Source organism: Xenopus laevis, chromosome 9_10L (genome assembly GCF_017654675.1).
Source record: "Xenopus laevis strain J_2021 chromosome 9_10L, Xenopus_laevis_v10.1, whole genome shotgun sequence".
Classification (NCBI taxonomy): domain Eukaryota; kingdom Metazoa; phylum Chordata; class Amphibia; order Anura; family Pipidae; genus Xenopus; species Xenopus laevis.
In genome coordinates this window covers 126463098-126535186 of record NC_054387.1, presented here as the reverse complement: position 1 = coordinate 126535186, position 72089 = coordinate 126463098, and the positions used below count along the sequence as shown (strand labels likewise).

Sequence of the window (72089 nt, the reverse complement as noted above, 5' to 3'; positions counted from 1 at the left end):
AGACATTTCCAATTGGACATTTATACGTACATAGAGCACAAGCTAAGTCATTATTTTCTTACATAGCTCAGAATATACAAAAACATCGATATAGGATTCCAAATAACCACAAAAAGAAATAAAAAAGAAAAAAAACGTAGTGCAGCGATCATGTACAAACAGTATGGAATTTGCAGACCGTCATTTGGAATTTGTAGTTCTTTAAAGTTACCCCAGGTGTCCCAGATTTTTGGTATTGATTTAAAGTAACTGCCATCCAGTCGATAGTGTCTTTGTTGTTAATTGGCATTTTGCATCCCTGCATCATTGGTTATGTGGAGATTTTCCAGTATTAAAGACATGAAATAATAGTTCCCTGTTGGCTTTGGTGTAATTTGTTGGATGCATTTGTAGGATGGCTATTTCCGGGTTTTTAGGCACTTGGAGTTGTAGTACTTGCAAGATGAATTGGAAGATGTTTTGCCAAAATGGTCAAATGATTTGACATTGTGACCAGCAGGTTGTTGGATCAGTTGGTATGATTTTGGATAATCCCCATAAGTTAAGTGCCATCTATGTATCAACTTGATGTGTGCTTCTACATGGTTAGTGCATTTTGTTGTTCCTTGCAGTGCTGTCAGGGCCTTTTGCCATTGTTGTATGGTGAACGTTTGCTGAAGTTCTTGCTCCCATTTTTGCATGTAGGGCAGCTTATGGTCTGGGCCATGTGCTATTTGTAGTTTGTAATAGTCTGAAATTAGTCCCTTCCTGCTCCATGCTTGTTTATAAAGTTATTCAATGTAGGTTTGTTGCCTAAGGGTTTTGTAGTCTTGGTTCTGAGAGCAAAGCAAATATATATAATTTGGCAGTAGATTTATTTGTCTGTAGAATATATATACTAAGTCTTGTGGCAGGAAGCACTTTTATGAGACTTTATCTGTTGTTATTCCTAAGCCAGATTTGAGATCAATCCATCTTTTACTTTCTAGTGGGGCTTCCATACAGATAGCTGTTTCCAGGATGGAAGCTATGTGGTATGCCTTTATATTTGGTATGCCCAGGCCGCCTGAGGTCCTGGTGTACTGTGCTGTTGACTTGACTCTTGAAGGATTGTCTTGCCATATAAATTTGTTGAGTATTCGTTGGAGCGACTTGATATTTACAAATGGCAGGGTTCTAAATAAGTATAAAAACTGGGGTAATGAGTTCATCTATACAGCTACTATGTGGCTGAACCATGAAATATATTCTTTACACCACTACAATCTTGAGTTATCTTGTGTAGACGAGGTTGATAATTCAATCGGTATATGTGCTCTGGATAAACTATGTATGAATCTCTCCACTCAAATGGGGATGTACTTGTGATAGCAGCTAAGGTGTTTTGAGAAATATTTATTAGTAAGCCCTGTGTTATAGCTGTGTTCATTTTGTACCATGATACCTTTTGGAAGGATGATAATTGTTTTCATCAAATTTGATCAGGTTGGTTGGCACAATCTGTCCTGACTCAACAATTTTCATCAAAAATAGGGCTGGCTCTCTTTTTGTGAATTCAATCTACTTTTTGTGAATTTTTCATCTACTGTATGTGCTGTTGGCCCAGAAAAAGTGCATTCTTATGTGCCAATTGCATTATAAAATTTCTGCATAAGCAAATTGTATTTTTTGGTGAATTTTCACTAAACATCCACAATTAGCGCTTTAGTAAATGTGCCCCCAAGTGTTATGTGAATCAGCATGATCTTCTGAATAAAATCTCCTCTTGAGTAGGTCAAATAAAACAACCTTTTTTTAAAGTGCCATAAGGTTTCTACAGTTTAGATGTGTCTCCGGTAGGAGCACAATATGCAGACTATACAGTTTGATGAACTGAAATACCAGCTTTATGGTATAACCAAGATGTCTTGTATTGTGACCCCCTGTGCATCAACAAGTGTGCAACCATCCTTTCATCAGGAGAGAGGGTTGAAGAAGGAAGGGCTGCTCCCCAAAATTCTGATGCAGAGGTGGTCACAATAAATGGATTAAGCTCCCCAACTGCAGAAATACATATGTGCCTCTTTTAAAGTATTCACATTGCTGTATAGACTGGACAAGTGTCATGATCTCTGTAGAGCAGGCTGGTCTCTTGTGGCCTGGTGTAAGTCCCTGCTCTGATTATTTATTAGTATGCTTGGGAGTCAAAAGAAAAGGCAAAAGGGAAGGAGGCATCCTCACTGTCTTGGGCCACATTTTTATTAGGTTGGTGTAATAAAAGCTGTACCTGGTGGTCTAGTGGGAGGACGGCAGGGACGCCTGCCTCGCCGCTCCTCTTCTCCCGAACTTTCTAGGGTGCGTGCGGCGCGCCTCTGCTTTATTTAAAGGCGCAGTCGCCAGCGCGTATAAATAGCTTGTTAAAGCTATAGTACTTTGCCCGTTATAGGTTTATCCTTGTGGTGTTTTGAGCTTAAGCTATTTGATTCTGATCCTGTCCCTGTTTGATATCTGTTTTTGACCCTGCCTGGCTTTGACTATTCTACCTTCTGAAACCTGACCCTTGCCTGATTACCGACTCCGATTCTGCTTAACCCTCTCATTGACTACCTGGTTTTGACCCTTGCCTGCCTGACCTGCCTGATCTGACTACGATTCTGCCTAACATCTTGTATTGTGACCTTCAGCCCAAAGACTCTGCCTACAGTTGTGCCCCTCAGCCTGTTTAGAACCTCTCGCCTTGCACCTCTTGTTTTAAGACCTGGCGGCATCTGAGTAGCTGAGGGCTCCTCCCGAGGCCAAAGGCGGCTGCTACAGGCAGAAGAACGAGCCGAGACCAGGGTGCTTGGCATCGGTTCTAGATTTAGGGTGCCAACCGTTACATTATAACGGCCATGGACGAAGAAGGTCAAGCCACTGCTGCCGCTGCTCCTTCCACCACTGAAGCGTTAATTACCACTCTATTACAGTGCCTGGAAGAACATGAGCAGAGGCAAGATTACAAGGTTTTCATAATCTGACCCGCCGACTGGATTCTTCTATACAGTCTCCAGTTTCAGTAATCACCCCTCCTGTGGCCACTCCTGTGGGTTCTTCTGCCATGTTGGGTAACGTGCCTAAAACACATGAACCCAAAATTGTCTTCCCCGAGAAATTTAATGGGGATAAAACCCAATTTTTTTGTATTTAAAGAGGCATGCAAACCTCAGTTTTTTCCCTCAATCTTTCGCCACTGGCGATGAAAAAGTGAGGTTTGTAATGACCCTGTTACGGGGTGATCCCCGAATTTGGGCCCTAAGACTACCCTCCACTGATCCTGCCCGCTTTCCCTAGAAACTTTCTTTAAAACCATGGTGATACTCTATCCGTATCATGCTTCATCTGCCGAATACGCGATTCATAAATTACTCCAGGGAAGCGGGATGCGGAAGTGTATTGCACAGAGTTCCGTAGGTGGGCAGTAGAAACTGGGTGGAACGACATGTCTCTTCGTAGCCAGTTCCAGATAGGGCTTTCAGATTCTGTCAAAGACAGCCTAGTAAACTATCCTCTATCTACTAACCTGGATGAACTCATGTCGCTTGCCATCCAAGTAGATAGAAGACAGAGGGAGAGAAGGGGTGAGAAGGGTACTTCCTTTCATTCTGGTGATACCAATGTTAAATCTTTCTTTCTGAATTTGGTTACCAATGTCAAACCCCCTAATCCCTCTGTGCCTTTACCTCTGGAGGAGCCCATGCAATTGGGCATATCCCATCTAACTCCTGAATAGGGATGTCGCGGACTGTTCGCCCGCGAACTAATTCGAGCGAACATCGACCGTTCGTGTCAGCCGAATGTTCGCGAACGTCGCGCGACGTTCGCCAATTTGGGTTCGCCTTAGCTGGCGCTTATTTTTGCCCTCTCACCCCAGACCAGCAGATACATGGCAGCCAATCAGGAAGCTCTCCCTCCTGGACCACCCCCACACCCCCTGGACCACTCCCCTTCCATATATAAACTGAAGCCCTGCAGCGTTTTTTCATTCTGCCCGTGTGTGCTTGGAAGAGCTAGTGTAGGGAGAGAGCTGTTGAGTGATTTGAGGGACAGTTGATAGTAACTTTGCTGGCTAGTAATCTACTTGATACTGCTCTGTATTTTAGGGACAGAACTCTGCAGGGATTTGAGGGACATTTTAGGTTAGGTAGCTTTGCTGGCTAGTAATCTACCTTCTACTGCAGTGCTCTGTATGTAGCTGCTGTGGGCAGCTGTCCTGCTGCTGATCTCTCATCTGCTGACTGCTGCCTGTAACCCAATAGTCCTTGTAAGGACTGCTTTTATTTTCTTTTTTGTTTTTTTACTTTGCTACTATAAGAGCCCAGTGCTATTAGTCTAGCTGTGTTGGGGAGTGGGACTGGTGTGCTGCTCCTCCTAGTAGTTCACCACTACCAACACCAACCAGAGTCAAAATTGTTACAAAGTATCTTATTTGCACCTGTTAGCTGTTCTGAGCTCTCTGCCAAAAGCTAATTAAGTTAGAAACTGTTTTTTTTCTGGCTGTTCAGTGCAGAGAAAAGAGGGACTTTCCAGTACAAAAGAGGGACAGGGGGTTGAGTGGTCAAAAGAGGGACAGTTGGGAGGTATGCAAGTGCCACCTAGCTGTGTGAGCTTTTTCACATTCTGTCTAAATAACAATAATAATTCCGTGTCCATAAACATCACCTGAGTGATGTTTTTACAGCAGCAATAATATATTCCGTATCCACTACTGTATACGTTGCCCTTGCAGGCATTGTTTGCCCAGTCTTTAACCAAGTGCCACCTAGCTGTGTGAGCTTTTTCACATTCCGTGTCCAGAAACATCACCTGAGTGACGTAGTGTGATTTCTGCCCTTTACAGCACAAAACGCAGCGCTGTGTCAACAATGTATTTTTCAGATACATTTTTGCCCTTGATCCCGCGAACCGTTCGCATTTTTGGACGCATGTTCGCGAATATGTTCGTGAACATTTTTTCCGCCGTTCGCTACATCCCTACTCCTGAAGAAAAGGTTAGCAGGCGATCTTTGGGTCTTTGCATTTACTATGGGGAAAAGGGTTATTTTTTGAATCAATGTCCTAAGAGGCCGGGAAACTTCCAAGCCTAAATGGAGAAGAGGAGTTCCATTTGGGTAAAGAAGTTTCCTCTCCCCATTCTTCCTCTAGGATTATGTTACCGGTTATGTTAACATGGTCTACGGGCCTGTCAAGGTTTCTGCTTTTGTGGATTCTGGGGAGGAGGGGAATTTCTTGGATACTGCCTTTGCAGTAAGGTTTAATTTTCCTTTAACCCCTTTAAATCCTCCCATGAGAATTTTAGCGGTGGATAGAAAACCTGCAGCTTATGCTGAATATGCTGATGTTTTTTCTAAAAAAGCCGCAGAGACCTTACCCCCACACAGACAGTATGACTGTCCAATTGACCTTGTCCCAGGTTCTTCTCCCCCTAGTGGTAGGACTTATCCACTCTCCTTGCTGGAAGCCCAGGCAATGAGAGAGTATATCAAGGAAAACCTTGAGAGACGTTTCATCAGACCCTCTAGTTCCCCTGCTGGTGCGGGTTTCTTTTTTGTTGGGAAAAAAGATGGTGGTCTTCGTTCTTGTATAGACTACAGGGGTCTTAATAAGATCACCATAAAAAAACGTTACCCCTTCCTCTGATTTCCAAATTGTTTGATAAGGTTAGAAATGCAAAAATTTATTCTAAGCTTGATCTTAGGGGTGCTTATAACCTCATCCATATCAAGGAAGGGGATGAGTGGAAAACGGCCTTTAACACCAGGGACGGCCACTACGAATACCTGGTAATGCTGTTTGGTCTTTGCAACGCCCCCGCAGTGTTTAAGGAATTTGTTAATGATATCTTCCGGGACCTGCTGGGGTTATTCATAGTGGTCTATCTAGACGATATTCTAATTTTTTTCCCTAACCTGTCCGTTCATTGTAAGCATGTTTAGGAAGTATTGCTTAGGTTAAGGAGAAATAAGTGCACCTTCGAGGTTTCTACTGTACAATTCTTGGGGTTCAACATCGCCAGTAAGGGTCTAGAAATGGATCCTGGGAAGGTTAAAGCTATACTGGAATGGGCCCAACCTCTTTCTTTGCGTGCAACCCAGAGGTTCTTGGGGCTTGCTAATTATTATCGTCAGTTTAGTAAGAATTTTTCCCTGATTGTGGCCCCTATCACTGATTTAACTAAGAAGGGTGCAGATCCGAGCATGTGGCCCCCTGAGGCTATTCAAGCTTTTGAGTTTCTCAAGAAAGAATTTGTATCTGCCCCCATTCTTCGTCACCCTGACACCACACTCCCTTTCATTGTTGAGGTTGACGCCTCAGTGGTTGGGGCAGGGGCAGTCCTTTCCCAAATTCATCCAACAACCAACAAGGTGCACCATTGTGCTTTCTTTTCTAAAAAAATTTCGCCTGCTGAGGCTAATTATGACATCAGGAATAGAGAATTTTTGGCTGTCAAATGGGCCTTTGAGGAATGGCGACACCTGTTGGAGGGGGCTAAGAATTTGATAACGGTCTTTACTGACCATAAAAATCTGCTATATATTGAGTCTGCTAGACGATTGAATCCTAGGCAGGCCAGATGGGCTTTGTTTGTTTAATTTTTCTCTTACATTTAGGCCTGGCTCTAAAAACACCATGCCAGATGCACTCTCTAGAAGTTTTGAATCCAACTCATCTGATTCAATGCATTCCTATCATTCCTGGTGAGTTTATTGTGGCAGCTCTGGGATCAGATCTTGCCACCCTATTATCCTCAGTCCAGTCTTCTGCCCCTGTAGAAACTCCCCCTGGGAGATTATTTGTTCCTGAGAATTTGAGGGAACAGGTGTTGGGTGAAGCCCATAATTCCAAAATGGCGGGACATCCTGGCATCACTAAAACGGTGTCCCTCTTGTCTCGCAATGTATGGTGGCCTTCCTTTAAGCAGGATGTTAAAAGATTCATTGATTCTTGCCCTGTTTGCCAAAGATCAAAATCCTCCAGGAATTTGTCACAGGGTTTGTTAAGGCCACTACCTATCCCTGACAGACCCTGGTCCCATCTCTCGATGGATTTTATTGTTATTGTTAATCTTCCCCCTTCTCAGGGGAAAACTGTAATTTGGGTGGTGGTGGATAGGTTCAGCAAAATGAGCCACTTCATTTCCCTCCCACACCTCCCTTCTGCCAAAACCTTGGCTGAGTTATTCATTTCCAATATCTTTAAGTTACATGGTTTCCCGGTCAATATTGTGTCTGATAGAGGGGTACAATTTGTTTCAAAGTTTTGGGGGCAAATTCACTAACAATCGTAGTTTCGCCAGGCACAACTTCGCCGCGCTTCGCCGCACTTCGCCACACTTCGCCAGGCGTAGTTTCGCCAGCGCTTCGCAAATTCACTAAAATCCGAAGTTGCACACAGGGGTAGCGTAAGGTTGCAAAGTTGCGATAGCGTTGATTCGCTAAGTAAAGTGAAGTTACGCTAGCGAAGGCTAATTTGCATAGGGCGCCAAATTCAAATTTCAATGGAGGAATACGTATCAGCACTACAAATGCCTAGAAAACCTTCAATTCATCAAATAAAATTTTTATTTTGCCCTACACATGTGCCCACTGTCTAGGTAAGTTGCTAGTCAGGAAATGTAGGGGGAAGGAGGGGAGCCCCAAAAAAATTTTCGATCTTTTTCAGCCTATCACCCATAGGGGCAAATTCACTAAGACGCGAAGCGCCGAACGCTAGCGTTAGTTCACTAGCGTTTGGCGTTTTCGTTACTGCGCAAATTCACGAACGCTGGCGTTGCGCTAGCGTTGATTCGCTATGTAAAGCGAAGTTACGCTAGCGAAGGCTAATTTGAATACGGCGCCAAATTCAAATTTCAATGGAGGAATACGTATCAGCACTACAAATGCCTAGAAAACCTTCAAATCAGCAAATAAAATTTTTATTTTGCCCTTCACATGTGCCCACTGCCTAGGTAAGTTGCCATGAGTCAGGAAATGTAGGGGGGAGGAAGGGGAGCCCCAAAAAATTTTTCGAGCTTTTTCAGCCTATCACCCATAATGTAGAAAACACGCCAGCGTGTTTTGGGACTTAGAAAAAATTTTGACTTTTTTTTAAACAATCCCTATCTACTCTATTGCGCTTCGCCAGGTCTGAGGTGGAGAAGGAAGTCTAGCGTAAAAGGTAGCGTTCAGTACACTGTGCAAGTTAGTGAATTTGCGTAGTTACGTCGCTAGCGAAAATTCGCCAGGCGTAAGGGTGCGAAGTAACACTAGCGAAACTACGCCAGCGTTCGTTAGTGAATTTGCGCAGTAACGAAAATGCCAAACGCTAGCGAATTGACGCTAGCGTTCGGCGCTTCGGTGGTTAGTGAATTTGCCCCTTGGAGAGCAATTTTGGAATTGAGTTATCTTTTTCTACCGCATATCACCCTCAAACTAATGGTCAAACTGAAAGGGTTAATCAGTCCCTTGAACAATTTCTAAGGTGTTATGTGTCTGATAACCAGTCCTCATGGGCTGAACTATTACCCTGGGCAGAATTTGCTTACAATAATGCAACTCATTCTTCAACTGGTGAATCTCCATTCTTTATTGTTAATGGTTTATATCCCAAAACATTTTCTTTTTCTGGTTCTTTGTCCCCTGTACCCTCTGTCAATTCTTCTATCAAGTAGTTTGCCAAAATTTGGTCTGGGGTGCACGATTCTCTTTCTGCAGCTACGGCCGCTCAGAAAAAAGCAGCTCCTAGGTCTCGTAGAGAGGCACCCAAATATCAGGTGCAGTAGCGTCACTAGAGGGGGGCGGGACGCGCAGCCGGGCCCTGCCCCCCTCCGTACGGCCGCATTTGTCAGTGCCGCGCGGGCTCCTGGGGGGCCCTGAGGGGGTGCGGGCCCTGGCCCGCTCGCACCCCCTGCTCCCCCGGTAGTTCCGCCACTGATCAGGTGGGAGACTGTATGGTTTCCTTCAAAAAACATTAAGCTTAAGGTCCCTTCTCTCAAGCTGGGGCCCAGGTTTATTGGTCCATATCCCATCATTGAAATAATGAACCCTTCTTCTGTTCATCTCAAACTTCCTGATAACTTCAAAATTTCTAATTAATTTCATGTTTCCCTCCTGAAACCTGCCACACAGGTATGCCAGCAGTCTTTTCCTCCCCCAATGTTGGTAGAAGGTCAGCCTGAATTCATTGTCCAAGAGCTCCTCGATTCTCGCCTAGTGCGAGGTAATTACAATACCTGGTCAAATGGAAGGGCTACGGTCCTGAGGAAAACTCTTGGGTTCCTGTTGGTGATATTAGGGCTGATCGTCTCATGAAGCAATTTCATTCTAATTTTCCTGGGAGACCTGGGGGTCCAGTGGCCCCCCCTAGAGAGGGGGGTAATGTAATAAAAGCTGTATCTGGTGGACTAGTGGGGGGACGATAGGGATGCCTGCCACCCCCTCGGCGGGGATACCCGCCTCACCGCTCCTCTTCTCCCGAACGTGGAGCGCCTCTGCTTTATTTAAAGGCGCAGTAGCACTGGCATAATGATGCCAGCACGCAATGGCGTAATGACGCTAGCGTGCAATGATGCGAAATTTGAAAGTATAAATAGCTTGTTAAAGCTATAGTACTTTGCCCGTTATAGGTTTATCCTTGTGGTATTTTGAGCTTAAGCTATTCGATTCAGATCCTGTTTGAATCTGTTTTTCACCCTGCCTGGCTTTGACTATTCTACCTTCTGAAACCTGACCCTTGCCTGATTACCGACTCCGATTCTGCTTAACCCTCTCATTGACTACCTGGTTTTGACCCTTGCCTGCCTGACTATGATTATTCTCCGCCTGCCTTGACCCGGCCTGATCTGATTACGATTCTGCCTAACGCCTTGTATTGTGACCGTCAGCCCAAAGACTCTGCCTACAATTGTGCTCCTCAGCCTGTTTAGAACCTCTCGCCTTGCACCTCTCGTTTAAGACCTGGTGGCATCTGAGTAGTAGGGATGGACGAATTTGACCGGTTTCGTTTCGCCAAAAATTCACCGCTGGCGAGATGTCGCTGACGCCCATTAAAGTCTATGGGCGTCATAGTTGTTTTTGACACACAACACCATACAAGTCTATTGGCGTCATTTTAGCGGCGAACAAGGCGAAAAAATTCGCCCATCCCTACTGAGTAGCTGAGGGCTCCTCCCGAGGCCAAAGGCGGCAGCTACAAGCAGAAGCACGAGCCGAGACCAGGGTGCTTGGCATCGGTTCTAGATTTAGGGTGCCAACCATTACAGTTGGTCTCTGGCATATCTTACCAGTTTTTTGGCAGCTGCAGAGCCAATGCTTTTGTAGTTGGAATATCTCCTCTGTTGTGGGACTTGTGAGGCAAGTTGCTGGGAAGCGTTAAATAGCCATGGGACCATCTTGGGAACTGGGCTGTGAGAGAGCTGTTCCATGTCTCACTCCAGGGTCATGTTTTTTTCCCCATTATTGCACCAGAAAGTGTAGGCTGGAGGTCCAGATCTATGGTTATTCATTTTGTTAATATGGACATAGAGCCTACATTATGTCCGCCCTGTTGAGCCCATAGGCACGCCCTCATTATTAGTATTCCTACGTATTTAAATATGTTTCTACATGTATATCTACATGTTTTGTTTTGCTGGAGAAAAATACATATTGATTGAAAAAACACATAAAAATGACTACCCATGACTGAAAATGTGATATTTTGCAATTTGGTGAAAATGGGCCAACTTATCACTACTATTCAACTCATTAGAACACTTCCACTTTGAGTCTTTGATTATCTAGTGTAATACATTTTTAAGCATTGTACACTAAATTATTTAACATTATGATTATTTCTTCATGTTCCCTTACTTGCATATAGTAATGAGGGCTTATAGAAATCAATTCTAACAAAAAATTGATTGTAGGAGCACTTTCTAAAGACATTTTTAAATTATTGTTCTTCAACTATTGTAGATATTTTTTGTCCAGTTTGGATTTCCAGCCTTTGCAGATTTCTTTTTAGGGATGCTTTAAGTTCCTGGTTCCTCAAACTGTAGATCAGAGGATTTAAAAATGGAGTTAATACTGCATAAAGTATAGAAGCCACAATGTCCTCACCATACTTATCATTTGAATATGAGTGAAAGTAGTTGAAGAAAATAGTAGTGTAAAATATAAAGACCACCGTTAGATGAGAGGAGCAGGTGGAGAAAGCTTTGGATTTCATCTGTTTTGATGGGATTTTAAGTACTGTGGTGATAATAGTAATGTATGGGAAAAATGTGACTCCTAAAGAGCCTACTCCAAGCAATATTACCATGATAAATATAAGCAATACATTAATGAATGTGTCACTACAGGAGACCTCAAGGAACTGGGGCAGGTCACAAAAGAAATTTTGCAAAGCACCAGTCCTACAAAATAGCAATTTACTTAAAAAAACAGTGTGCAACAAGGATTGTGCTGCACCAAAAACACAAACAATAGATACAAGCTGAACACAAACTTTCCAGCTCATTATCTGCATGTAGTGAAGAGGCCGACATATGGCAATATATCTGTCACAGGACATCACTGCCAGCAGAAACACTTCTGATGTACAGAAAAATAAGAAGAAGTAGATCTGAGTTATACAAGCTGTCACTGAAATTACTCTTTTTTGTGTGAGTAAATCAAAGAGCATCCTTGGGACAGTCACTGAGGAGTAACTCATATCCAGACATGCCAGGGTTCCAAGGAAGAAGTACATGGGGGTATGAAGGTGGGAATCAGTGATAATCAGGAAAAGGACAAGAAGGTTTCCAGTTAAAGTCATAAGGTAGATCAAGAGAAACACCAGGAACAGAGGAAACTGAAGACTTGGAAGATCTAGAAGACCAGTGAGAACCAACATATTCACTATTGTTTGGTTTTCCATTTCACTTTTCAAATTATCAGGACACAGACTTATGTGTATAGAACACCTGTGTTTTAAGATTTCAAGGATGAACGTAGTTTGTGTATATAATGTTTGACTCCATAGTGTGAGGAATCTGTGCGATATCAAAGATGGGTCAGTATTGTGAGTGATTGTGTTTCTGTAATATGAGCATTCATGCCTGCTTAGTTTGAGCACTGAGAATGTGTGAGCATTTGTAAGAGCATTAAATATAGCGTGTGTATGTGTATTTTACACCAGATTCTCCATAAATTAACCCAAGTGACCCTGTACATTACATATATTTGTTTAGATATAAAAGCTATTTTCTAGAGTCTTGGAGTATGTAGAGCCTAAAAGGAGACAGACACCTGAAATGACTTACATAATAAAGGAGGCTTGGTTCTTTTTAACCTTTCCTGCATGTGAAAAATCAGCTTAATTCTTCATGAAAGATCCTGAATTGGGCCAAATCCCAAACTAGTGGATTCGGTGCATGTCTAACTGAAACTTACACTTATAAAATACCAAAACAATGCTTTTACAGAATTGCTAAGAAGGTAGTTGTATACACAGCCCATTAGATATGGGAAAATTATGCAACAGAAGTTGTACAGTATAGGCAAAATAAATGCTATGTACAGGGCAAACCTTTGAACCAACATTATATAGTGAATAAAGTACCCCCTCTTGTAAAATATAAGGATATTATAAGTTACCGAGGAGTTTCATGACCATATAAAAACACGAGGCCGAAGGCCGAGTGTTTTTATACAGGTCATGGAACTCCTCGGTAACTTCTAATATCCTCATATTTTGCAACTGGGGGTACTTTCTTTATTATAATACACACGTTTCAGTGAGTCATGTGACAGAAATTACATCAGAACTCACCGTTTATAACTGATGACATCAGAACTCACCATTTATAAGGATATAATTTACAAGATATTCATGGCTTTTGTGTATTATACTCCTTTCCAGACACTCTGATTTGCATAAGTGTTTGGAAGATTTCTTATTTAATAACTCATTGCTGTTGCATGGTCATATTTCTGGCTTCTGCCTCTCTATAAATGATATTCTTCTCTTTGGTTTTGTGTATTCCATAATGCACCTTACATCCAATCTCAGGACTTTTTGTGAGATCAGAAAGCAGAAATGAGCTATAAAAGCTTTCCGTCTAAGCCACCTGACTCTCCTGAGTCTCATTACATGTCAGCAATTCCCAGGTCATATATAATGGCCCAGCAGATTTCTGAATTGTGTTATGCTATATTTTATTATATTTTATTATAAGGTAGCACTAAACACACAAATATACAGTATAACCCCGAATTTATGTCCCTGATTTAATGTTTTCCCGCCTTTTACGCCTTTTTTTGCATTCCCACCAATTTTAATGTATCTGGGCTCTTTTCCTGGGTTTTGCGTTTCCATTTCCCACATTTTGCACTGATTTTATGAAGCCTCTCCCTATCAAATTGCTTAATTTTCACCTCAAAATACCTCGTACTTCAGCAATTAAAAGTTCCCCGTATCTTGCGATCGCAGATGCCATCAAAGGTTAGGTACAACTGAGACATTAGGATTATATAAACACTTTGTCATTTTTGATACAGCAATGATTAATTAAGGTACATCGAATAAGCCTCTTTAAACAGATGGGTCTTTAAGGAGCGCTTGAAAGTTTGGAAAGAAGGAGAAAGTCTGACAGCTTGTGGCAGAGAGTTCCAGAGAAAAGCAGAAGCCCGAGAGAAGTCTTGTAGATGAGAATGGGCAGAAGTGATCAGAGGAGAAGTGAGGCGAAGATCAGAAGCAGAGCTAAGGTTTCGTGAAGGAGAGTATTTGGAGATTAGAGATGAAATATAGGGAGGGGTTTCATTATTAAGGGCCTTGAATGTGAGTGTAAGTAATTTGAATTTGATTCTAGAGGAGATTGGGAGCCAGTGAAGGGACATGCATATGGGAGCAGCTGATGTTGCATGCACACCTATCCAGAAGCCTACAAAACAATGCGAGAGTTACGCAAGCAAGGGGATTATGTAACTACAGGTACGCAACAGAAGCGTGCTGCAGCAAAATGGCTTTGACAGATAATAGGGTGTCGGGAGGGAGATGCTTAGGGATTCAGGAGCTACAATAGCCGGTTTGGTGCTGAGGGCATCACAAATGTTATTTCTTGTGTGTGTACTCGCTTGTGCTATTGTTTGTGTGACAGAGAGTTGGCACTTCAGCTTCCTTTTTTATGTGGCAGTCCCGTAATGGTTCATTTGACACATGACCATAGCTTTGTGCTCAAGCAACCAAGTTCGCCCTAAATGATTCATTAGAAACGACACTGTATAATGGAGCATAGTCTTGCTGCTCATCTCTAGGCCTCACCTGTGCCCTGTAGGCAGCTAATACAGTACTGTATGTTCAAAGTGAGTAGCCTGAGGCTCTGTTATTGTTGTGGCACACTATTACTGTACTGCATTACATCTCACTGCTGCACGCCGCCAAGTACTTTATTAGAAAAACAATATTTTACCAGTTGAGCTGAAATTGGCCTCTGCCTCTTACATGCATATACAGTAGTTGGAGGGTTGGAGGTAGAAATGTTGGTGTAATAAAAAGCACTCACCCTGGTGGTCCAGTGGTGCGGCAGGGACGCCCGCTACGTCGCTCCTCTTCAGCTGCCATCTTGGATTCTTAGGGCCCGTGCGCCCGCATCTCTTTGTTTATATGGACGCGGACGCGCTGGTGTAATGACGCAGGTGCACAAATGTGCGCAATGGCGTGAAAATTGAACACTTTAAAAGACCCATTTGGGCTTTCAGACCTTGCCCGTTATAGGTTTATCCTGCTGGTGTTTAAGCTTTGAGCTATTTGATTCTGGTCTGATTCCTGTTTTGACCCCTGCCTGGCTTTTGACGATTTTGCCTTCTCTATCCTGACCCTTGCCTGATTACCGACTACCTCTTCTGCCTAATCCTTCTGATTGACTTCCTGGTTTGACCCTTGCCTGCCTGACTTAGTTTGTACTCTGCCTGCCCCGACCCGGCCTGATCTGACTACGATTCTGTCTCAACGCCTTGTACCACGACCTTCTGCCCAAAGACTTTGCTTTATAGTTGTGCTCCTCTGCTTGTCTAGAACCCCTCACCTTGCACCTCTCGTTATAAGACCTGGCGGCATCTGAGTAGCTGAGGGCTCCTCCCGAGGCCAAAGGCGGCTGCTACAGGCAGAAGTACGAGCCAAGACCAGGGTGCTTGGCATCGGTTCGGGATTTAGGGTGCCAACCGTCACAGTTGGGCAGGAAAGCATTAATAAGACAAATTATCCCAGTTTAATTGATACGGGTATATCAAATATATGGTAAGTATTCCAGAAAGAATTCCTTCTCCTATGGTAAAAGAAGGAGGTATATTGAACTCAGTAAAATACGTGAGCAATGAGGTGAACTTCCCTTGTCAAGCAGGTACTTTTTGTGTTGGTAAGTGCATGGAAAAGGATAAGGAAGCAAATAAAGAAAATATTTGTCCAATGAAATTAAGGAAAAGTTATGGAAAAATGAATATATAGATTTTTTTTATGCTTTTACCCATTGAAAGATTTAATCTGGACAAGTGGGAATGGGGAAAAGAAGCCAGTAAACAGGAGGATGAGGATAAAAGGAGGTTTAGGTTTATTCCACACACATTTGGAAACTGGCTTCAAGCTTTTTCCATCCTGGCAAGTATAAGTGGGGAACGTACAGTATGCCAAAAAAGTGTTATTTATTTTGTTATTTAGAAATGATTTTGGAGGCTTTTAGGCTCCATGGTGGTACAGCCTGACTTCGCTATGATGAAGAATTTAGGCAAAGAATGTCTGTACCTTGATTACTGGAATGGATCATAAAAATATCATCTTTGGATTTGGCTTATGAATACCAACAGACCTAGCAGGGACTGGCGAGCAAGGAACCGGAAGCCCGTCGGTCAGTAACAAAAAGGCTTTCAATGAAGGAAATTGTGGGAGGCAGGATGTAAATCTATAGGTGTTTCATATCACACTGATACTTAATCATAGGCTACTCTAGTGTGATATGAAACACGTAAGGCTGACACCTTGTATACAGGAATAAAGTTACCTATTATTTGACAAGACTGCCTGGAGGAGTGATCTTTGGAAATGCCTGCTCATTTTGTTTGCTATTGTATGCAATGTAAACTGCCTGTTGACAAATTAACTGAGCTATTGCGAGCAGTGAATTTTAAGAAAATCACATTGAAAAGCTTACAATCACTATTGGGTAGATTAAATTTTGCTTGTAAGATTGTACCTGCAGGACGGAATTTTTCCAGACGTCTATCACTGGCAACAGAGGGTATTAAGAAACCATACCACTTCATGAGATTTAACAAGGAACACAAATGAGACTTGGAGGTTTGGAAAACATTTTTACAACCATACAATGGTATTTCTTTATGGCAGGATAAGGAGTTTTCAAATGTGGACATTAAGACACTGCCACTTTGAGTCTTTGATTATCTAGTGTAATACATTTTTAAGCATTGTACACTAAATTATATAACATTATGATTATTTCTTTATGTTCCCTTACTTGCATTTAGTAATGAGTGCTAATAGAAATCAATTCTAACAAAAAATTGATTGTAGGAGCACTTTCTAAAGACATTTTTAAATTATTGTTCTTCAACTATTGTAGATATCTTTTGTCCAGTTTGGATTTCCAGCCTTTGCAGATTTCTTTTTAGGGATGCTTTAAGTTCCTGGTTCCTCAAACTGTAGATCAGAGGATTTAAAAATGGAGTTAATACTGCATAAAGTATAGAAGCCACAATGTCCTCACCATACTTATCATTTGAATATGAGCGAAAGTAGTTGAAGAAAATAGTAGTGTAAAATATAAAGACCACCGTTAGATGAGAGGAGCAGGTGGAGAAAGCTTTGGATCTCATCTGTTTTGATGGGATTTTAAGTACTGTGGTGATTATAGTGATGTATGGGAAAAAGGTGACTCCTAAAGAGCCTACTCCAAGCAATATTCCCATGATAAATATAAGAAATACATTAATGAATGTGTCACTACAGGAGACCTCAAGGAACTGGGGCAGGTCACAAAAGAAATTTTGCAAAGCACCAGTCCTGCAAAATAGCAATTTACTTAAAAAAACAGTGTGTAACAAGGATTGTGCAGCACCAAAAACACAAACAATAGATACAAGCTGAACACAAACCTTCCAGCTCATTATTTGCATGTAGTGAAGAGGGCGGCAGATGGCAATGTATCTGTCACAGGACATCACTGCCAGCAGAGACACTTCTGATGTACAGAAAAATAAGAAGAAGTAGATCTGAGTTATACAAGCTGTCACTGAAATTACTCTTTTTTGTGTGAGTAAATCAAAGAGCATCCTTGGGACAGTCACTGAGGAGTAACTCATATCCAGACATGCCAGGGTTCCAAGGAAGAAGTACATGGGGGTGTGAAGATGGGAATCAGTGATAATCAGGAAAAGGATAAGAAGGTTTCCAGTTAAAGTCATAAGGTAGATCAAGAGAAACACCAGGAACAGAGGAAACTGAAGACTTGGAAGATCTAGAAGACCAGTGAGAACTAACATATTCACTATTGTTTGGTTTTCCATTTCACTTTTCAAATTATCAGGACACAGACTTATGTGTATAGAACACCTGTGTTTTGAGATTTCAAGGATGAACGTAGTTTGTGTATATAATGTTTGACTCCATAGTGTGAGAAATCTGTGCGGTATCAAAGATGGGTCGGTATTGTGAGTGATTGTGTTTCTGTAATATGAGCATTCATGCCTGCTTAGTTTGAGCACTGAGAATGTGTGAGCATTTGTAAGAGCATTAAATATAGCATGTGTATGTGTATTTTACACCAGATTCTCCATAAATTAACCCAAGTGACCCTGTGCATTACATATATTTGTTTAGATATAAAAGCTATTTTCTAGAATCTTGGAATTTGTAGAGCCTAAAAGGAGACAGACACCTGAAATGACTTACATAATCAAGGAGGCTTGGTTCTTTTTAACCTTCCCTGCATGTGAAAAATCAGCTTAATTCTTCATGAAAGATCCTGAATTGGGCCAAATCCCAAAAAAAGTGGATTTGGTGCATGTCTAACTGAACTTACACTTATAAAATACCAAAACAATGCTTTTACAATATTGGCAAGAAGGTAGTTGTATACACAGCCCATTAGATATGGGAAAATTATGCAACAGAAGTTGTACAGTATAGACAAAATAAATGCTATGTACAGGGCAAACCTTTGAACCAACATTATATTCCTTTCCAGACACTCTGATTTGCATAAGTGTTTGGAAGATTTCATATTTAATAAGTCATTGCTATTGCATGGTCATATTTCTGGCTTCTGCCTCTCTAGAAATGATATTCTTCTCTTTGGATTTGTGTATTCCATAATGCACCTTACATCCAATCTCAGGACTTTTTGTGAGATCAGAAAGCAGAAATGAGCTATAAAAGCTTTCCGTCTAAGCCACCTGACTCTCCTGAGTCTCATTACATGTCAGCAATTCCCAGGTCATATATAATGGCCCAGCAGATTTCTGAATTGTGTTATGCTATATTTTATTACATTTTATTATAAGGTAGCACTAAACACAAATATACAGTATAACCCCGAATTTACGTCCCGGATTTAATGTTTTCCCGCATTTTACGCCTTTTTTTGCAGTCCCACCAATTTTAATGTATTTCTATGGGCTCTTTTCCTGGGTTTTGCGTTTCCATTTCCCACATTTTGCACTGATTTTATGAAGCCTCTCCCTATCAAATTGCTTAATTTTCACCTCAAAATACCTCATACTTCAGCATTAAAAAGCTCCACGTATCTTGCGATCACAGATGCATCTTGGGAACATCAGTTGCTCCATTATCACCTCATATTTCCCACTGTGCATGCGCTCCTGTCCAGAAGCCTACAAAACAATGCGAGAGTTGCGCAAGCAAGGGGATTATGTAACTACAGGTACGCAACAGAAGCGTGCTGCAGCAAAATGGCTTTGACAGATAATAGGATGTCGGGAGGGAGATGCTTAGGGATTCAGGAGCTACAATAGCCGGTTTGGTGCTGAGGGCATCACAAATGTTATTTCTTGTGTGTGTACTCGCTTGTGCTATTGTTTGTGTGACAGAGAGTTGGCACTTCAGCTTCCTTTTTTATGTGGCAGTCCCGTAATGGTTCATTTGACACACGACCATAGCTTTGTGCTCAAGCAACCAAGCTTACCCTAAATGTTTCATTAGAAACTACACTATACAATGGAGCATAGTCTTGCTGCTCATCTCTAGGCCTCACCTGTGCCCTGTAGGCAGCTAATACAGTACTGTATGTTCAAAGTGAGTAGCCTGAGGCTCTGTTTTTGTTGTGGCACACTATTACTGTACTGCATTACATCTCACTGCTGCACGCCGCCAAGTACTTTATTAGAAAAACAATATTTTACCAGTTGAGCTGAAATTGGCCTCTGCCTCTTACATGCATATACAGTAGTTGGAGGGTTGGAGGTAGAAATGTTGGTGTAATAAAAAGCACTCATCCTGGTGGTCCAATGGTGCGGCGGGGACGCCTGCCATGTCGCTCCTCTTCAGCTGCCATCTGGGATTCTTAGGGCGCGTGCACCCGCGTCTCTTTGTTTATATGGACGCGGATGCGCTGGTGTTATGAAGCAGACGCACAAATGTGCGCAATGGCGTGAAAATTGAACACTTTAAAAGACTCATTTGGGCTTTCAGACCTTGCCCGTTATAGGTTTATCCTGGTGGTGTTTAAGCTTTGAGCTATTTGATTCTGGTCTAATTCCTGTTTTGACCCCTGCCTGGCTTTTGACGATTCTGCCTTCTGTATCCTGACCCTTGCCTGATTACCGACTACCTCTTCTGCCTAATCCTTCTGATTGACTTCCTGGTTTGACCCTTGCCTGCCTGACTTAGTTTGTACTCCGCCTGCCCCGACCCGGCCTGATCTGACTACGATTCTGTCTCAACGCCTTGTACCACGACCTTCTGCCCAAAGACTTTGCTTTATAGTTGTGCCCCTCTGCTTGTCTAGAACCCCTCACCTTGCACCTCTCGTTATAAGACCTGGCAGCATCTGAGTAGCTGAGGGCTCCTCCCGAGGCCAAAGGCGGCTGCTACAGGCAGAAGTACGAACCAAGACCAGGGTGCTTGGCATCGGTTCTGGATTTAGGGTGCCAAACGTCACAGTTGGGCAGGAAAGCATTAATAAGACAAATTATCCCGGTTTAATTGATACGGGTATATCAAATGTATGGTAAGTATTCCAGAAAGAATTCTCCTATGGTAAAAGAAGGAGGTATATTGAACTCGTGAAAATACGTGAGCAATGAGGTGAACTTCCCTTGTCAAGCAGGTACTTTTTGTGTTGGTAAGTGCATGGAAAAGGATAAGGAAGCAAATAAAGAAAATATTTGTCCAATGAAATTAAGGAAAAGTTATGGAAAAATTAATATGTAGATTTTTTTTATGCTTTTACCCCTTTAAAGATTTAATCTGGACAAGTGGGAATGGGGAAAAGAAGCCAGTAAACAGGAGGATGAGGATAAAAGGAGGTTTAGGTTTATTCCACACACATTTGGAAACTTGCTTCAAGCTTTTTCCATCCTGGCAAGTATAAGTGGGGAACGTACAGTATGCCAAAAAAGTGTTATTTATTTTGTTATTTAGAAATGATTTTGGAGGCTTATAGGCTCCATGGTGGTACAGCCTGGCTTCACTATGATGAACAATTTAGGCAAAGAATGTCTGTACCTTGATTACTGGAATGGATCATAAAAATATCATCTTTGGATTTGGCTTATGAATACCAACAGACCTAGCAGGGACTGGCGAGCAAGGAACCGGAAGCCCGTCGGTCAGTAACAAAAAGGCTTTCAATGAAGGAAATTGTGGGAGGCAGGATGTAAATCTATAGGTGTTTCATATCACACTGATACTTAATCATAGGCTACTCTAGTGTGATATGAAACACGTAAGGCTGACACCTTGTATACAGGAATAAAGTTACCTATTATTTGACAAGACTGCCTGGAGGAGTGATATTTGTAAGTGCCTGCTCATTTTGTTTGCTATTGTATGCAATGTAGACTGCCTGTTGACAAATTAACTGAGCTATTGCGAGCAGTGAATTTTAAGAAAATCACATTGAAAAGCTTACAATCACTATTGGGTAGATTAAATTTTGCTTGTAAGATTGTACCTGCAGGACGGAATTTTTCCAGACGTCTATCACTGGCAACAGAGGGTATTAAGAAACCATACCACAGGAACACAAATGAGACTTGGAGGTTTGGAAAGCATTTTTACAACCATACAATGGTATTTCTTTATGGCAGGATAAGGAGTTTTCAAATGTGGACATTAAGATATACACAGATGCAACAGGAGAGAGATGAACGGAAGGATACTTTCATGATAAATGGTTTTCTGAACCATGGCAGAACGGATATTACCAAGAACATGGTTTCTCTTGAATTGGTGCCTATAATGACATTACTTGAGATCTGGGGTGATGAGTTTGCAAACAAAAAAGTCTTATTTTAGTGAAAATATGGGAGTTCTGCAGGTTTTGAATAAAATTAGTGCATTTTCAATACCTGTAGTTGGCTTAGTCTTAGTCTTGTTATGCATGAAAGGAAATATTTGGTTAAATGCTAACCATGTGTTTTTTCTCAATTTCAGTTAGATCGATTTCGGAGCCTGGCACCAGCAGCGGAACGTTTGTGAACCAAAATTCCACAGAAGTTGTGGAAAGTAAGATTTGAGGATAAATGGATGCAATTAGGAATTCTTAGGCACCTGCAACATGAAAATCTTACAGAGCCATTTGGTTGGAATGGATCCAAAGTGGAGGGGTGATAATGGGCAAGGTGGAAAGTTCAGAAGATTTTGATAAATTCTTACTGTATTTAGCCCAGTTGTCTGAAAAAGGATGCTCTTATAACATGATTAGAAGTAATGGGCGAATAAATTCTGTGACACGAATTTGCAGCAAATTTTCATATTTTGGCTTAAGCGAATTAATTCAACTGTGGCAACAATTTGCCGGTGAAAAATCAACAGATTCAAAAATATATTGGCAGCCGTCAGAATTGGCATTGCATAAAAATTGTTGCACGTCAATATTATTCGTGACTTTACTGCATTTGGACCGAATAGTCGCAGGTATAAAAATTGTTGCTAGCATCAAAATTGATTTGCATCAAAATAATTTTGACGCTCATTGACTTGTGTTTGACAAATTTTTCGCACAGGTTTTGGCAAAGATTCGCCCATCACTAATGATTAGTAGAAAGCACTTAGTTTCCTGTTTAAACTATTAGATATGAAGGGTGTCACAAAAACATTTATAGTGAGACAGATACTTAAAAGCTTTAAAAAAGGGCAAGCTAAGAAAAATAAAATGAGACCCCTATTATTGGTTCTTTTGAATAGGGTATTTGACCAGCTTCAGAAATTTGGTTCTTATACTTACGAAGAAACTCTGTTTAAATTAGCCTATTCATTGGCATTTTATGGGGTTTTCAGAATTCATTAATTAATTTCAAGAAAAGGCAATGGGGGATTGTTGTTTGAGGATGTTCACCACTCAGAGAATCAATTGTCTATTTATTTAGGATTCTCCAAAACTGATATACATAGTTACATAGTTAAATTGGGTTGAAAAAAGACAAAGTCCATCAAGTTCAACCCCCCCAAACGAAAACCCAGCATCCACACACACACCCCTCCCTACTTTCAATTCTATACACCCATACCTATACTAACTATAGAGCTTAGTATCACAATAGCCTTTGATATCATGTCTGTCCAAAAAATCATCCAAGCCATTCTTAAATGCATTAACTGAATCAGCCATCACAACATCACCCGGCAGTGCATTCCACAACCTCACTGTCCTGACTGTGAAGAACCCCCTACGTTGCTTCAAATGAAAGTTCTTTTCTTCTAGTCTAAAGGGGTGGCCTCTGGTACGGTGATCCACTTTAAGGGTAAAAAGGTCCCCTGCTATTTGTCTATAATGTCCTCTAATGTACTTGTAAAGTCTAATCATGTCCCCTCGCAAGCGCCTTTTTTCCAGAGAAAACAACCCCAACCTTGACAGTCTACCCTCATAATTTAACTCTTCCCTCCCTCTAACCAGTTTAGTTGCACTTAGTCTCTGCACTCTCTCCAGCTCATTTATATCCCTCTTAACGACTTGAATCCAAAACTGCCCCCATACTCCAGATGAGGCTTCACCAGGGACCTATAAAGAGGCAGAATTATGTTTTCATCCCTTGAGTTAATGCCCTTTTTTATGCAAGACAGAACTTTATTTGCTTTAGTAGCCACAGAATGACGCTGCCCAGAATTAGACAACTTGTTATCTACAAAACCCCTAGATCCTTCTCATTTAAGGAAACTCCCAACACACTGCCATTTAGTGTATAACTTGCATTTATATTATTTTTGCCAAAGTGCATAACCTGCATTTATCAACATTGAACCTCATTTTCCAGTTTGCTGCCTAGTTTTCCAACTTAGACAAATCACTGTGCAAAGTGGCAGCATCCTGCATGGAACCTATAGTTCTGCACAATTTAGTATCATCTGCAAAAATAGAAATAGTACTTTCAATGCCCACCTCCAGGTCATTGCCCTGCCGTACTCCACTAACAACACTGGTCCAATTAGAAAATGTTCCATTTACCACCACTCTTTGTAGTCTATCTTTTAGCCAGTTCTCTATCCAGGTACAAATACTATGTTCCAGGCCAACATTCCTTAACAGTGTCGGACTGGCCCGGCGGGATACCGGGAAAAAACCCGGTGGGCCCCGACCCTTAATGGGCCCCCGCCGGGCCAGTCCCCTCTCCCGATCGGATTCAGGGGAAAAAAGTTTTTTCAGGCGATGCGCAGCGCCGCCTGCGCATGCGCTCAGCACCTGTTGATTTAGGAGCGGCGCCTTCACACAGACGCGCCGAGCGGCACCTGCATCATATAGGGGTGAGGGGTCGGTGGGGGGTCGGAGGGGGCCCTGGACATTAGTCCCGGTGGGCCCTGGGCCCCCCAGTCCGACCCTGTTCCTTAATTTAACCAGTAACCTTTTGTGTGGCACTGCTTTAGCAAAGTCTAAGTAAATCACATCCACTGCCATACCAGAATCGAGGTCTCTATTTACCTTCTCATAAAAAGAAATTAAGTTAGTCTGGCAAGATCTATTACGCAGAAAACCATGCTGGCACAAACTCATAGTATTATGATTTGCTATGAAGTCCAGTATCTTATCCTTTATTAACCCTTCGAAAAGCTTTCCTACCACTGACGTCAGACTAACTGGTCTATAGTTTTGAGACTGAGAACGGGATCCTTTTTTGAATAGAGGCACCAAATTAGCAATTCGCCAGATCTCAATGAATCCTGAAAAATTAAGTAAAGAGGTTTGGCAATAACCGAGCTAAGCTCGCTAATTACCCTGGGATGAATACTATCTGGCCCTGAACCTTTGTTAATCTTAACATGTTCTAGTCACTTTTGAAATTCCTCAAGTGTGTTGTATTACTAGAATTGGTACTATTAAGAAGGAAACCTTCACATACTGGTTCCTCATTTGTGTAGACAGATGAAATAGTTCAGAATCTGCGCTTTTATTTTGTTTTCATCAACCAGCTGACCCCCCTCTGATAGTAAGGGTCCCACCCCTTCCTGCTTCATTGTTTTACTCTTAACATATTTAAAAAATAATTTTGGATTTTTTTTACTGCTTGCTTCAGTATCCTTTTCTATATCAATTTTAGCTTGCCTTATAGCTTCTTTGCGTGATTTATTGGCCTCCTTGTAACTTATAAATGATTCCGAAAACAAAATATATATATTATATTTGGAAAACAAAAACTAATTGTGCTAAATAGAGTACATGAGAATAGTACTTGCCCAGTGACCTGTTTTGAGGAATTTTTGAAACAAAGACCAAAGATGGGACCAATATTGTTAATACACAAGAGGGCAGATTCCCAAAAGTTGCGAAGTGGCTGTCGCTAGCGACAATTCACCACCAATTTGATCCACAGAGACATTGCCAATTCACTAACAGGCGTAGAGGACAATTAGCTAGTGAACGAGACCATCGCTCTATGGTCATTACTCTGCCAATTCACTAAAGTGCAAATTTTACTGAACATTACCTTTTTCGCCAGAGTTTCCGTCACCACCACCAGGCGAACTGCTAAAATAAAGCTACATCTTCTTCAATCTTATGTCAGTTACATTATAGCCTGTGTGCTGGAAATGCATTAAAGTTGGAAAAACGTTGGCGGCTTTTTTAAGCTGTATTGCCTGCAAAAGTCCTAACTATTTTTATGTTAACATTTTTCCCCAGACATTTGAAGGGCATGGAACATTTATTTTAGGGTGGGCTCATGTGTAGGGCATTAGAGAATCTCTTTTGTCTTCATTCAGGTTCCTTGGAAATTTGTAAGAAAAAGTACCCACTTCAAGCATTTGCATCAACATCTCTAATAAAGACATCCACATGACTTTAAAGTACCTGCCCTATTCACGCCCAGGAATCAACTTTGCATTTTCGTGAATTTGTGTAGTGGTTACGAATTTATGTATGGCGGAGTGGTGCGGAGTGTGTTGAAGTGGTTGCTGGCGACAATTCGCCCTTTAGTGAATTTTCCCCAAGAACAGGAAAGCCTTATCAGTTTACCATTTTATGACAATTTTTAAAAGGTGCATCAGGAGCTTAGGACTTGATGAGAAGGAGAATCCTTTGGGATTGAGGCTGCAACACAAAGTTTTGGGGTTTGGGCTGATGGAGATACAGTACAGTATGTACAGTGGGGAGATGGGACTCCGACCGCTATAAGTCTTATGTTAGATGCCAGTTGATGCAAGAATAGTCTGGTGCCAAAGCATATTATGTTAATATCTTATTTATTTATATTAGGTTCAACGCCGTGCATTTCCTGGATTATAGGATATTCTTTTATAGTAGGGGCAATGAAGAGAGCAGATATCTGAAAGGATGGGAGACAACTTGGTTTTTCAAGAGAGGAAATAGAAGTAAAATGGTTTGGTAAGGGAGGAATGTGCTAGGATGCAGTTGCACCAAGTGTATGGGAGATAGAAAGTTCAGAGCTTATTCACAATATAATGCTGATTCACTCAGGGGCAATGATTTAGGAGCTTACCCAATAAAAACCTCATTAAAGATATGAAGAGAGATTTATGTGAGTTTATGTCGACCATTCCAGGACTGACATTGGTGTGGTCGGAGATAATTCCAAGAAAGGTAGGGAGATATGTCAGGTCCCATGAAGCGTTGGATAGAACAAGGGTACAAGTTATTAGCAAATATGTTTAATTTTGTTAAGAGAATAGGGAGAAAAGTAATGAGACATAAAAATATTGAATTCTAAAATAACCTTATAGGTCCTGATGGGGTACTAAATGATATTGGTCTGGATTTCTTTCTATAGGAAAGGCTGGAAGGTGCTTTTGAAGTGTGGAAGTAGATGAATGCCTGAGGAAACAGTCATTCATCTCTGGTGGTAAGGCATGATATTTTGAAAGCTATTTCAGAACTACAAGACATATTTATAATATACAAGGGGTTACGGGCAGTTGGGAAAATGGGATGGATAAAGGTGATTACTCGAAGTTTGAGGGCAATCGAATTTAATTGCATAAATGCTGTGTCCAGTTTATTCCCATACACTGTGTCCGGTGTGTTATTTAAGCAACTTTAATGAGTCAGGCCAATTCCTACAGGTCATCAACAGGTCTGATATGGCAGATTTTCAAATTCAGGCTTTTTGCAGCATTGGGGTATAATAAATCTTGAAAAAAAAAAAGTAAAAACCAAACTAAAAATATTAAAAATCCTTACTAATTCATTACAAGTTTAAATTCTGATTATTTTTGTAGTTTTTTTACACTGAAACACAAGAAATCAAATTATGCTTTCAAAAAGTAGTTTTTTTTAAGTGCAAAAATTTGTTAAGCTCGGCATGTATATCACAAAAACACCAAACAATTAGAGGCACATTAACTAAACTCGAGTGAATGATTCGAATGAAAAATACTTTGAATTTCAAAGTATTTTTTTGGGTACTTCGACCATCGAATAGGCTACCTCGACCTTCGACTACGAATCGAACTATTCGAACTAAAAATCGCTTGACTATTCGACCATTCGATAGTCGAAGTACTGTCTCTTTAAAAAAAACTTCGACTACCTACTGCCAACTAAAACCTACCGAGCTCCAATGTTAGCCTATGGGGACCTTCCCCATAAATTTTCTACATTTTTTTATCGAAGAAAAATCGTTCGATCGATGAATTAAAATCTTTCAAATCGATCGAACGAAGGATTTGCGGTAAATCCTTCGACTTCGATATTCGATATTAATTAACCCTCGATAATCGACCAATAGTAAATGTGTTCCTTAAAGTGTTTTAAGGTAATGAAAATATAATGTACTGTTGTGCTGCACTAAATAAATAAGCCCATCAAAGTTAAAGTCTCAGTGTGTTACCCACAATTTTATTAAAGATAATTAATTGCATTTAATTAAAGGAAACCCTGAGCTAAAAAAAAAAGTAAAAACCAAACTAAAAAAATTTAAAATCCTTACTAATTCATTCCAAGTTTAAATTCTGATTATTTTTGTAGTTTTTTACACTGAAACAAGAAATCAAATTATGCTTTCAAAAAGTAGTTTTTTTTAAGTGCAAAAATTTGTAAAGCTTGGCATGTAAAATCAGCAGATATCATGTAAAAGTCAATGGGAACTTATATGACAAAAACACCAAACAATAAGGGGCACATTTACTAAACTCGAGTGAAGGATTCGAATGAAAAATACTTCGAATTTCGAAGTATTTTTTTGGGGTACTTCGACCATCGAATCGATCTAACGATGGTCTGTTTGCTTCAGAAACTCTACTGCAGTTTATATAATCAAGCTGCTGTGTAGCCATGGGGGCAGCCAGCAACACAGCAAGTTACAGATAAGCTGGTAGTATATAATGAGATTCTTCAGAAGTTGTCTGTTATCTCCCTGTTCTTAAATGGCTGCCCCCATAGCTACACAGCAGCTTGTTTATATAAACTATATTAGTACTTATCTGTTATCTACTGTGTATCCTGTGCTTGAATGGCTGCCCCCATGGCTACACAGCAGCTTGTTTATATAAACTATAGTAGTACTTATCTGTTATCTACTGTGTATCCTGTGCTTGAATGGCTGCCCCCATGGCTACACAGCAGCTTGTTTATATAAACTATAGTAGTACTTATCTGTTATCTACTGTGTATCCTGTGCTTGAATGGCTGTCCCCATGGCTACACAGCAGCTTGTTTATATAAACTATAGTAGTACTTATCTGTTATCTACTGTGTATCCTGTGCTTGAATGGCTGTCCCCATGGTTTTTTCTTAAATAAAATCGAATTCCGAGGTCATTCAATGTAATTCAAGTTCATTAGAGGTAAAAAAAACTCTAACATTCAACCTTTGATAAATTATTATTATTATTATTATTATTATTATTAAAATGTATTTATATAGCGCCAACATTTTGCGTAGCGCTGTAAAGTAAATGTGATTCTACAACTAAATCACATGAATTATACATAGAACATATGGAGTTACATACATTACAATCAATACCGGTACAAAAGGTGAGGAAGGCCCTATGCAGAAAGAGCTTACACTCTAAAGGTAGTAATACACAAGGTGTTGGAGTGGGCAAGATCGAATTAAGTGGGTGAGAAATGTGGTACTGTATGTGGTGTTGCGTTTGGTAGTTAAGCAGAGTGAGGGTAGGCTTCTCGAAAGAAGTGCGTTTTAAGAGATTTCTTGAAAGCAGAAAGGTTGGGAGAAAGTCGGACAGACCGTGGGAGAGAGTTCCAGAGGAGGGGTGCAGCCCTTGCAAAGTCTTGAATGCCATATAATGTTATAAATCAGCCATTATATTGTCATTCCTTTCAAATATTTTCAGTTTTGCTGTTACTGTTTCTTTAAGTATACATCTAACATTATACAAATTAAAATTTTAATAAATGGGCCTTTAAGTCAGAAACACCATTCTGAAATTTTATTCAATTTTCCTCTCAGGGATCTTCCGTAAAGTTTATCCCACCCTAGGCACATATTAATAAAAAAAATGATGTGATTTGATAAACACCTTTTAACAAATAAAACCGGATGCATCTGTGATCACTTTACATTCCAAAGTCTCAATCATTTATGCATTTTTTTATACAGAAGCTTACATTTATCAACATTGACTTTCTTCTGACACTTAGATGTCAATATTGACACATTCTGAATGGAGCTGTGCATTCATTTATGAGCTGATTAAATATAAGTGAACCTAATACAGAACTCCACTTAGAACCCTAGTCCAATTATGAAATATATAGTTGACAACAACTCACTGAACAATATCTTTTAGCTCTTCTCTATCCATGTACAAAGAGCACTAGCAGGCAGCACTAAGACCAACAGTTTAGAATATGAACATTACATCACATCCACTTCAATATCCCTGGAATTTATTCGCCAGGCGCAAATTCGCGGCGAATTTGCGCAATTCGCCGCCAGCGAATAAATTCACGGAAATGATTCGCCGGCGTCAAAATTTTTTTCCGAAAAAACGAACGCTGGCGTCAAAAACGGGCGCCGGCGTAAAAAAACGGGCGCCGGCGTCGGAAAAACGGGCACCGGCGTCAAAAACGGGCGCCGGCATCAAAAACAATACGCCGGTGCCGTTTCGCGAATTCGCAAATTTTTCGGCGAAGCGAAACGGTGCAAATTCGCCCATCGCTAATCCCTGGTCAATTTTCTACTTTTTGCATCAAACAACAAAAAAAATATTATTCCATTCTCAACAACATAATCTTGAATGTAATCCTTTTATTAATGAGAGATGTTAAATTTACAAGCCCATAGTTGCCTGGGGTGGACATAATTTTTCAATACTGGAATAATAACTTTATTACTATATTATATCTCCCAATCCAATATTCTTAGGGAACATTTTTTTAACATGACTGCTAAAATGAACATTTAATTGTATGGCTCTCGCCAACTCTAAGCTCAACAGATGCCCAGGTAAGAAAACCCCATTGAGAAAACACTAAAAACTTTGACATATTTCATTGGAAAATTTTACACTTCTGTAGCAATTTCTTTATTAGCATTTTGCCTGTGCTTTGTTTTGCAGGAAAAAATAAATCTTTTACTACTGGGAACAAAAACAGATTTTACTAAAAAATCTACGGCAGGAGCAATTTATATTCCCATTTTTAAATTATTGTTCTTCAGCTATGTCGTTTTTTTGCCTTTGCAAAGCTCTTTTTGGGGATGATTTGAGTTCCTGGTTCCTTAAACTGTAGATCAGAGGATTTAAAATAGGGGTTAATACAGCATAAAATACAGAAGCAACTTTTTACTCAGCATAATGATAATTATCATATGAGTGAAAGTAGTACTGTAAACAATAAAGACCACGGTTAGATGAGAGGAGCAGGTGGAGAAAGTTTTGGATCTCACCTGATTTGATGGGATTTTCAGTACAGTTGAGATAATCGTAAAGTTCTGGTAAAAGGTGACTCCTAAAGGGCTTCTCCAAACAACAACCCCAAGAGAAATATAAACACGAAATTGATGAATGTGACACTACAGGAGACCTGAAGTAACTGGTAGGGATGGGCGAATTTGACCCGTTTCGTCAAAAATTTGCTGCCAGCGAAATGACGCAGACACCCATTAAAGTCTATGGGCGTCAAAAAAAGTTGTAGCAGATTACAAAAGAAATTTTGCAAAGCATTGACCAGCAAAATGTAATTTTGCTTAAAACTATGTGCAAAAAGGAATGTACTGCAGAATTTTTAGAATAAGAGATTTCAGGTTGTCACAAGTCTGCTGCCATATTCTTCTTTAAATACGTTTTATATTTTTTAAACTCTTTAATGAAAGTTTTATTCATATTTTTATCAAAACCTGCATATACTTTAGTGATTAAAGGTAGATACACAGTTTTGCTTTGGAAATGCACGTCACATGAACGATTAGGCAATGTTAGGAAGTACAGTAAGAACATCAAATATTTTTAACCACGCTGTAAAGATTTATAGACAACATAGGTAAGGAAAATAATGAAAAGAGAAGTAAACAGAACTTATTAACTTAAGTAATACTGTATTTTTATCTGTGTACATTTTATACATTTAATCATATATGAAATGTTGTTTATTTACATAGACACTTCCTGTGAGTTCTGAGCTGTATGGGTTAAACTATTTAAATGTCTTTGGGACAAACTAACCAATGGGTTGTTAAACTCCAAAACATTGGATTATTTACTAACTCTGTGAAAATTTTCACCATTTAAAACCTACGACATCTAAAACTACTGCTGTGGGTTACTGCCCAGTTGCACATTTGCCCAGTGGTGGTAAATGATCATGCTCCTGTCCTATATGTAAAGCGTCTGAAACGAAATAAGAAAATCTCTCATTTTAATAGATTTGCCATTATTTTTTCAATGAAGAATTTACTCTTCATCATCTCAAGCAGAACAAACGCTTCTGCTGAAGAATATAACCTGTGGTTGGTTGTACAGAACATGACTAGGCTTGAACCCTGGTCCTACGCTGCCCAAGAAACTCAAATCTTGTTGAATATGGATATGGATATAGTTAATTACATATTATAAACACAATATAAACAAACATCATCTTTTTGTCTAAATGAAACGTTCTTTTCTATATTATTCACAAGAGAGGGAAACCCAGTCTGATACAGTATCCAAGTTGGAATTTCCAGTGAACTAGTGTAAATTAAGCCAAGCTCAGTTCAGATATAGAAATGATGATAGTAAAAGTTAAGATTGAGAACATTCTTAAGAGAGGCCAGAAAAACTGAGTTAATTTATAGTTTTTATAAATCACTAATTAAATATCAGCAGCTATTGTAACAATTCAGCATCTGTTTTTAATGAAATTCAGGGATTTTTCTCAGCAGGGCCAAAGATCAGAAATGTGTCAACTAAATGTATCAGATGTACCAGAGCTGCTTTAGAAGGTGAAAAATGAAACTTTACACATCAATATTAGAAAAACAAAAGCAAATACAAAGCAACTGGAAAAAAGTCATTTTTCCTGTGAACTCTTTGAAAACAACAAGGTGTTTGAAGGTGAGCAACTCCTTTAAAATAGCTGTATTCTATGCACAAAAGAATGATATATTGCATTGGATACAGACATTTCCCCTGGATAAAATACAATGGTTAGAGTTCCCCCTATATGAAAAGGCTTATGATTAAAGGGGCCATTTAGAGGAATATTGGTTGACAGGTAACTAATATAAAAGGGTATTCATCTGTAATTGACATACAACTGCACACATTTGCAAGGGACATATACAATTATTGACAATTCTTTTTCCTCTCTCTCTGTTTTTTATTTTTTATTTTTGAATGACTTTACAAAATATAATGTAAATGAAGGGGGTGTTCTGTTAAATAATTCTATTCTGCTTTTAGCAGTATACTGATCACACCTAACAAAGGGGTATTTGTCTGAAATGTTTGACTCAATAAACACAAGGGATCGTTCAGTGGAAAAGCAATTCCGTGCACTGGTTCTATGTCCATAAATATTAGTGGGTGCTGAACCCCATCAGCACTAATTACTGGAGTTTTATAACAAGATCCATCAGGTAAAAATGTGTGATAACATGGATACAATATACATACAAAATATAATATACTTTAAATTTAAGCAGTTGAAGCCAAAGTTCTCTTTCAATTAACTTAATCACCAAATGTATGATGCCTGTTTTCCTTAAAGATTGATTTGTTATACCCATTCTATGCCATTCACATATATATTTTAATAAGCTACATGACAACTTTCTTTTTTAGTTTTATGATTATTATTGTTATTATTATAGATTTTGAATATAACTTGATGGGAATGTGTAGCCTTAAAGTGTTACCATATTTTATTGAGCATTCATAGCCACCTGTAGACATTGAGTATTTCCTATAAGAATAAAATGTGATTTCACAAAATGCATACTAGCATCCCAATTCCTTATTTATTCTATTTCATTTTATGTGTACTTAATAATTAATGCAGGATGGTTTTCTTTAAAAAAATAAATACAGGTTTCATTAAAATCCATATAATATTTTTTGAAATTCTTCAGCTACACACTGCTCTGTAAAATCCCATCCATGCATTTATTCTCCCAAGACAATAATCTGAAGAAACATTTTTAAACACAACTGCTGCACTACACTGCACCTTTTATTGTATGGCTCTTGTCAACTCTGAGCTCAACAGATGTCCAAGTAAGAAAACCCCCATTGACAAAACACAAAAAGTTTGACACATTTCATAGGAAAATGTTCTGTAGCAATTACATCATTAGCACTTTGGCCTGTGCTTTGTTTTGCAGGAAAAAATACATATTTTTCTACTGGAAAAAATGCAGATTTAAAAAAATAAATCTACTGATTGTTCTTCAGATATTGTAGTTCTTTGCTCAGTGTTTTTAAAAAAACTGAAGTCTTTGCAATGCTCTTTTTAGGGATGATTTGAGTTCCTGGTTCCTTAAACTGTAGATCACAGGATTTAAAAAGGGGGTTAATACTGCATAAAATACAGAAGCCACTTTGTCCTCAGCATAATGATCATTTGCATATGAGTGAACGTAGTTGAAGAAAACAGTAGTGTAAAATATAAAGACCACAGTTAGATGAGAGGAGCAGGTGGAGAAAGTTTTGGATCTCACCTGATTTGATGGGATTTTTAGTACAGTAGAGATAATTGTGAAGTACGTGTAAAAGATGACTGCTAAAGGGCATACGCCAAACAAAATCCCAGAGAGAAATATAAGCAATACATTGATGAATGTGTCACTACAGGAGATCTGAAGAAACTGGGGCAGATCACAAAAGAAATTTTGCAAAGCATTTGACCTGCAAAATGTAATATTGCTCAAAAAAACAGTGTGCAAAAAGGAATTTAATGCACTAAAACAACTAATCAATGATAGAAGCCAAACACAAACTTTCCAGCTCATTATCTGCATGTAGTGAAGATGACGGCAGATGGCAATGTATCTGTCACAGGACATCACTGACAGCAGAGACACCTCTGATGTACAGAAAAAGAAGAAGAAGTAGATCTGAGTTCTACAAGCGCTCACTGAAATTACCCTTTTATGTGCGAGTAAATCAAAGAGCATTCTTGGGACAGTGACTGAGGAGTAACTTATATCCAGACATGCCAGGGTTCCAAGGAAGAAGTACATAGGGGTGTGGAGATGGAAATCAATAATAATTAGGAAAAAGATAATAAGATTCCCAGTCAATGTCATAAGGTAGATCAGGTGAAACACCAGGAACAGAGGAAGCTGAAGACTTGGAAGATCAGACAGTCCAGTGAGAACTAACATATACGCTGTTGTTTGGTTTTTCATTTTAAGTTGACATTGCTTGTGGATCCTCAATACCTATGCCCCTTCTTCTTTCCCAAATACTGACACTGACACCAATACTGTAAATCTGAATGGAAAAGGCCACAACTTCATTTATTATACGTTACTGAATATCAACCTCTCAACATACAAATTATTAACCACCTATAATGATATTCATAAACCAATACATAAACAAATAAACCATTGTTGGCTGCATATAACTACATGTAATGTAACAACCTGACTTCATTTTCAAACCTGAGGCTAGTTGCTAACACACCCACATACTGTGGCACCTAACCGGACCTAGCCCCCAGGCCAATCTCTCACACTTGAACTACTCCCTTCAAGCTTCTTTTTCCCTTTTAAGCTGCCCATAGTGCAGCCCCCCATGCCCCCCATATTGCTGTGACAACACAATCATCCACCTTCAAGGTAAAAGGTCTGCCCCTTCTTTTTTGTCCCACCTCATTTTACCCTCTGTTCTACAGATCCCCATAATACAACAACCCTACTACAGGACCCTATTCATCCCCCTTGTCATAACCCTGTCACTTTACACTATGGCTTCATTTCCCAGTCCTTAAACAAAATATATAAGTGTGGAGTGGAGAAAGTGTAGAGATGTGCAACTAAACCGGTTAGAGGGATGGAAGATTTAAATTATGAGGTTAGACTGTGAAGGTTGGGGTTATTTTTTCTGGAGAAAAGGCGCTTACGCAGGGACATGATTACATTAGAGGGCATAAAAGACAGATAGAGGGTGATATTTCTTGCCAATAAAAATGATTATTGCACATTTACTCTTTTAGATTAGTGGAGCAGAAATTTCAGTGAGGTTGGGGAATGCCCTGCCTCATTATGTTGTCTTGGCTCATTATATTAATGACATAAGAGTGACTTGGATGATTTCTTGAATAAGAATAATATCAAACATTATTGTGACACTATAATCTACAATTAGTATAGATATTGGCATATATAGTGTAGTTTATATATGTGAGCATAGATATACGTTGGTATGAGTGTGTGTAATTATGTGCACTGGGTTCATTTGGAGGGCTTGAACTTGATGGACTTGTTCTTTGTATCCAAAATAAACTATGAAATGACGTAACTATATGGCTTTATATGACATTAGTTGCACCAACCCAGTTCCACACAGTTTTTCTTAGAAATAACAGATAATCTATAGGGTTAGTAAAACTATTAATAAAGAATGAGGCATCATATTTGTATGTGCTTTGCTGTGATTGATTCACAAACCACTAAAAACATAATTAATGGCACAATCTGGAAAAACCATAAATATAAAAATAGTTGTGCTCCTCAGTTATGAAGAAAAGAGGAGTATACGTTGCAGAGACAATAAAATCCAACTCATCGTAGATAGAGAAATGTTAGAAAGAGAAGAAGATACAGATCAACATAGACGTTTCATAGAAGTATTTAGCAACAAAAGGACCTGAGATGCATTGCTGCCTTCTATTTTTACAACCATTATGAAATCAAAGAAGTGTCTATGTCAACAAAGTGTGATAAACACTACTGAAACTTACACTTAGAAATTCCTTTTATAAAATTCCTTTATTAAAGAACTTTTTGGACACAATTGGCATGAAGGCAGTTGCAAGCACGTCCCATTAGGCACGGAGAGAAATCAACTGTGCCAAGAGGTGTTTACATGAACATTATTTTTCTTCACAGACTGGCTGATTTGCAGAAACAAAATGGTCAAAACTGTTGAAAGTATAATAAAAAGGCTTTGCAAGAGATGTTGCCTCTGAATCCACAGCACAGTTAAAATTTGAGTTAATTTGCTAGATTAATAACAAAAAACACTTAATTATTGTATACTGGAGAAGTATGATGAAATTGCTGGAACTGTAAAATACTTTCGGACCAAAGTAACAAAAAGATCCTGTTTTGTAGATTTCCTGTTTAATAACTCATTGTTAAATGTGAATGTTTCTGCTCTTTGTCTTTTCTGATGAAGTCTTCTGTGATCAGATGGCAGAAATCAGCCATAAAAACCCTTCATTCTAACTCTCCTGAGTCCCATTACTTTCAGGAATTCCCACGTCATTTCTAATGGGAATTGTGTTGTATCTGCAGTATTCTCTCATCATAACACTAAAAACAAATATTTTTATTTCTTCTTAAAATCTCTTATTGATTTACCATTTATAACTTTATTATAATGTAATAAAGTTTTATATAATACTAATAATATGGTAGTATTATAATACACAAAGCCATGAATATCTGGTAAATTATATCCTAATAAATGGCTCTTAGGGATGTCATAAGTTTTAAATGGATGTTATTGGTGATGTCATTAGTGATTGTCATTTTTGTCACATGATTCACTGAAACTTGTATATTATAATAAAACAAGTACCCCTTGTTGGAAAATATGAGGATATTTGAAGAAACCTCAGAGTTCCATGACCTGTTTAAAAAAAAATTTGGAGACCCTTTATCCAAAAAGCTCTGACTTACAGATAGGATGTCTCCCATAGACTCCATTATAATCAAATAATCCAAATTTTTAAAAATCATAAGACAATAACTTGTACTTGATCCGAACTAAAATATAATTCATCTTTTTTGGAAGCACAACCAGCCTTTTGGGTTTATTTATGTTTACATGGTTTTCTAGTAGACTTAAGGTATAAAGATCAAAATTATGGAAAGATCTGTTATCTGGAAATCCCCAGGTCCCGATCATTCTAGATAACAGGTTCCATACCTGTATAATCTGGCTGACTGCTACTGCCTAACCTTGTTAAAATGTTCTGAACGTTGAGTGGTCCCATAATATCAATTTATGTACTAGAGTCCAAAATAGTACTCTTTACACTTGAATGACCACTGTCCTTCTACATTTTTACCACTGCCTTCTGAACTATGCCAGCATAGAAACAGTTTGTGTTCATGTAAGCCAATAAAATTATTCTATGCCATGTCTAAATAAATTAGCTACAGGATAAGGCTGTAATTTCAACTGTTTATTTACAGAGTTTGTTTTAGGATTTTCTTTGTTGTATATTTTTGTTCTTTGGTTTATTATTGTTAAAGGTGCACTATCGTGAAAATGACCATTTTATATAAGCTTCAGCATACTGAAATAATACATTTTCTATATATAACATATTAAAAATTCTGTAAGTTTTCAGAAATAATCAAGTTTATCTTCACTATCCCTTTCTCAGCATCTGTTTCTCTTCATTCTCTCTTCATGCAGGAGTTGGGTTAGCAGTTAGATCCAGATTATTTTATAGGGGGCTCCTTTTGCCTAGAAGATGTATTAGAGCTCACTCTATTAAAATCACCAGACATCATGTCTCTCTACATGAGAGACATGATGTGCAAAAGGCATTTATTTTGTTAGATTATGTTTGTACTGGAATCAGTTATTTTAGTGATCTCTAATTCATCTGCTAGGAAAGGAGACCCCCCCTTTTAAGATATATTGGATCTAACTGTGAATGAATATATGAAACCCAAGTGCTGCATGAAGAGAGAATGAAGAGAAACAGATGCTGAGAGAGGAATAGTGAATATAAACTTGATTATTAAACCCTCTAATTCGACCATCAAAGTAAAATCCTGCAAATTCAAATATCGAAATTCTAAGGATTTTAGCGCAAATACTTCGATCGAACGTCCGAATAAAAATAGTTCGATCTAACGATAAAATACTTCTTATCGAACGATTTGAAGGATTTTAATCGATCGAATGATTTCTATTCGATCATAAAAAACTAGAAAAGTGCTGGGGAAGGTCCCCATAGGCTAACATTGAACCTCGGTAGGTTTAAACTGCCTAAGTATGTAGTCGAAGCATTTTTTAAAGAGACAGTACTTCGATTATCGAATGGTCGAATAGTCGAATGATTTTTACTTTGAATCGTAGTCGAAGTCGAAGGTCGTAGCAGCCTATTCGACGGTAGAAGTACCCAAAAAAAAACTTCGAAATTCAAAGTTTTTTTCAATCAAATGTGCCCCCATTTGTCTTCAACGCATTTGCAGCTAAAAAAAAACTGTCCATTTATTCCAATGCATTCAGCATTCATGTTTTTTTGCGAATTTATTGCCCAGTTTTATCTCAATGCTAGACTAGACTATGATCATTAAATTACAGGCAAGGTATTTTCCAAGATATCAATGATAACTGTTTTTCTAAAGAAAAATTTAGTATTTCATGATTTCACTTTGTCAAAATTCTGCTGCTATATGATTCTTTAAATACGTTTTATATTTTTTAAACTCTTTATTGACAGTTTTATTTATATTTGTATCAAAACATGCATATACATTAGTGATTAAAATTAGCTAAATACACAATTTTGCATAGGAGATGCACTTCAAATGAACAATTAGGCAGTGGTAAGCAGTACAGTAAGAGCATCAAACATGTTTAACCACACTCTAAAGATTTATCGATAACATAGGTAAGTAAAAAAATAATGGAAAGAGGAGTTAACAAAACGTATTAACCTAATTTAGATTGTATTTTTATCTGTGTACATTTTATACATTAAATCATATATGGAATGTTGTTTAGAAACATAGGGGAATGTTTACTAAAATTGGCCCGTGGCAACCAATCAGCAATTAGTTAATTTAACAGCCACCTATAACTTGCAAAATAAAAGCAAAGATCTGATTGGTTACTCTGGGCAACATCTCCAGAAATCTCTCCAGATATTTATCTCCAATGTTAATAAACATGTCACATAGTCACTTCCTGTGGGTTTTGAGCTGTGTGGGTTAAACTATTTAAATGTCTTTGGTACAAACCAGACCAGAGTTTACTAACTCTAGGAAAATTTTCACCATTTAATACCACGGCATCTAAAACTACTGCTGCTGTTGGTTTCTGTCCAGTTGTACATTTGCCCAGTGGTGGTAAATGATCATGCTCCTGTCCTGCATGTACAGTGTCTCAAACTAAATAAAATAATCTCCCTACAGAATGAATAGGTGTGTCATTATTTTTTCGATGAAAAATTTATTCTTAATCATTTTAAGCAGATCAAAAACTTCTGCTGAAGAATATAACCTGTGGTTGGCTGTACAGAAGATGACTAGGTTTGAACAGTGACCCTGGGCCTAGGCTGCCCAAGAAACTCAAATCTTGTTAAATATGGATATGGATATAGTTAATTACATATTATAAACATAATATAAACATACATCCATCTTTTTGTCCAAATGAAACCTTCTTTTCTATATGATCCGAAAGACAGGGAAACCCAATCTGATACAGTATCCAAGTTGGAATTTCCAGTTAACTAGTGCAAGTCAAGCCAAGCTTAGTTCAAATATAGAAATGATGATAGTAAAAGTTGAGACTGAGAAATTTCTTAAGAGAGGCCAGAAAAACAGAGTTAATTTATAGTTTATATAAGTCACTAATTAAATATCAGGCATCTCCACTTGGAAGACTGCTTCAGAAATAGCCTCAAAATTGAGTTGGTGAATTAAAATTCAAATTTGTAAGGTTTGATCAAAATAACATTCAAAACTTTGAATTGGAATTTACATTTCCAACCTTAATAAATCTGCCCCTAAGTTGATTCAGCAGCATCTCTGGAGAATTAGCAGCTATTGTAACAATTCAAACATCTGCCTTTAATGAAATTCAGGGAGTTTTCTCAGCAGGGCCAAAGATCAGAAATGTGTCAACTAAATGTATCAATTTAGAACAGTTTACAGGGTTGATGATCCGCCTTCCCAGAGCTGCTTTAGAAGGTGAAAAATTAAACTTTACACATCAATATTAGAAAAACGGTAGAAAATGCAAAGCAACTGGAAAAAAAGTCATGTTTCCTGTGAACTCTTTGAAAACAACTAGGTGTTTGAAGGTGAGCAACTCCTTTAAAATAGCTGTATTCTATGCACAAAAGAATTATACATTGCATTGGATACAGACATTTCCCCTGGATAAAACACAATGGTTAGAGTTGGTAGAGAGGGTTCTCCCCATACATATGAAAAGGCATATTATTAAAGGGGTCTTTTAGCGGAATTTACAGTAATATGGAAATATTGGTTGACAGGTTACTACTGTAAAAGGGTATTCATCTGTAATTGCCATACAACTGCACCCATGTTCAAGAGACATATACAATTATTGACAATTCTTTTTTCTCTCTTTGTTTTTTTGTTTTGTTTTGTTTTTTGAATGGCTTTACAAAATATAATGTAAATGAAGGGGGTGTTCTGTTAAATAATTCTGTTCTGCTTTTAGCAGTATACTGATCCCACCTAACAAAGGGGTATTTGTCTGAAATGTTATGCGCACCTGTTTGATTCAATAGACACAGGGGATTATTCAGTGGAAAAGCAATTCTGTGCACTGGTTCTATGTCCATAAATATAAGTGGGTGCTGAACCCCATCAGCACTAATTACTGGAGTTTTATAACAAGATCCATCAGGTAAAAATGTTTGATTACATGGATATTATAAGATACTTTAAATTTAAGCAGTTGAAGCCAACGTTCTCTTTCAATTAACTTAATCACCAAATGTATGATGCCTGTTTTCCTTAAAGATTGATTTGTTATACCCATGCTATGCCATTCACATATATATTTAAATAAGCAACATGATAAGTTTGTTTTAAGTATTTTCTATTCTTTTTTTTTTATTATTATTGTTATTATTATAGATTTTGAATATACCTTGATGGGAATTTGTAGCCTTAAAGTGTTACCATATTTTATTGAGCATTCATAGCCACCTGTAGACATTGAGTATTTCCTATAAGAATAAAATGTGATTTCACAAAATTCATACTATCATCCCAATTCCTTATTTATATTTCATTTCAAATGTACTTAATTATTAATGCAGGATGGCTTTCTTTAAAAAAAATAAATACAGGTTTCATTAAAATCCATATAATATTTTTTTGCAATTCTTCAGCTACACACTGCTCTGTAAAATCCCATCCATGCATTTATTCTCCTAAAACAAAAATCTGAGGAAACATTTTTTAACACAACTGCTACAGTGCACCTTTTATTGTATGGCTCTTCTCTGAGCTCAACAGATGTCCAAGTAAGAAAACCCCCATTGACAAAACACAAAAAGTTTGACACATTTCATAGGAAAATGTTCTGTAGCAATTACATCATTAGCACTTTGGCCTGTGCTTTGTTTTGCAGGAAAAAACACATCTTTTTCTACTGGGAAAAATGCAGATTTAAAAAAAAAATCTACTGCGGGAGCAGTTTAATTCCCATTTTTTTTTAAAAGGTATTTATTTTGTAGATCAACTTACAGAGGCATACAAAATGCAGTACTGACCGGAGAAAAATTGTTACAGGTATATTGCATTTAGCTGCTCTGTAAGCCATTTTTAATTAACAACCATGGGATCCCCAACATAGAATTAAGTGACAAGAGCAAAGAAAGAGAGAAAAAGTAAGGAAGAGAGAGCAGCACAGAGTAGAGGTAGGGGGGGGGGGTGGACCAACCTGCAAAGGAAATAATTAGAACAGGTAAAAAGAAAAAAAAAAATTGGTGCAAGTCAACTAGGGTCTAGTTGGGAGCAACAAGCCAGTCCATTGGTTGGGTGGGAACAGTTACAGTTCTATTTGTATATGTTTCGTTGCGCAATATCCAAAGTGTCCAGATTTTATTGAATTTCGTGGGGCACCCCCTTGCATAATAAATCTGTTCCAAAACAGGCAACGTTTGCTCCACCTGAGCTATCCAGAAAGATAGGGTAGGAGGACTCTCATCTTTCCATTTTAAGGCTATTGCCCGTTTCGCATGGAACAGGAGAAAAGTGAGCAGAGTCCTTTCAGAGCGTGAGGACGTAGTATCTTGTAGGTAGTTTAGGAGTAAAACAGCAGGATGGAACTCCACTGGCATAGCCATAAGTTGAGTAATGTAATCAGCAATTTCCGCCCAAAAGTGTTGAATTTGGGCACAGTCCATACCATGTGAAAAAAGTCAGCATTAGGGCTATTGCATCTGTTGCACTTATCCGGGAAAGCCGGATTCATTTTATGTAGAATGTAGGGGGTATAATAGGCACGGTGCAAATATTTGAATTGGATAAGTCGGTCCCTGGATCTTATCAAGGGGGTAAGAGAGTTAGCCAAAATATAGGACCATTGCTCCACTGTTAAATCCGGAATATTGACAATCCACTTCTGCAGCAGATCCCGCCTTGTGGTTTGGTAACTGGTGCGCAATAGAGAGTATATCGCAGAAAGTGGTTTAGGTAGGTGCTCCTTACGTACAAGGGTCTCCAAACGGGAAAGTTCAATCCTGGGGTCAGCAGACCGAAATTGTTGAGTGAGAGCATGCCTCAACTGCAAATACCGAAAAAGCATACCATTAGGTAGGTCAAATTTGTCCTTAAGTTGTTGAAAGGAACAGAGGGTATTGTCCAAATACAAATCACCCAGATATTTCACATTGTAGTAGGCCCACAGTTGAGGGTCAGGTACAGTAAGGAGTTTGTGACAAATTACCGTTAAACCATAATGGAGTATAAGGAGATAGAGTCTGGGTACCAGCACCCATTCTCTTATTACCCAGCTGCCAAGCTTTAACCACATTTTTCATCATTGGAGTAGCCCTGATAGGGAAAGAAGCCTTTCTATAAATCAAATTACAACAACCCTTCAAGCGACCCTACTATTTGAGCTTCGAGAAGCGTCACTGGATCTTCAGGAGTTGGGGTTTGCCACCACCTCAAAGGTGTCAGTTGGGCTGCTATAAAGTAGTCAAACATATCAGGGGCAGCAAGACCGCCCTCCTGTGACAAGGATGTCAGGGCAGTGTATTTAACCCTAGCAGCTCCCGGAGACCAATAGAGTTTGTTAAGTTGCTTTCTAAGAAACTTAAAAAAGGAAGCTGGTAGCCACACCGGTGACTGTCTAAATATATAAAGGAATTTGGGGAGGAACTTCATTTTAAATAGATTTATCCTGCCAATTAAAGATAGGGGAAGCTTGAGCCATTTATCAACTGTCTTTTGGAGAGAATCCATGAGGGGGTCTATATTCAGCGATTTAAATTTATCCAAATTCGGATGGATATGAATCCCCAAGTATTTCAATGTATCTACCCGAGTTAAAGGAAGGGAAGAGTCAAGTACTTCGATAGCTTTCGGATCTAACAGCAGTAGGGAGGATTTAGTCCAGTTAATTTTCAGGCCCGAGAACAGGGTGTGATTATCAATTAGGGTTAAGGCGTGTTTTAGTGAGGGGCCCGGGTCGTGTAAATAAAGTAAGGTGTCATCTGCGAATAAGGATATTTTCTCCCTAAGATTACCCAGTTCAAAACCCCGAACTCCTGTGCTATCTCTAATAAGGCATGCTAGTGGTTCCATGGCTAGTGCAAAGAGACCAGGCGATAGAGGGCAACCCTGTCTAGTTCCTCTGGTTAGTGTTATCGGAACAGATAGTTCAAGATTTGACAATATTCTGGCTTTAGGGTTGTAATTCCCATTTTTTAATGATTTTTCTTCAGCTATTGTAGTTTTTTTGCTCAGTGTTTTTAAAAAACTGAAGTCTTTGCAAGGCTCTTTTTAGGGATGATTTGAGTTCCTGGTTCCTTAAACTGTAGATCAGAGGATTTAGAAATGGGGTTAATACTGCATAAAATACAGAAGCCACTTTGTCCTCCGCAAAATGATCATTTGCATATGAGTGAAAGTAGTTGAAGAAAACAGTACTGTAAAATATAAAGACCACAGTTAGATGAGAGGAGCAGGTGGAGAAAGTTTTGGATCTCACCTGATTTGATGGGATTTTCAGTACAGTAGAGATAATTGGGAAGTACGGGTAAAAGGTGACTCCTAAAGGGCCTACTCCAAACAAAATCCCTAAGAGATATATAAGCAATACATTGATGAATGTGTCACTACAGGAGATCTGAAGAAACTGGGGCAGATCACAAAAGAAACTTTGCAAAGCCTTTGACCTGCAAAATGTAATTTTGCTCAAAAAAACAGTGTGCAACAAGGAATTTAATGCACCAAAACAACTAATCAATGATAGAAGCCAAACACAAACTTTCCAGCTCATTATCTGCATGTAGTGAAGAGGACGGCAGATGGCAATGTATCTGTCACAGGACATCACTGACAGCAGAGACACCTCTGATGTAAAGAAAAAGAAGAAGAAGTAGATCTGAGTTCTACAAGCGCTCACTGAAATTACCCTTTTTTGTGTGAATAAATCAAAGAGCATTCTTGGGACAGTGACTGAGGAGTTACTCATATCCAGACATGCCAGGGTTCCAAGGAAGAAGTACATGGGGGTGTGGAGATGGGAATCAATAATAATTAAGAAAAAGATAATAAGATTCCCAGTCAATGTCATAAGATAGATCAGGAGAAACACCAGGAACAGAGGAAGCTGAAGACTTGGAAGATCAGACAGTCCAGTGAGAACCAACATATTCACGGTTGTTTGGTTTTTCATTTTAAATTGACATTACCTGTAAAAATGATTAGTCCAGACACTAATAGGATATATTAAAATGGAAAATAACATGACTTGTGGATCCTCAATACCTATGCCCCTTCTTCTTTCCCAAATACTGACACTGACCCCAATACTGTAAATCTGAATGGAAAAGGCCTCAGCTTCATTTATTATACATGTTACTGTGAATATCAACCCCTCAACATACAAATTATTAACCACCTATAATGATATTCATAAACCAATACATAAACAAATAAACCATTGTTGGCTGCATATAACTACATGTAATGTATCAACCTGACATAATTTTCAAACCTGGGGCTCGTTCCCAACACCCTCATACTGTAGCACCTAACCGGACCTAGCCCCCAGGCCTATCTCTCACACTTGAACTACCCCCTTCCAGCTTCTTTTTACCTTTTAAGCTGCCCATAGTGCAGCCCCCCATGCCCCCCATATTGCTGTGACAACACAATCATCGCTGTCTCCACCTTCAAGGTAAAAGGTCTGCCCCTTCTTTTTTGTCCCACCTCATTTTACCCTCTGTTCCTCCTCCTTCCTTGACCATAACTACAATCCCCATAATACAACACCACTAATACAGGACACTATTCATCCCCCTAGTCATAACCCTGTCACTTTGCACTATGGCTTCATTTCCCAATCCTTAAAAAAAATTATATAATGAGCTGGAGAAAGTGTAGAGATGTGCAACTAAACCGGTTAGAGGGATGGAAGATTTAAACTATGAGGTTAGACTGTGAAGGTTGGGGTTGTTTTCTATGGAGAAAAGACGCTTACACAGAGACATGATTACATTAGAGGGCATAATAGACAGATAGAGGGGGATATTTCTTGCCAATAAAATTGATTATTGCACATTTACTCTTTTAGATTAGAGGAGCAGAACTTTCAGTGAGGTTGGGGAATGCCCTGCCGCATTATCATCATCATCATTTATTTATATAGCGCTGTCAAGATACGCAGTGCTTTACTGGCAGTTATAGCAAACAGGGAATAAATGGTGGATAACAGACAAGGATTACAGAGTACAATAGGGTTACAAACTAAAAGGTTAGGGTACAATTGAGACATTAGGATTGTATAAACACTTTTGTCATTTTTGATACAGCAATGATTAATTAAGGTACATCGAAAAAGGCCTCTTTAAAACAGGTGGGTCTCTAAGGAGCGCTGAAAGTTTGGAAGGAAGGAGAAAGTCTGACAGCTTGGGCAGAGAGTTCCAGAAGAAAAGCAGAAGCTGAGAGAAGTCTTGTAGATGAGAATGGCAGAAGTGGACCAGAGAGAAGTGAGGCGAAGATCAGAAGCAGAGCGTAGGTTTCGTGAAGGAGAGTAATTTGGAGATCAGAGATGAAATATAGGGAGGGGTTTCATTATTAAGGGCCTTGAATGTGAGTGTAAGTAATTTGAATTTGATTCTAGAAGAGATTGGGAGCCAGTGGAAGGGACATACATATGGGAGCAGCTGATGTTGAGCGGCGAGATAGATGAATGAGTCTAGCGGCCGCGTTTTAGAACAAGATTGGAGTTTGTGAAAGGTGACTTGTTGGAAATACCTGTGAGGAGTAAGTTGCAGTATCAAGGCGGGAGATGATGAGAGACTGAATCAGTGTTTTAGTTGATTCTGAGCTGAGATAGGGTCGTATTCGAGCAATGTTGCGCAGTTGAATTACGGCAGATTTTGCAAGTGTTTTGAATGTGTGGTGAAAAAGACAGATGAGAGTCTAAGATGACTCCTAGGCAGCGTGCCTGTGTGGTGGAATGAAAGGTGTTGTTGTTTACGGTGAAGTGATATCTGAGGGACAGGGGAAGATTTTGGAGGAAATATAATGACTTCTTTTTTAGAAAGGTTCAGTTTCAGGTGGCGCTGTGACATCCAGGAGGAGACAGCAGAGAGACAGTCTGTGACTTGGGAAAGGACAGAATTAGAAAGATCAGGAGTAGACAAGTAAAAGTTGGGTGTCATCAGCATAAAGGTGATACTGAAGTCCAAATGATGAATGAGTTTCCTAGTGAATTTGTATAGAGCGAGAACAGCAGGGGGCCAAGAACAGAGCCTTGAGGAACTCCAACAGAGAGTGGGAAAGTAGTAGAAGTAGAGTTTAGAGAAGGAAACTTTAAAGGAACGGTCAGACAGATAAGATGTAAACCATGAAAGAGCAGTGTCCTGAATGCCAGCTAGTGTAAGAATGTCAAGGAGGAGTGTGTGGGTCAACTGTGTCAAAGGCTGCAAGAGAGATCTAGAAGGATTAGAATGGAATAATGACCTTTAGAAATTTACCAATAGAAGATCATTAGTTACTTTGTGGTGCAGTTTCAGTCGAGTGTGAGGGCGGAAGCCAGATTGCAAGGGGTCGAGGAGGGAGTTGTGAGTGAGATGCTGGATCAGGCGTATGTAAACAAGCCTTTCTAGTAATTTGGATGCGAATGGAAGAAGGGAGACCGGTCGATAGTTAGTGGGAGGGCTGGGATCAAGGGAAGGTTTTTTGAGGATAGGAGTGATTAGTGCTTGTTTGTATAATGATGGAAAAGTACCAGTAGAGAGTGAAAGATTGAATAGGTGGGTAAGTGCAGGAGAGAGTGTATCAGATATTGGGTGGAGAAGGCGAGAGGGAATGGGGTCAAGGGAGCAGGTGGTGGGTTTTGAGCTCGCTAGAAGTTTGCTAACTTCATCTAGAGTTGAAGGAGTGCAAAGTAGATGTGAGTGGACTGCATGTTGGTCTGAGATTGTTGTCGGACGGTATGCTCAGCCTAATGAGATCGATTTTTTCATAAAAGAAATGAGCAAGGTCTTGGGCGGTAACATTAATAGGTGGAGGAGGTGGAGGGGGCATAGGAGTGAGTTAAATGCTGCGGTTTGGAGGACATAGTAGATATTAGATAAGAGAAGTATTGTTCTTTGGCTAATGATAGAGCTCGGTTATAGCAGGAGAGCATGAATTTGAAGTGGATGAAGTCAGGATCAGTTTGTGACTTTCTCCACCGTCGCTCAGCTGATCTACTACATCTTCTGAGGTACCGTGTTACACTAGTGTGCCAGGGTTGGGGTTTAGCTGGCCGGCTGTGACGGGTGGTAGAAGGTGCAAGGGTGTCAAGTGCTGTTGAAAGGGCATCATTGTAGAGAGAAGCTGCTATATTGGGACAGGAGAGAGTATTAATATGAGATATGGATTGTGCTGATACTGTTGATAATTGTTGTGGTTCAAAGGCATTAAGGTTTCTGTACGTGTGGGTAGAGAGAGATGGTTGTGAAGGTGCAGGTGAAAGCAGTATCTGAAAGGAGAGTAGATGATGGTCAGACAGAGGTAGGGAGAGTTAATTAAGTTGGATGGGCAGCATGAGTGGCAGAATATAAGGTCAAGAGCATGACCCTCGATGTGGGTAAGTGAGTCGGTCCATTGAGAGAGACCAAATAAAGCTGTTAGAGAGAGAAGTTTAGAGTGGCAGCAGAAGCAGAGTTGTCAATGGGGATGTTGAAGTCCTCTAAAATGAGAGCAGGTGTCTCACTGGAGAGAAAGTATGGAAGCCAGGCACGCAAAGTGATCCAAGAAGGTGGAGTAGGGACCTGGGGGGCGATATATGACAGCAACACACAGAGAGATTGGAGAAAACAAACGTATGCTGTGGATTCAAAAGAAGGAAGGAGAGAGAAGTCCGGTGTAGTTAGATTTGAAACCTTCATTTGGGGGAGAGAAGAAATCCCACCCCACCGCCATGACGGCCATCCAGTCTAGGAGTGTGACTAAGTGAGAAGCCTCCAGAGCAGAGGCAGCGGTGAAGCAGTGTCTGAGGGAGAGCCATGTTTCAGTGATTGCAAGAAGGTGAAGGATTTAGCTATAAAGAGGTCATGGAGCTGTTAGTTTATTGCAGATGACCGTGCATTCCAGAGGGCACATGAGAAAGGCAGGGAGGGTGCTGGTTTTATGTGAATTAGGTTTGCAAGATTAGAATGCGTAAAGTCTGAGAGACTGGAAAGACCTTGTGAATGCCTGAGAGTAGGAATAAGTGAGGGTACAAAAGAGTTTTGGACCAGGGTTTGGGGAGATGTCCCCAGCTGCAAGTAACAGTAATAATGAGAGTGAGACAAGGTGGACCTAGATTTGACCAGAGCGAGCACGTATTGTTTGATGGGATGAGAGGGATAATAGATTTAAACAATTCAAGATAGTGTGCTTAGATTGAGAGAGGGTGCTGGGAGCATGAAGAGGAGATTTCAATTTCAGGATATGTTTGATGGAGTGGAGTGCAGGAGGGATATATGCAGAATAAGAGGAAGAGAGAGAAAAAGAAGGCAATCAAATTAAACATAGTTAGACAGTATAATCCGGCTTGTCTTGTTGATAGAAGAATTGATGAGCAGTGATGTCCAGTGTTTGCTTGGAGATTCCAGTCCAACTCTGATTCAACTACTGTCCAACTCTGTCTAACTCTATACTGTATGTTGTACTTAAACTTTCTGTACTTGAACTTGATGGACTTAAGTAGTTAAATCTGCCATGGCTCTCCTGCCATGCTCACCCCTGCTATGCTTCCCCTAGAATGAATGTCCTGATATACAGCAAGAGGGTCACATGGGTGAGGGCCAGCAATTGATTAATTAAGACAAGTTAAAGACAGAAGAATCTCTGAGTCTGGTCATCTAACAGACATCAATAGCAATAAAATGGACATACCAAACTATTCACTAAAGCAGGGATCCCCAACCTTTAGAACCCGTGAGCAACATTCAGAAGTAAAAGGAGTTGGGGAGCAACACTAGCATGAAAAATGTTCTTGGGTGCCAAATAAATGCTGTGATTGGTCATTTAGTAACCCCTATGTGGATTGTCAACCAACATTGAGGCTCTGTTTTGCAGTACAACTGGTTTTTATGCAACCAAAACTTGCCTCCAAGCCTGAAATTCAAAAATAAGCACCTGCTTTAATGCCACTGGGAGCAACATCCAAGGGGTTGGAGAGCAACATGTTGCTCACAAGCTACTGGTTGGGGATCACTGCACTAAAGCAAGCAACAAATTGCTAGATAAATGTAAACTGATGCATTTTAACACCTACCCCACAATTGAATAATTGGCAATGGTAATACAAAGATTTGCAGCAGAGTTGGATGGTGAGATGCAGAAAGCTAGGAGCAGTACGTTCAATTAGCAGGAATTAGACATACCTGGAAGAGATGAGAAGGAGAGATGCAGTTCAGCAGGTATCCATATATGCAAGTTCTTAACTCTGTCTAACTCTATATGTTGTACTTAAACTTTCTGTACATTAACTTGATGGACTTAAGTTGTTAAATCTGCCATGGCTCTCCTGCCATGCTCACCCCTGCATTATGTTGTCTTGGCTCATTCTATTAATGCCTTAAGAGTGACTTGGATGATTTTGTTGAATAAGAATAATATCAAACATTATTGTGACACTATAATCTACAATTAGTATAGATATTGGCATATATAGTGTAGTTTATATATGTGAGCATAGAGATAGGACAGTATGAGTGTGTGTAATTATGTGCAATGGGTTCATTTGGAGGGCTTGAACTTGTTCTTTGTATCCAAAATAAACTATGAAATGATGTAACTATATGGGTATATATGACATTAGTTGCACTAACCCAGGTTATAGATAATCTATAGGGTTAGTAAAACTATTAATAAAGAAAGTAGTGACATATTTGTATGTGCTTTGCTGTGATTGATTCACAAACCACTAAAAACATAATTAATGACACAATTTGGAAAAAAACATAAATATAAAAATAGTTGTGCTCCTCAGTTATGAAGAAAAGAGGAGTCTACGTAGCAGAGACAATAACATCCAACTCATCGTAGATAGAGAAATGTTAGAAAGAGAAGAAGATACAGATCAACATAGAAGTTGCAGATAAAGCCTTACTGTATTTAGCAACAAAAGGACCTGAGATGCATTGCTGTCTTCTATTATTACAACCATTATGAAATTAAAAAAGTGTCTATGTCAACAAAGTGTGATAAACACACTGAAACTTACACTTAGAAATTCCTTTTATAAAATTCCTTTATTAAAGAACTTTTTTGGACACAATTGGCATGAAGGCAGTTGCAAGCACGTCCCATTAGACACGGAGAGAGATCAACTGTGCCAAGAACTGTTTACATGAACACTATTTTTCTTCACAGACTGGCTGATTAGCAAAATGGGCAAAACTGTTCAAAGTATAATAAAAAGGCTTTGCAAGAGATGTTGCCTCTGAAACCACAGCACAGTTAAAATTTGAGTTAATTTGCTAGATTAATAACAAAAAACACTTAATTAGTGTATACTGGAGACGCATGATGAAATTGCTGGAACTGTAAAATACTTTCGAACCAAAGTAACAAAAAGATCCTGTTTTGTAGATTTCTTGTTTAATAACTCATTGTTAAATGTGAATGTTTCTGCTCTTTGTCTTTTCTGATGAAGTCTTCTGTGATCAGATGGCAGAAATCAGCCATAAAAACCCTTCATTCTAACTCTCCTGAGTCCCATTACTTTCAGAAATTCCCAGGTCATTTATAATAGGAATTGTGTTGTATCTGCAGTATTCTCTCATCATAACACTAAAAACAAATATTAACATAAACATGTATAAAAAAAAGCCATGAATATCTGGTACCGTATATACTCGTGTATAAGCCGACCCGTGTATAAGCCGAGGTACCTAATTTTACCTACAAAAACTGGGAAAACTTATTGACTCGCGTATAAGCCTAGGGTGAGAAATAAAGCTAAAGACTCTCTGTGTCTCACTTCTGTGTGCTGTGCTCACTGAAACAACACTTCAGTGACAGCTCTCAGAGTCACGTGACTCCCCTCCCCCTCCTCACCTGCAGGTCCTGTACAGAGATCTCCTATGTTGGTGAGGTACAGGTAAGGGACTCCACTGCCGGCTCCCTTAAGGTAGCTTAAGTATGCTTAAAGCGATTCTGACACGTTCCTATAAAAATCATAGGAACGTGTCAGTATGAAGAAAATGCTGCACATAAAATATTTCTGCAATATTATGCTGCACATACCGGTTAAAATATTTCCTGCAAAGGCCACCCCGCAAATCCGCCCCCAGCCCTGCGCACCTTTCTCAGCCGAATCGGTTCCTGCACTGACTGATCTTCCGGGTTGCTTCACTGACGCAGGCTGGGGGCGGAGCGATCCTTCCATAGGCTGAGCACATACCGGTAAAATATTTCCTGCAAAGGCCCCCCCCCGCAAATCCGCCCCAGCCCTGCGCACCTTTCTCAGCCGAATCGTTCCTGCACTGACTGACCTTCCGGGTTGCTTCACTGACGCAGGGCTCAGTCAGTGATCAGTCAGTGCAGGAACCGATTCGGCTGAGAAAGGTGCGCAGGGCTGGGGGCGGATTTGCGGGGGGGGCCTTTGCAGGAAATATTTTACCGGTATGTGCAGCATAATATTGCAGAAATATTTTATGTGCAGCATTTTCTTCATACTGACACGTTCCTATGATTTTTATAGGAACGTGTCAGAATCGCTTTAAGCATACTTCCGGGGTTCTGCAGGGGTTCTGCAGGTCAGAAGCTGCCGGTCGGAAGCGCATCAGTAACTGACCCGCGTATAAGCCGAGGCAGCGTTTTTCAGCTTGTTTTTGGGTGCTGAAAAACTCGGCTTATACACGAGTATATACGGTAAATTATATCCATATAAATGGCTCTTAGGGATGTCATAGGTTTTAAATGGATGTTATTAGTGATGTCATTAGTGATGTCATTTTTGTCACATGATTCACTGAAACTTGTGTATTATAATAAAACAAGTACCCCTTGTTGGAAAATATGAGGATATTTGAAGAAACCTCATGACCTGTTTAAAAAAAAAATTTGGAGACCCTATATCCAAAAAGCTCTCACTTATTATTCTAGATAACAGTTTCCATACCTGTATAATCTGTCTGACTGCTACTGCTTAACCTTGTTACAATTTTCTGAACTTTGAGAAGTCCCATTATATCAATTTATGTACTAGAGTCCAAAATAGTACTCTTTACACTTGAATGAGCACTGCCCTTCTACATTTTTTTTTTAAATGTTTATTTTTTATTGTCAGCAAAGGTCAAAAAGGATCACAATACACAGGGAAGGCACCATATACAATCATTAACAGTGGTAACTAGTAGGTATGGCATGAGAAAGCAGATATCTAGTCGCATGCCCCTCACAGGGTGAAAAGCACGCGCCTACTGAAAAAAAAAAAAAAACAGTAAACCACTGTGCGCTGTCAAGGAGCTAGTCAGTCAAGGTGGGGGTCAGTCTACGGGAAGGTGTGTACTGGATCAGCAAGGTAACATAAAAGAGAAAGGAAAAAGGAAAGGGTGGAGGGGTCAGGGAAAGAACAAAGAGAAGGAAAGAGAGGAAAGGGGAAAGGGAAGGATAATGCAGAAACTTCAGTATTAAATCCCATACTACATATTACATACAACTTGTCAAGAGAAAAGAGCATTACAGTAATATTACTCATATAGTGAAATAGCCTAGCACTCAAAAGAAAGCAAAGTCACGCAGAACAATGTCCCAAGAAAGGCAATCCGAAAGGAGGGGGTATGTTTGGCGGAGAACTCTCTCAGACATTTTTAGGAAATAGAATCAAGATATTGTAGCCAAGGGCGCCAGGTCGCCCAATGCTGCAGCATCGCATTAGGGGAGTCAGCATGCGTTTCCTCAAATTTGCGTATCTCCTCCATTTCCCTCATCCACTCAAGCAGAGTGGGCGAGGCAGTAGTTTTCCATTTGCGGGGAATCAAGAGTTTAGCTGCATTCAGAGCAACCTGTGTTAAGGACCTTCTGTACAAGGACACAGAGATCATATTGTGGTGTAGGAGAATTGCAGCTGGGTCGGGAGAAATATCAAGGAGAAGCGTATCTGTGCAGATATCCAATATCTGTGACCAGAATTGTTTAATGAGAGGACAGTCCCAGAAAATGTGCAGCATAGTGCCAACGTGTTGTTTGCATCTCCAGCATACGTCCGTTGTTCCAGGGAACATAACATGCAGTTTCGCAGGGGTGTTGTACCATAAGGAGAGCACTTTGTAATTATTCTCCAGGATTCTGCAACTTCTGGGGCCTGTAAGAGATTTAGCCAAGATGTTTTCCCAGTCTCGTTCCGAAAGTGTGACATTCAAAACAGTTTCCCATTTTTTGAACCTCAGCAAAGGAGAGTGTTTAGCTGCAGCTGGCCCATGTACCAGTTGGTAAATGGCAGATATGACTCTGAGAGGTGGAGAAGCATGACAGCACAGCTTTTCGAAACCAGTGTATAGCGAGGTTCCTACAGGTCGAGTAAGCACTCGTCTTGCAAAACTGGCAATCTGTTGATATTTAAATTGTTCGGTTGTCGGAAGCTTATATTTATTCTGTACCTGTTCCCATGAGGGCAGGACGCCTTGAGGGCATATGTGAAAGAGCTGCTGCACCTGTCCACCTTGCCAGATATTGAAGTAGCCAGGTTGTAAACCAGGAGGAAAGTCCCGATTGTCAATAAATGGTAACAGAAGTGAGCCGGTGGAAGTCAGGCCCTAAGGGCCGCTGATGGAATCCCATTGGTGTAGGCAGTAGGTGAGAAGGAGATGAGAGTCTCTAATTTGCCGGGGCTGCGTAGAAGGGGTCCAGGGAAGCAACTTAAGTGCAGAAGACACAAAAGTTTGTTCAATTTGTATCCATGCCTTGGAGTTAGTGCGATAAGTCCAGTCAACTATCCTAAGTAGGACACAGGCTAAGTGATAAAGCTTGAAATCCGGAAGGCCGATTCCCCCCAGACAATCTGGAATAACTTAGAGTCCCCAGTTTTATCCGTGGTTGTTTGCCATTCCACACAAATTTACTGACCAAACTATTGAGAGTGGTAAAGAAGTCTCTGGGCGGTTGAAGTGGAAGCATCTGAAAGATGTACAAAAGCTTTGGCAGCGTATTCATTTTGAGAGAGTTCACTCTGCCAAACCACGACAGGGTTTTGGTAGACCACATTGTGCAATCTCGTTTGACCACCTGTAGAATAGAAGAATAATTAACATGCGCCCAGTTCTTTATTTCTGATGTAAGTGTAATGCCCAGATATATCAGTTTCTCTGTTTCCCATTTAAAGGGGAACTTATCACTCAAGGCTGAAATCACGGAAGGAAGCAAACTGATATTCAAAGCACTAGACTTGCCATAATTAACCTTAAAGTCACTCAGGTAGCTATAATCCTTAATCTCCTGTAGCAGGTTGGGGATTGTGACCACAGGTTGTGTCAGTGTAAACAGTAAGTCGTCCGCATATGCACATATCTTGTGTGCCGTGCCACCAACCGACACACCTTGGATATTCGCGTTATTATGGATTTTAGCCAGTAAGGGTTCTAGAGACAAAACAAAGAGAAGTGGCGAAAGTGGACAGCCCTGTCTGGTCCCATTGCGGAGGGAGATAGGGTCAGAAAGTGTGTTATTGATTTTAAGATTAGCGGTAGGGTTATGGTACAGAGACTTAATCCAAGCGGTCATACGGGAGCCCACCCCTATGTGCGATAAGCAGCTAAACATAAAATCCCAGCGTACTCTGTCAAAGGCTTTCTCAGCATCAGTTGACAGAAGGAACAGAGGGGTGGACTCACGCCGAGCTACTGTGAGAAGGTTTATGAGTTTGTTAAGGTTATCTCTAGTCTCCCGACCGGGGAGAGAACCTGCCTGGTCCAGATGGATGAGTCGGGAGAGACCTGGCTTGATACGGGAGGCGAGTATTTTTGCAAGTAGTTTCATGTCATTATTGATTAAGGAGATCGGTCTGTAACTGGCCGGTTGGGAGGGGTCCTTATCTTTTTTGAGTATTAAACTAATGTGGGCTTCTAAAGTGGACGGGGACCAGTGATGACCCTGGTGGATCCCATTGTATGCTCTACACAGGCCCATAACTAGGTGAGGTTGTAGGGTCTTAAAGAAGGACATAGAGAATCCGTCTGGGCCAGGGCATTTGCCTGAGGGGGAGACTTTTATGGCCCATTCAATTTCCTCTGTGGTTATGTCTTGTTCTAGTGCTTGAAGCCAGTCAGGGCTGCCCTTCAGCATGCCAGATGAGGTCAAATAGTCAATGTAGCTGTCTTTAGTCGGTGTGTCATCGCCAATTGCTTGTTGCTGGTAAAGGCGTCTATAAAAGTCAGTCAGAGTGGATTGTATGCCGGCAGGTGAAACGTGGACAGTGCCCTTGGAATCCTTCATTTTAAATATATGACTTCTCCTTTCCCTTGTTTTGAGTGCCCTAGCTAGCATTTTCCCACATTTATTCCCATGGTCACAATACAATTTTTTAAGCAAAAAGGTAGCTCTGTCTGACTCCTTCTGTATTAATAGTTTAAGGTCCTGTCTGGCTTTCGTTAACTCAGAGAGTGTGTGTGTCGCTCTGGTAAGTTTGTGGTGTTGGTCAAGTTGCTGTATTTTAGAGATAAGATTTTGTTTCTGCTTCTGCCTATCTCTCTTGAGTCTCGCTCCTTGTTGGATAAGAATACCTCGTATAACGCACTTGTATGCTTCCCATTCGGGAATAGCTGAGCTGGCAGTGTCGGCATTAGTCTGGAAATAGTCTTTAGTGGCGGTAGAAACTATTTTAAGCACTGTTGGATCTTTCAGTAGGCTATCGTTAAGTTTCCAAGTGAACTGTTTGGATCTAGTGAGGGGGGGTGTGAAGACGCAGAATTACTGGAGAGTGATCCGACCAAGTTGTGGCCTCTATTGTAACATCTCTTAAGCTATCGAGAGTATCATGAGAAAGAAAGATATAATCTATTCTGTTGTGTGTATTGTGGCTATGGGAGAAGTGAGTGTAATCTTTCCCTGTAGGGTGGTGAATTCTCCAGGAATCCAAAACTTGGAGCAATTGCAGTTGAAGTTTAATGTGTTTGATTTTCCTATAGGTTATGGAAGCAGTGCCTGAAGAGCAGTCAATTTTGGGGTCGAGGGGGGTGTTAAGATCCCCACCCAGAATTAAGGTGCCTTCCGCAAACTCCAGCAATTGAATGCAGATCTGTTCCATAACTTTATTTTGTTCAGTATTCGGTAGATAGATAGAGGCAAATGTATATTTTTGTGAATGTATTTTCCCTTTGACAAATGTTTAGTTTCCATGAGTGTCATTTTTGATGTGATCCAGTTCAAATTCAAGGGAGTTAGCTATCAGAATGGCCGTACCACGGACTTTGGTGGGCTGTGGCGTGCTATGGATTATGTTAGAAAAATGTTTGTCGTACCATTTTGGGATATGATCAGTTTTGTAGTGAGTCTCCTGTATTAAGGCAACGTGAATTTTCTTGGCTTTAATTTCTTGCAAAAGAGCTTTCCTCTTCCAAGGAGGGTTTAAGCCATTGGCATTAATAGTATATATATTAAGTGCTAGGGATTGTGATGTCATGGTGTATTGGAAAGTTCTGTCTGCTCGTGCAAGAGAGGGAAAGAGAGAGAAGAGGGGTGGGAGAAAAAAAAAAAAGGGGGGAGGAAAAAGGGGGGTGTCGGTCGAGAAAGAGGGGGAAGGGTGGAAAGGATGAGCAACGGCTCAAAGTGTAGTAACAACCACTAACAAGTCAATCCGACTTATTACTCAAAAAGCGATGTGGTGTGAGGTCTGCCCTCTGGGAGGGGGGTGGGAGACGGGAGAAATTGTCGCGATGGGAGTATGCCTGTGTCCCACCACAAGCCTATCGATAATATGCAAAGCAAGACTGGTCTGGCATAGTTTGAATAAGGGGCACGTATAGGGAAATTGGGGTCTGTCCTCAGAGTTACAGTCACATGGTCAAAGTAAATCACAAAGTTATATCAAAAGATAACAAGGAGAGGGTAGGCCAAGGGCTGTCCCTCCCATATAAATCGTCATAACAAGCAGGTAAAAGGTGGTCTATGGGTGGAGCCGCCACGCTGCGGGAGTCGCATTTGCACATGTATTAGGGAAAGTATCTGACAGAAAGGTCTCAAAATAACTTGCCTGTCTAGTTACAGGGCCAGTACGAATAGCACACGGATGTTGAGGCAAGAGGGACAACCAGTGTCCGCCCAAGTAACCTGTGTAATTGAGTCAGTATGTAAATAAATTGCAGCGGTGCGCCCGTGGCGGCTCCCCCCAGGCCCCGAAACAACCTAGACATCAAAGAAAACAAAACATATCATAGGTTATGCATATACATAAAAGGGAGCAAAATTGAACAGAGCATGCAAGTAGAAGCACCAAGAACGTTATGCCTGATGGAGGCAAGGCATGCCTCAAAGTTCCATAAGACCTAGATCGTAGCCCAAAAAATAGAAACCATAAGCAATCAATAAAGAGTAAAGTTAAGGGAACTTAGCCTGCAGAAATAATTGGAGTGATGGCAAACTGGCAATGTAGATGCAAAAAAAAAGGGGGAAAACCGGGTGGCTCTCCTGAGTACCCATATGAAGAGAGGGGCGAGCTCCATAGCTATGGTTGCCTCTTGCTGGGTGTAGTAGACTTAACCGGGGAGAAAGCCGGGAAGCGTTTCCGCCACAGCTTAGGTGGAGTGGAGTCTCCCCTGGAGCTTTGGTTAGCAGAGGTGCCCGAAATCGGGTTGGAAAGTTCCTCGTCAATTGTGCCCAAGACATAGTTACGCCATTCCTGAAGATCCACTGGCCTGATGTCTAGCTGTTGGCAGAAAAAAGAAACATCCGTTGGGTAGCATAGAGCATAAGTCTTCCCTCCTTTATGTGCCAGTAGGGCAAAGGGGAACCCCCATTTATAAGAGATGCTTTGTTCCCTAAGCACAGTGGTTAACGGTTTAAGCAATCGACGTTGCATGACCGTAGAGGCAGATAGGTCTTGGTAGAGATTAATTACATTGTCCTCAAAGTGAATGCCATCCACACTGCGTGCTTTTTGTAGGATATGCTCCTTTATCTCAAAGCGCGCGAGACAGCACAGGATATCTCTAGGCATATTACCTCTCAGGCTGCCTACTCTGTGGATACGTTCAATCTCAATACGAGGAGGGTCAGTAGAGTTCAAGACTTCAATAAACAGCTTAATGGCAAGCTCTCTTAGCCCCTCATTTGGGACATTCTCTGGGACCCCCCTGATGCGAATATTGCAACGCCTACTTCTATTTTCTAAGTCCTCTGTGTGGCGTCTGAGGTCTAGAATGGCCTGGTCATGTTTATAGAGGGTCCTGCTATTACTTTCTGCGGCTGCCCCTGCTTGCGCAACTTTATCTTCTAGTTCCTCTAGCGTGTCACGCATTGCAGATATCTCTTGTTTGAGCACAGACGTTTCAGTGTGAATAGCCTGTTTAAGATCAGTACCCCAGATTTGTAAATCTTCCTTACTGGGTAGTTGGGCCATAAGCTGCAATATCCCCTCCAGGTTGCCGCTTACCTCAGGGGCATGGTTTGGGCCGTCCTGTGGGTTATCAGGCTCCTCGTGGCTGTCCGCCATATTGGATTCTTCCAGCGGGTCCAGCCGTTCCTGTGATTTCGGGAAAAACTGTTGAATGCCACTCGCAGAACACACTTCCTTGCTCTTAGCAGTGTTGCCCGTCGGGTTGGGTTTGGTAAGTTTACCCATATTTGCGAAAAGATGCCAAAAACCAAGCTAAATGTCGACTTGTGGCGGGAGCTCAGCAGAAGTGCGTCTCACTCTCTCGCCATGCGGCCACGCCCCCCCCTTCTACATTTTTACCATTTCCCTGATAATACAGGATAATATTGTTTTAGCCCTGCCTTCTGAACTAGGCCAGCATAGAAACAGCTTGGGCAGATGTATGAAGGGTCGAATTTCGAAGTACAAAAAACTTCTAAACATCGAATTGAAAAACTTAGAATTTGAATATCGAGTTCGAAGTTTTTTCACCGAATTTGGCAATCCTACCATCAAATAAAAATCGTTAGATTTGAACGATTTTAGCGTATGATTGAAGGATTTTTATTCGATGTGTAAAGACTTATAAAAAGTTTTTAGAAGGACCCCATAGGCTAATATAGCACTTCGGCAGGTTTAAGTTGGCCAAGTATTGAAGTCGAAGTTTTTTTAAAAAGACAGTATTTTGATTATCGAATGGTCGAATACTCGAACGATTTTTACTTCAAATCAAAGTAAATTCCAAGTCGTAGTATCCTATTCGATGGTATGGAAGTATCCAAAAAATTACTTTGAAATTAGAATTTTTTTACTTCGAAAATTCCCTCAAATTCACCTTGACCCTTGATAAATCTGCCCCTTTGTGCTCGTGTAAGCCAATAAAATTATTCTATGCCATGTCTAAATAAATTAGCTACAGGATAAGGCTAAATTGTCAATTGTTTATTTACAGAGTTTGTTTTAGGATTTTCTTTGTTGTATATTTTTCTTCTTTGGTTTATTTTTGTTAAAGGTGAACTATCGTGAAAATGAACATTTTATATAAGCTTCAGCATACTGAAATAATATGTTTTCTAAAAATAACATATTAAAAAGTCTGTAAGTTTTCAGAAATAATCAAGTTTATCTTTACTATCCCTTTCTCAACATCTGTTTCTCTTCATTCTCTCTTCATGCAGGAGTTGGGTGTCATTTCCATTGACAGTTAGATCCAGCTTATCTTATAGGGAGCTCCTTTTGCCTAGAAGATGTATTAGAGCTCACTCTTTTAAAATCACCAGACATCATGTCTCTCTACATGCAGAATTTGTGCACTAGGCATTTATTTTGTTAGATTTTGTTTGTACTGGAATCAGTTATTTAAGTGAGCTCTAATACATCTGCTAGGAAAGGAGCCCCCTATAAGATTTATTGGATCTAACTGTGAATGACACCGAACTGCTGCATGAAGACAGAATGAAGAGAAACAGATGAGAGAGGAATAGTGAAGATAAACTTGATTATTTTTGAAACAATGCAGAATATTTAATTGATTGATATTTAGAAAGTTTATTTCAGTAGGATGAAGATTATATTACATATACATTTTTGTGATAGTTCCCTTTTAATTGTATTTGTAAGGGATTATATTAAAGTAGGGATCTCAACTGATACATTTTTATTATAGATGTTTTTAAGATGTTTTTAGACTAGACTGGACACAGATTTACTGTGAGTGCTGAAGTGAATTTGCTCTAGAATTTAGCTATGTGAAGTTTAAAAAAACACCAATTGTCTTCAGCGCATTTGAAGCTAAAAAAAACTGTCCATTTATTCCAATGCATTCAGCATTTTTTTGTGAAATTTTTGCCCAGTTTTATCTCATTGCTAGACTAGACTATGATCTTTAAATTACAGGCAAGGTATTTTCCAAGATATCAATGATTCTTTAAATATGTTTTATATTTTTTAAACTTTTTATTGACAGTTTTATTCATATTTTTATCAAAACATGCATATACATTAGTGATTAAAGGTAGCTAGATACACAATTTTGCATAGGAGATGCACTTCAAATGAACAATGAGGCAATGGTAAGCAGTACAGTAAGAGCATCAAACATGTTTAACCACACTCTAAAGATTTATAGATAACATAAGTAAGTGAAAAAAAATGGAAAGAGGAGTTAACAAAACTTATTAACCTAATTTAGATTGAATTTTTATCTGTGTACGTTTTATACATTAAATCATATATGGAATGTTGTTTAGAAACATGGGGGAATGTTTACTAAAATTGGCCGTGGCAACCAATCAGCAATTAGTTAATTTAACAGCCAACTATAACTTGCAAAATAAAAGCAAAGATCTGATTGGTTACTCTGGGCAACATCTCCAGAAATCTCTCCAGATATTTATCTCCAATGTTAATAAACATGTCACATAGACACTTCCTGTGGGTTTTGAGCTGTGTGGGTTAAACTATTTAAATGTCTTTGGGACAAACCTAAACAGTGACCCTGGGGCTAGGCTGCCCAAGAAACTCAAATCTTGTTAAATATGGATATGGATATAGTTAATTACATATTATAAACATAATATAAACATACATACATCTTTTTGTCCAAATGAAACCTTCTTTTCTATATGATCTGAAAGAGAGGGAAACCCAATCTGATACAGTATCCAAGTTGGAATTTCCAGTTAACTAGTGCAAGTCAAGCCAAGCTTAGTTCAAATATAGAAATGATGATAGTAAAAGTTGAGACTGAGAAAATTCTTAAGAGAGGCCAGAAAAACGGAGTTAATTTATAGTTTATATAAGTCACTAATTAAATATCAGGCATCTCCATGGCCGGACTGGGAGTAAAAAGCAGCCCGGGCAAAAATATCAAAACAGCCCACATGGAAATGCAATGATCTTGTACTCAGCCCCCCTATTTTTGGTACCACAGCATCTACGATCTGTGGATAAAAGGACTCAATTGCCACTTCTGGGTTGGGGATCGTTGCCAAGATCACCCAGGGGCCCTAAAGCAGCAGGCACATGAAATCGACGTGTCCTGCTGCTGCAAACATGACATGCAATTTGCCAAGTGTAGAGTAGACACACATGCACACTTACACAATTTCTTCCCTTTTTTTGCATGAAAAAACTGTTTTATGGCAACTGCAAATAGCATATTCGCTAACTGCACAATACCTTTTGTATGTTATTTTGGTAATTATACTGCAGTTTTGTTGTTGATGATGTATACTGTGATACAATGCAGGAGGTAAATGCATGAAAACTAGAAATCATACAACATATTCCGCTCAGATACATTACAGCAGGATTAGATTTTGTTGCCTTAGATTTTGTGCTCCTAATGTTCAAGAATAATTAGAATAATGTAGATCTTGGCAGGAATTCCTATTTAATCCATGTACTTGTACATACATTAGGAGCAGGTTTTCAGTGAGCGAATAAAGGTTATTGCTGCAATTTGTGCCAAAGGGAGACCAGTAGTGGTAAAATGGTTCTTTAGAAATACTAATGCATAAAAGGCAATACGTAGCAAAAAAAAAAAATAGTTCAGGTTGGGTTACCTTGGCCGCACACTTAGCAACATGGAAAGTGGGGGTTCGCCAAGGAGTCCCACAACCCGCAGCTGCCCATGTTCAGAAGCCGTGGTCCTTTATTATATAGCTCACTGGTCTACACTGAGTGCATTTAAATGGCCATAATTAGCGTGGGAGATTTAAAGTCATGGGTCAATTATGAATTAACTTAGATATCCATATTTTAAGACACTTAATATTTACTTTTTTTTAAAAAAAATTTAATTATTGCACTTTTATTTCAGCAGCAAGTCCAGCCTAGTTTTCCATAGAAACCAGAAGAGGGCCTGATTAAAACGTGGAGCAATAAAAATTGGCTAACATAAAATTATAGCCTCTCACAGACTATTGTTTTTTTTGGCTTCTGGGGTCAGTGATCCCCATGTGACAACTGGAAAGAGGCAGAAGAAAATGACAATCAAATAACCATAACATAAAAATAAGAATGATGACCAACTGAAAAGTTGCTAGGTCATTCTATAACATACAAACAGTGGCATAACTATAACTGAGCGACTTGTCAACGTAACCTTACTGTTGCCTAGTTACTAGTGTACTTAGAGATTGGGTTACTAAGCTACTCTGCAGTTTCTGCCTCCAACGCCAAATACTTTTGGGTATTACCGTCAGGGAAGGTTCCATGCCCAAAGAGCATTGCACAGGACACGGAAAGCATTCTACTAGTGGAACTGCCGCGTTGTAGCCTACTGAGTTGAAGAGGGCGTCACCGGAAGAAGCGCATACTTTTCTCACACATGGGTTTGGTGCTGTATGTTGGTCACGTCCGGCCTTTTCATAAAAAAAAATCAGCGGTAACCCAGCGGAGGCGGCGGGCGGTTCATCCCCATGGCAACAGGCCGAAGGGAGAGAGGCGTGTATGCGTATGTGCATGGGACTCGTGGCAGTCAGGAGCTTAATTATATTTTAACAGTAGCCAGGAAGCCGGCCCATTTTAACTGTAAGATGAGCGGCCCCTCGGGAATTTGCCCGAACACACAGATTGCCAGTCCGGGCCTGGGCATCTCCACTTGGAAGACTGCTTCAGAAATAGCCTCAAAATTGAGTTGGTGAATTAAAATTCAAATTTGTAAGGTTTGATCAAAATAACATTCAAAACTTTGAATTGGAATTTCCAACCTTAATGAATCTGCACCTAAGTTGATTCAGCAGCATCTCTGGAGAATTAGCAGCTATTGTAACAATTCAAACATCTGCCTTTAATGAAATTCAGGGAGTTTTCTCAGCAGGGCCAAAGATCAGAAATGTGTCAACTAAATGTATCATAGGGTTGATGATCCGCCTTCCCAGAGCTGATTTAGAAGGTGAAAAATGAAACTTTACACAACAATATTAGAAAAACGGTCGCACATAGAAAATACAAAGCAACTGGAAAAAAGTCATTTTTCCTGTGAACTCTTTGAAAACAACAAGGTGTTTGAAGGTGAACAACTCCTTTAAAATAGCTGTATTCTATGCACAAAAGAATTATACATTGCATTGGATACAGACATTTCCCCTGGATAAAACACAATGGTTAGAGTTGATAGAGAGGGTTCTCCCCATACATATGAAAAGGCTTATGATTAAAGGGGCCTTTTAGAGGAATTTACAGTAATATCGAAATATTGGTTGACAGGTAACTAATATAAAAGGGTATTCATCTGTAATTGACATACAACTGCACACATGTGCAAGGAACATATACAATTATTGACAATTCTTTTTTCTCTCTCTTTTTTTTTTTCATTTTTGAATGGCTTTAAAAAATATAATGTAAATGAAGGGGGTGTTCTGTTACATACTTCTTTTCTGCTTTTAGCAGTATACTGATCACACCTAACAAAGGGGTATTCGCCTGAAATGTTTGACTCAATAAACACAGGGGATCGTTCAGTGGAAAATAAATTCTGTGCACTGGTTCTATGTCCATAAATATAAGTGGGTGCTGAACCCCATCAGCACTAATTACTGGAGTTTTATAACAAGATCCACAAGGTAAAAATGTGTGATAACATGGATATTATAAGATACTTTAAATTTAAGCAGTTGAAGCCAAAGTTCTCTTTCAATTAACTTAATCACCAAATGTATGATGCCTGTTTTCCTTAAAGATTGATTTGTTATACCCATGCTATGCCATTCACATATATATTTAAATAAGCTACATGATAAGTTTGTTTTAAGTATTTTCTATTCTAAAATAGTGAATTCACAAAATGCATACTAGCATCCCAATTCCTTATTTCTATTTCATTTCATATGTACTTAATAATTAATGCAGGATGGCTTTCTTTAAAAAAAACAAAACAGGTTTCATTAAAATCCATATAGTATTTTTTTGCAATTCTTCAGCTACACACTGCTCTGTAAAATCCCATCCATGCATTTATTCTCCCAAGCCAATAATCTGAGGAAACATTTTTTAACATGACTGCTACAGTGCACCTTTTATTGTATGGCTCTTGTCAACTCTGAGCTCAACAGATGTCCAAGTAAGAAAACCCCCATTGACAAAACACAAAGGGGCAAATTCACTAAGCGCCGAAGCGGCGAACGCTAGCGTTAGTTCGCTAGCGTTTGTCATTTTCGTTACTGCGCAAATTCACTAACGAACGCTGGTGTAGTTTCGCTAGTGTTACTTCGCACCCTTACGCCTGGCGAATTTTCGCTAGCGACGTAACTACTCAAATTCACTAACTTGCGCAGTGTACTGAACGCTACCTTTTACGCTAGACTTCCTTCGCCACCTCAGACCTGGCGAAGCGCAATAGAGTAGATAGAGATTGTTTCAAAAAAAGTCAAAATATTTTCTTAGTCCCAAAAAACGCTGGCGTGTTTTCTACATTATGGGTAATAGGCTGAAAAAGATCGAAAAAATTTTTGGGGCTCCCCTCCTTCCCCCCTACATTTCCTGACTCATGGCAACTTACCTAGACAGTGGGCACATGTGTAGGGCAAAATAAAAATTTTATTTGCTGATTTGAAGGTTTTCTAGGCATTTGTAGTGCTGATACGTATTCCTCCATTGAAATTTGAATTTGACGCCGTATGCAAATTAGCCTTCGCTAGCGTAACTTCGCTTTACATAGCGAATCAACGATAGCGCAACTTCGCAACCTTACGCTACCCCTGAGCGCAACTTCGGATTTTAGTGAATTTGCGGAGCGCTATCGAAACTAGGCCTGGCGAAGTGCGGCGTAGTTGCGCCTGGCGCAACTTTGAATCTTAGTGAATTTGCCCCAAAAACTTTGACATATTTTAAAGGAAAATTTTCTGTAGCAATTACATCATTAGCACTTTGGCCTGTGCTTTGTTTTGCATGAGAAAATACATCTTTTTCTACTGGAAAAAATGCAGATTTTAAAAAAAAAAATCTACTGCTGGAGCAGTTTATATTCCCATTTTTTAATGATTGTTCTTCAGCTATTGAAGTTTTTTTGCTAAGTGTTTTTAAAAAATATGAAGTCTTTGCAATGCTCTTTTTAGGGATGATTTGAGTTCCTGGTTCCTTAAACTGTAGATCAGAGGATTTAAAAAGGGGGTTAATACTGCATAAAATACAGAAGCCACTTTGTCCTCAGCATAATGATCATTTGCATATGAGCGAAAGTAGTTGAAGAAAACAGTAGTGTAAAATATAAAGACCACAGTTAGATGAGAGGAGCAGGTGGAGAAAGTTTTGGATCTCACCTGATTTGATGGGATTTTCAGTACAGTAGAGATAATTGTGAAGTACGTGTAAAAGGTGACTCCTAAAGGGCCTACGCCAAACAAAATCCCAGAGAGAAATATAAGCAACACATTGATGAATGTGTCACTACAGGAGATCTGAAGAAACTGGGGCAGATCACAAAAGAAATTTTGCAAAGCATTTGACCTGCAAAATTTAATTTTGCTCAAAAAAACAGTGTGCAACAAGGAATTTAATGCACTAAAACAACTAATCAATAATAGAAGCCAAACACAAACTTTCCAGCTCATTATTTGCATGTAGTGAAGAGGACGGCAGATGGCAATGTATCTGTCACAGGACATCACTGACAGCAGAGACACCTCTGATGTAAAGAAAAAGAAGAAGAAGTAGATCTGAGTTATACAAGCGCTCACTAAAATGACCCTTTTATGTGTGAATAAATCAAAGAGCATTCTTGGGAGAGTGACTGAGGAGCTACTCATATCCAGATATGCCAGGGTTCCAAGGAAGAAGTACATGGGGGTGTGGAGATGGGAATCAATAATAATTAGGAAAAAGATAATAAGATTCCCAGTCAATGTCATAAGGTAGATCAGGAGAAACACCAGGAACAGAGGAAGCTGAAGACTTGGAAGATCAGACAGTCCAGTGAGAACCAACATATTCACTGTTGTTTGGTTTTTCATTTTAAGTTGACATTACCTGTAAAAATGATTAGTCCAGACACTAATAGGATATATTAAAATGGAAAATAACATGACTTGTGGATCCTCAATACCTATGCCCCTTTCTTCTTTCCCAAATACTGACACTGACCCCAATACTGTAAATCTAAATGGAAAAGGCCACAGATTCATTTATTATAGGTTACTGTGAATATCAACCCCACAACATACAAATTATTAACCATCTTTAATGATATTCATAAACCAATACATAAACAAATAAACCATTGTTGGCTGCATATAACTACATGTAATGTAACAACCTGACTTCATTTTCAAACCTGAGGCTAGTTCCGAACACCCTCATACTGTGGCACCTATCTGGACCTAGCCCCCAGGCCTATCTCTCACACTTGAACTACCCCCTTCCAGCTTCTTTTTCCATTTTAAGATGCCCATAGTGCAGCCCCCCATGCCCCCCATATTGCTGTGACAACACAATCATCACCTTCAAGGTAAAAGGTCGGCCCCTTCTTTTTTGTCCCACCTCATTTTACCCTCTGTTCCTCCTCCTTCCTTGACCATAACTACAATCCCCATAATACAACACCACTAATACAGGACCCTATTCATCCCCCTAGTCATAACCCTGTCACTTTGCACTATGGCTTCATTTCCCAATCCTTATATAATGAGCTGGAGAAAGTGTAGAGATGTGCATCTAAACCGGTTAGAGGGATGGAAGATCATGTCCTTTACACAGGGACATGATTAGATTAGAGGGCATAATAGACAGATAGAGGGGGATATTTCTTGCAAATAAAATAATGCACATTTACTCTTTTAGATTAGAGGAGCAGAACTTTCAGTGAGGTTGGGGAATGCCCTGCCGCATTATGTTGTCTTGGCTCATTCTATTAATGCCTTAAGAGTGACTTGGATGATTTTGTTGAATAAGAATAATATCAAACATTATTGTGACACTATAATCTACAATTAGTATAGATATTGGCATATATAGTGTAGTTTATATATGTGAGCATAGAGGTAGGTCAGTATGAGTCTGTGTAATTATGTGCAATGGGTTCATTTGGAGGGATTGAACATGATGGACTTGTTCTTTGTATCCAAAATAAACTATGAAATGATGTAACTATATGGCTATATATAACATTAGTTGCACTAACCCAGGTTATAGATAATCTATAGGGTTAGTAAAACTATTAATAAAGAAAGTAGTGACATATTTGTATGTGCTTTGCTGTGATTGATTCACAAACCACTAAAAACATAATTAATAAAATCCATCTCATCGTAGATAGAGAAATGTTAGAAAGAGAAGAAGATACAGATCAACATAGACGTTTCAGATAAAGCCTTACTGTATTTAGCAACAAAAGGACCTGAGATGCATTGCTGTCTTCTATTATTACAACCATTATGAAATCAAAGAAGTGTGATAAACACTACTGAAACTTACACTCAGAAATTCATTTTATAAAATGTCTTAATTAAAGAACTTTTTGGACAGAATTGGTATGAAGGCAGTTGCAAGCACGTCCCATTAGGCAAGGAGAGAAATCAACTGTGCCAAGAGGTGTTTACATGAACATTATTTTCTTCACAGACTGGCTGATTTGCAGTAAAAAAATGGGCAAAGCTGTTGAAAGTATTATAAAAGGCTTTGCAAGAGATGTTGCCTCTGAAACCACAGCACAGTTAAAATTTGTGTTTATTTACTAGAGTAATAACAAAAAACACTTAATTAGTGTATACTGGAGAAGCATGATGAAATTGCTGTAAAATACTTTCGAACCAAAGTAACAAAAAGATCCTGTTTTGTAGATTTCCTGTTTAATAACTCATTGTTAAATGTGAATGTTTCTGCTCTTTGTCTTTTCTGATGAAGTCTTCTGTGATCAGATGGCAGAAATCAGCCATAAAAACCCTTCATTCTAACTCTCCTGAGCCCCATTACTTTCAGAAATTCCCAGGTCATTTATAAAGGGACAGCAGATTTCTAAATTGTGTTGTATCTGCAGTATTCTCTCATCGTAACACTAAAAACAAATATTTTTATTTCTTCTTAAAATCTCTTATTTATTGACCATTATAATAGTTTTATATAATACTAATAATATAGTAGTATTATAATACACAAAGCCATGAATATCTGGTAAATGATATCCTTATAAAATTTGGAGACCCTTTATCCAAAAAGCTCTGACTTACAGATAGGACGTCTCCCATAGACTCCATTATAATCAAATAATCCAAATTTTTAAAAATCATAAGACAGTACTTTGTACTTGATCCGAACTAAGATATAATTCATCTTTTTTGGAAGCACAACCAGCCTTTTGGGTTTATTTATGTTTACATGGTTTTCTAGTAGACTTAAGGTTTAAAGATCCAAATTATGGAAAGATCCGTTATCTGGAAACCCCCAGGTCCCGATCATTCTAGATAACAGGTTCCATACCTGTATAATCTGGCTGACTGCTACTGCCTAACCTTGTTACAATTTTCTGAACTTTGAGTAGTCCCATAATATCAATTTATGTACTAGAGTCCAAAATAGTACTCTTTACACTTGAATGAGCACTGTCCTCCTACATTTTTACCACTTCCCTGATAATACAGGATAATATTGTTTTAGCCCTGCCTTCTGAACTATGCCAGCATAGAAACAGTTTGGGGCAGATTTATCAAGGGTCGAATTTCAAAGTACAAAAAACATCGAAATTCGACCATCGAATTGAAAAACTTCGAATTCGAATATCGAATTCAACGTTTTTTCACCGAATTTGGCAATCCTACGATCGAATAAAATTTGTTCGAACGATTTTAGCGTACGATCGAAGGATTTTTATTTGATGTGTAAAGACTTAGAAAAAGTTTGTAGAAGGTCCCCATAGGCTAACATAGCACTTCGGCAGGTTTAAGTTGGCGAAGTATTGAAGTCGAAGTTTGTTTAAAGAGACAGTACTTCGATTATAGAATGGTCGAATATTCGAATGATTTTTACTTCGAATAAAAGTCGAAGTAAATTCGAAGTCGTAGTATCCTATTCGATGGTCGAAGTATCCAAAAAATTACTTTGAATTTCGATTTTTTTTACTTCGAAAATTCCCTCGAATTCACTTCGACCCTTGATAAATCTGCCCCTTTGTGTTTGTGTAAGCCAATAAAATTATTATATGCCATGTCTAAATAAATTTTAAATAAGGCTAAATTTTCAACTGTTTATTTACAGAGTTTGTTTTAGGATTTTCTTTGTTGTATACTTTTGTTCTTTGGTTTATTATTGTTAAAGGTGAACTATCGTGAAAATGAACATTTTATATAAGCTTCAGCATACTGAAATAATAAGTTTTCTAAATATAACATATGAAAAATTCTGTAAGTTTTCAGAAATAATCAAGTTTATCTTCACTATCCCTTTCTCAGCATCTGTTTCTCTTCATTCTCTCTTCATGCAGGAGTTGGGTGTCATTTCCATTGACAGTTAGATCCAGCTTATCTTATAGGGGGCTCCTTTTGCCTAGAAGATGTATTAGAACTCACTCTATTTAAATCACCAGACATCATGTCTCTCTACATGCAGGATTTGTGCACAAGGCAATTATTTTGTTAGATTTTGTTTATTTAGTTATATTGAAGTAGGGATCTCAACTGATACATTTTTATTATAGATGTTTTTAAGATGTTTTTAGACTAGACTGGACACAGATTGGCTGTGAGTGCTGAAGTGAATTTGTTCTAGAATTTAGCTATGTGAAGTTTAAAAAAAACACCAATTGTCTTCAACGCATTTGCAGCTAAAAAAAACTGTCCATTTATTCCAATGCATTCAGCATTTGTGGTTTTTTTGCGAATTTTTTGCCCAGTTTTATCTCATTGCTAGACTAGACTATGATCTTTAAATTACAGGCAAGGTATTTTCCAAGATATCAATGATAACTGTTTTTCTAAAAGAAATTCACTATTTCATGATTTCAGTTTGTCAAAATTCTGCTGCTATATGATTCTTTAAATACGTTTTATATTGTTTTTTTTAACTCTTTATTGACAGTTTTATTCATATTTTTATCAAAACATGCATATTCATTAGTGATTACAGGTAGCTAGATACACAATTTTGCATAGGAGATGCACTTCAAATGAACAATTAGGCAGTGGTAAGCAGTACAGTAAGAGCATCAAACATGTTTAACCACACTCTAAAGATTTATCGATAACATAGGTAAGTAAAAAAAATGGAAAGAGGAGTTAACAAAACGTATTAACCTAATTTAGATTGTATTTTTATCTGTGTACGTTTTATACATTAACCCTTTAAGTGCCACAGAACGTAGAATCTACGTTCTGTGGAAAAGTAACTTGAAATGCCACAGAACGTAGATTCTACGTTCTGCAGCACTTCCGGGTTCTGGAGCGGAGGAGCGGCTGTTAGAGCCGCTCGCTCCGTTCCGCTTCGATCCCCTGCCCCTAGGCAACGAGCAGAGCAGGGGATCGAGTGGCCCCTGGGGCGCGATCGCCCAGGGGCCCAAAAACAGCAGCAGGCACGTGTTCCTTACGTGTCCTGCTGCTGCAGCCTGCACTGCGCCATCCAGCTCCGCCCCCACAGCACAGAGACACGCAGATCGTCGCAGATGTCTTCCTGGGACCCCTCCACATCGTGTGCAACAGTCTTCAGCGACTTTTTCAGGTTAGTGCAACAATTACACACACAAACACACCAACACACACTTATTACAGTAATACACACTTTTAGATTCACACTTACACACACTTACACATACATTTTTGGGGATTGGGGGGGTCACTTACACTCACTGCACTTACACACACGTGCACACGCACACACGCGCACATAACATGTAAT

General features: G+C 39.4%; 3 protein-coding genes across 3 annotated transcripts; all 3 read right to left on the bottom strand.

Moving 5' to 3' along the window:
• Nucleotides 1–10905: 10905 nt before the first annotated feature.
• On the bottom strand, nucleotides 10906–11847 carry LOC121397991 (olfactory receptor 1G1-like). Its single transcript, XM_041576316.1, has one exon. It carries the CDS (start codon nucleotides 11845–11847, stop codon nucleotides 10906–10908), a length of 942 nt encoding a protein of 313 aa, XP_041432250.1.
• A 4697-nt stretch (nucleotides 11848–16544) lies between these two features.
• On the bottom strand, nucleotides 16545–17515 carry LOC121397990 (olfactory receptor 1G1-like). The gene has a single exon (XM_041576315.1). The coding sequence runs from the start codon at nucleotides 17508–17510 to the stop codon at nucleotides 16545–16547; it is 966 nt and encodes a 321-aa protein (XP_041432249.1). The 5' UTR covers nucleotides 17511–17515.
• Nucleotides 17516–66292: 48777 nt separating this feature from the next.
• LOC108701943 (olfactory receptor 5B12) lies at nucleotides 66293–67829 on the bottom strand. The gene has a single exon (XM_018236953.1). It carries the CDS (start codon nucleotides 67220–67222, stop codon nucleotides 66293–66295), a length of 930 nt encoding a protein of 309 aa, XP_018092442.1. The 5' UTR covers nucleotides 67223–67829.
• Between the last annotated feature and the right edge of the window lie 4260 nt (nucleotides 67830–72089).

Coding starts and splice junctions, on each gene's coding strand:
- LOC121397991 (XM_041576316.1), bottom strand. CDS start 11,847: ATGTTGGTTCTCACTGGTCTTCTAGATCTTCCAAGTCTTCAGTTTCCT.
- LOC121397990 (XM_041576315.1), bottom strand. CDS start 17,510: ATGGAAAACCAAACAATAGTGAATATGTTAGTTCTCACTGGTCTTCTA.
- LOC108701943 (XM_018236953.1), bottom strand. CDS start 67,222: ATGAAAAACCAAACAACAGTGAATATGTTGGTTCTCACTGGACTGTCT.